The following is a 72,089-nucleotide window of genomic DNA, read 5'->3' as shown; positions in this document are numbered from 1 at the left end:
ATTACTAGCATTACCTGATAATTGCCTCCCTTTCTTCTTTCATTTAGTATCTGCCAATATAACCTCAAAGTCCTTCATAAAGCTCAAAAGTTAATACATCAAAGACTTTTCTTGGAAACTTAAGCTGCTGTTTTTCTAAGCATAGCCCATTCGTTGGTTTTTCTAGGGGGGCAGGGTGGGAAAAAACTGGGAGAAAGCTTGCTGCCCTCTGAAGCTAACTGGTTCTTAAAGTATCCCTAGGGGCAATTTCACACACACACACACACACACACACACACACACACACCACAGTCCAAATGTTTCTCATCCTGAGCATTGTGGATAATTAATCATTTCTATTTCCCAAATAATCAACCATCCCATTTACCCTTTAATCTCCTCCAATGTGACAGAAATGGCTGGGATATGTCAAAACCATATCACTCAGCAGAACTGTTGCTTAAACACATTCAAAAGAGATAATCATTGCTATACTATGGCGTTTGGAAATTCTGGCTTTCTCTTTTGTTATCCAAAGTTTAATCTTTCTAAAAATCAATAAAGAGAGTAATTTTTTATAAATGAGTCTATACTTTTTCTAGTAATGAGGTAACTAAGGTTCAGTCTGCAGTGTGCCAAGAAAGTTAAGAGCTAGGAATTCTTGTCCAGTTTTCTCTATAGTTAAAACAATACAAGGGTGCCTGGGTGGCTCAGCCGGTCAAGTATCAATCTCTTGGTTTTGGCTCAGGTTGTGATCTCAGGGTTGTAGGATCTAGCCCCGTGTGAGGCTCTGCATTCAGCAGGGTATCTGCTTCTCCTCTCCCTCTCCCTCTGCCCACCCCCACTTGTGCATGAGCTCATGCACATTCTCTCTCTCTAAAATAAATAAATAAATCTTTAAAAGAAAAGAAACCCAATACATTAAAATGCTTAAAATTCAGTCTTACATGTATTACATATTAGTTGGGCTGAAACTTTAAAACTGCATCACTAATTTGGAGTTATCATTTCATGCTAGCTTTATGCACACAATATTTTGATAATTTCAGAACTTTCTTCTTCATGAATTTCCAGGAACTTGAGGTGTGATGGAATGGGGTACAGGGAGGTTGGAATGATTTCTTTGTATTCTGGAAGCCAATGTAGATGACTTCTCTGATTTTTTTCATGCTGGAAGAGTCAATGGTTTGAATGCGGCCTAATAATGAAGATTTATATACATTTGTGCAATTTATAAGCATGTGCTCATTTTTTCTAAATGTTTTATTTAGTCAATTGACTGATGCTAGGGTGGTTCAAAACAGCATCCAAATGCTTGATTCCCATTAGTAATTCAGTTGCAACAAGAAATCCCCCCTTAAATGTCTGATGACTTCACATAAGACTGAATCCTATTTCAAGGTTACAATTAGACTGGTCAATCACTACTAAACCTTTCACAGCAAATGTAGTATCAAATATCCATGTTCTGCACTATAATTATCAGCCTCCCTTGCAGTTAGAGTGCAGCGAGGGGATTGTGCTGAAGTCAATGGATGAGAGTGGAAGTGATAAAAGCCATTTCCAGGCCTGGACTTAAAATTTTTTTTTTCAGTTGATCTTTCAATTGATGTATTGGTTATGTATGTTGTGCAAAGAATTATTGCAAAACTTAGTGACTTTAACAATCTTAGCTTCTGTGGATCAGGAATCTAGGTATAACTTAGGTGGCTGACTCTTGATCAGAGTCTCTCAGAAGATTATGTTCAAGGTGTCAGGGAGGCTGCTGTAATCTTTTTTTTTTTTTTTAAAGATTTTTTTTATTTTTATTTTTTTGAAGAGTTAGAGACAGCCAGAGAGAGAGGGAACACAAGCAGGGGGAGTGAGAGAGGAAGAAGCAGGCTCCTAGCGGAGGAGCCTGATGTGGGGCTCGATCCCATAATGCCGGGATCACGCCCTGAGCCGAAGGCAGACGCTTAACGACTGCGCCACCCAGGCACCCCGAGGCTGCTGTAATCTTAATACTCAACTTGGGGAAGATCTGCTTCCAGTTCATTCATGTACCTGTTGGCAGGACTCAGGGCATCCCCAAACCTTGGGTGGAGACATCAGTTCTTTGTTATGTGGGCCCCTCCATAGGGCTGCTACCCACATTATGACAGCTTGATTCTCCCAAAGTGAGGATTCCAAGAGAGAGAGAGTGAGAGTAACAGGGAGAGGGAGAGGAAGCGAGAAAAGAGAAGAGGAGAGAAAAGGATGAGCAAGACAGAAGTTAGGTCTTTTCATAACCTAATCTCAGAAGTGACTTCCTATCACTTTTCAATATTCTGTTTATCAGAAGTGAGTACTTAGATCCAGTCCACATTCCAAGAAAGGAGATTACACAAGAGTGTGAATACTGTGAGATGGGGATCATTGAGATCTACTCCAGAGGCTGTCTACCACACATGGTGATCCTCAAGGTCATGCGTCCCAGATGGTGCAACTATAAGATGGAAGCAGCCTGAGTGAAGCACCACATTTTTACACTGAGAATATCAACCTTCTGCAAGGGACTTGGTTGCAGAAAGAGAATCCTTGAGGTCCTTGAAAGTCCCTCCTCCAAAAAAGCACCTGGGAAGGCTGTGCAGGTGCAGGTATACCTACCAAGAAGATAGAAAACTTACTTTCATCACCCAAATCAAATGACTGATATTTCTTCTGTGCAAGTTTTCTTATACGTAAAAGTGAAGATTATTCCTATTCAATATATTTGTTAAAATAACGAAGAGAGATAAGTGAAAACACTTAGTTGAATCCCAGTTAAAATAGCATCAAAATGATTAAAAAAAAAAAAAGAACTTGGAAATAAATTTAACCAAGAAGGTGAAAGATCTGTACATTGAAGGAAATGGAGGAAGACACAAATAAATGAAAAGATATTCTGTACTCATGAATTGGAAGAATTAATATTATTAAATTGACCATACTACTCAAAGAAATCTACAGATTCAGTGCAATTTCTATCAAAACTCCAATGGTATTTTTCAAAGAAAAAGGGGAAACAATCCTAAATCTCATATAGAACCACAAAAGACCCAAGTAGCAAAAATAATACTGAAAAGGAAGAACAAATCTGTAGGTACCACATTTCCTGATTTTTAACTATATTACAAAGTTAGAGTAATCAAAACAGTATGGTATTGGCATAAAAACAGACACATAGATGAGTGGAACAGAACAGAGAGAGCCCCAAAATAAACCCATTCATATATAGCCAATTAATTTTCAATGAAGGAGTCGAGAATATACTTCTTTAACAAATGGTGTTGGGAAAACTGGACATCTACATGCAAAGGGATGAAATTGGACCTGTATCTTACACCATACACAAAAATCAACTCAAAATGGATTCAAGACTTGAACATAAAACCTAAAACTATAGACACCTAGAAGAAAAGAGGGGGTAAGCTCTTTTACGTTGACCTCAGCAATGATTTGATTTGGAATCAGATATGATTTCAAAAGCAAAGGCAACAAAAGCAAAAAAGTAACAAATGAAACTACATCAAACTAAAAAGATTCTGCACAGTAAAGGAAACCATTAAAAAAATGAAAGGCAACCTGTGGAGTGGGAGAAAATATTTTCAAACCACCTATCTGTTAAGGGATTAATATCTAAAACATATAAGGAACTCATACAACTCGATAGGAAAAAAACAATCCAATTAAAAATGGGCAAAGGATCTGAATAGACATCTTCCCAAAGAGACATACAAATGGCCAATAGAAAATGTGCCCAACATCAATAATCATCAGGGAAATGCAAATCAAAACTACAAAGAGATATCCCCTCACACCTGTTAGGATATCTATTATTAAGAAGATAAGAGATAACAAAATGCTGGCAAGGATGTGGAGAAAAGGGAATGCTTGAATGCTGCTAGAGGGCATGTAAACTGGTATAGCCACTATGGACAATGGTATGAAATTAAAAAAAAAAATTTAAATAATATAAAAGATATACACACAATAATATAAAAGATATGAAAAAGAACTAATATGTATATATACACACAATAATATATATTAGTTCTTTTTTTTTTAAAGATTTTATTTATTTATTTGACAGCGAGACAGCCAGCGAGAGGGAACACAGGCAGGGGGAGTGGGAGAGGAAGAAGCAGGCTCCCAGCGGAGGAGCCTGGTATGGGGCTCGATCCAAGGACTCTGGGGTCAGGCCCTGAGCCGAAGGCAGACGCTTAATGACTGAGCCACCCAGGCACCCCATATTAGTTCTTTTTTTTATACATATATATGTGCAATATATATTTTTATACATATATTTGTGTAATGGAATATTAGTCAGCCTTAAAAAAGGAAATCCTGCCATTGGCAATGTGGATGACTGTGGAGAGCATTACGCAAAGTGAATTAAGCCAGACAAAGACAAATACTGTACGGTATCACATGTATGTGAGATCTAAAAAACAAAAGTTTGAACTTAGGCTACGGAGTGTGGCAAATAGGGAGAGGCTGGTAAAAGGGCAAAAATGTCCAGTTATGAGATAAATAAGGTCTGAGGATCTAATGTATAACATGGTGACTCTAGTTGACAACATTTTATTGTATAATTGAAATCTGCTAAGAAAGTAGAACTTAGTCATCCCTCCAAAAAGATAACTGTGTGAGGTGATGAATGTGTTAGCTAAGTCAATGGTGGGAGTCCTTTCACAATGTATGCATATATCAAATCAGCATATTGTACATTTTAAATATATTACAACTTCATTTCACAATGAATTATACCACAATAAAGCTGAAAACAGCCTAGCTTCAAAATTCTCTGCTAGTTGGAAAGACATGAAGGAAATCTTCCCAATTCACATCAGATTGTGATATGAACAAGTAATAAACTCCTGTCGCATGAAGGCCCTGACATTTCAGAATTCATTTGCTCTGGGAGCATTAGGTGAGGTTAGCCTGACTAATGTATCTGCTTTAATTTTCTGACACCCTAAATATATACATTTCTTCATTTTTTTACAGATTCTTTTTTTCAAGAGCCAGTTTTCATTTTTATCACTGTCACGATTATACCGAACTAGTATTGAACTCTTGGTCTGTGTTGGTCTTTTTGTAAGTGCTGAAGGTAAACAGGGGCAACATGTTGTGTCTCCTGTGTTAGGTCAGAAAATCCTTCTTGGCATGGGCTGGGACGTATTTATTCATTTAAAAATATTAACTTTATATGCATTTTCATATACTCTACATTTCTCTTCATGCCCCTATAGCACTTTACTCAGAGTAGATGGAAAATTAACTTTCTTAAATGAATGCACTTAGAATCCAAGGAAATATTTGTTGAATTATCTTCACCCCTATCTTTATTCCCCCTTATCATTTATCTCCTACTCGCCCTTAAGGTTTGGGCTTAGATAACATTTTTTTAAAGAAAGCTTTCTGCAAACCTCCAATTCTGAGTTGGATGTCTTTCGAGTGCTTCCAAAGTACCACATGCTATTTCCTGTTGTAGTTCTTATCACACTCTATGGCAATCGCCTGTTTGCTTGTATGACTTCTCTAACGTGTGAACTACTGGCTTAACAGCATTACTGCTTTCCCAGCACTTACTACTTAATACCTAGTAGGGATGCAATCATTCTTTAATAAAAGGATAAATGAATAATAACATGAATAGTAGAGGCATTAAAGCTTTCCAGAAAACCTTTGTAAGTATCTCAAACATGAGGATGTTGAAATACCCCGAGTTTGACCAATCGATGACTTATTTGACCGGGCTACAAAGACATGATTTTTCTCATCAGTCAAGGTGAGTAAAGGGAATTCATGTCTCTATAATCCAAGCAGTAGAAGAGGCAGGCAGAATGAGAGAAGGGTGATAGATACTAGTTATTAAGAAGCATTGATACAAAAGATGAAAGCCAAAGCTATGCAACATGGACGACGGTGCTCTGCAACACAGAATAGACATGCATGTAGAGATTATTACCTGGGAAGAAATACCTCCCAAACTATGGTGGAAAAAATACCTCTGAATTTAAAAGCTTTGTACGTACAGGCCACAAATGTGGGGATTCATGCGAAATGTCCAGAATAGGCAAATCCATAGAGACAGAAAGTAGATTAGTGGTTATCAGGGGATGGGGGAGGGAATGCCGAGTGACTGCTCTCAGGTATGGGGTCTCTGGGGGGAAAGGATGATGAAAATATTCTGAAATTAGATAGTAATGATGATTGCACTACCTTGTAAGTATAAATCTAAATGCCACTGAATTGCACACTTAAAGTGGTGAATTTTATGGTATGCGAATTATATCTCAATACACAAAAACTACTGAAACATAAGATAGTAGGTGGTAAGTAGACAGTGCACATTTTCAATGTTATAGCTTTTATGTTATAAAAATGAAAATATCTGAGTTAATTCCAGAGACTAAAATGCTCTCTGGCAACACTCCAATAGCTAAACAAGTTTTAGCAAGCTCTGGAATATTTGGAATAACAATTGGAAATAATAAGAATAATATTTTTAATTATTTCCCAGAATAATATTTGGAAATTGGAACACTGGCTGGATAGTTGGTAACATTACAAATTTTTTTTCAATTTTTTACTCTGATCATAACGGTATTATGGTTGTGTGTGTTTAGCACAGTCCTTATGTTTTAGAGATACATATGGAACTACTGAGAGATGAAATAGTATCTGGGATTTGCTTCAAAATCATGTGGAGGGGGAATCTGATGGAAGAAGAGAGATGAAAAAGATTAGCCATAAATTGAAAGAAGTATGAAATCTAGGTGGTGGTACATGTGAATTTATTCTAATTTTTTTCTACTTCCCTCTATGTGTTTGCAGTTTTCTGTGATAAAAGAATTAAAAAACAAAATTATATAAAATACACTAAACATACTTTGAGGAAAATGTGAATATGAAGGGCGAAATTTATAAATATCAGGGTATTTAGCAATTCTGTGATAAAACTTTGTTTTATACAAATTGCTATGAAAATATTCAGTAGTTAAAGCCACTAACCACTTGGAACATTTGGCTATGAATGAGTTAGAAAATTTTTTTACTCATTTTTTCCCTCAAATACTGCTGGTGTTGGCTTGGAGCCTGGAAAACTGACTTCTAGTCTTATCTGCCTCTGAATATCCGTGTTAACCTGAATGATCCACCTACTGTTCTGTGCTATGCAAACAATTGGAGGTCTTACCAATGCAATGAACCGGCTACTATTTGAATAAGTAATCTTATTTTTATTCTACCCCACTAAAAACTGGATGAAAAATAATAAAAATTGGGTTAGCAACACTTGTCATAAAAGCAGTGATTATGACAATTTTGTTCATTGATATATTCCCAATTCTTATCACAATGTCTGGTACATAATAGATACCCTAAAAGCTGGGAATGAATGAAAGGATGGAAGGATGAATTTTAAATAAGTGGATTCTACATAAGTGTAAGTAAATCCCAAGATATCATCTTTGACTGTGAATATTTACATCTAAATTTCAATAAAATTTTTAGGCTACAGTTGCATTTCTCTACTGTCTAGACTAGTGGTTCTCAAAGTAAAACATCCATAAGAATCACCCGGAAGGCTTGTGTATAGATTTCTGAGTCCCACTCCAGAATTCTTGAATCTGCCTTTCAAACGAGCTCCCGAGTGTCCTAATGCGGCTGGTCTATAGAACACACTTCGAGAAGCATTAATAGAGCCAGATTTTGTCACCAACTATCTCCATCAGAATTATCTGGGGAACTTTCTAAATATTCACATTCCCATGACTCCCCTAACACCTGCTGAATCAGAATTTCTGAGAGTAAGTCTCAGAAATAAGAATTTTAAGAAGCTCCTTGAGTCATTTCTATGCACGCTCAGGTTTGAGACCAGTGCTCTCCAACAGAACTCTCTGAGATGATGGAAATGTTCTGAATCTGCACCGTCCAGCAGCAGTGGTCAGGCACACGTGGCTATGGAGCTCCTGAAGTGGCTCCTCTGCCTGAGAAACGGAATTTTTAAAAATTTTATTTTAATTAATTTTAACTCACAGGTAAATTGCCACTCAGCTTAAGGGCTCCCATATTAGACCTGAAAGGCCTATTTTTTCAATGTTTCCTTCCTGAAACTAGAATTTCTTTCAGTTACGGCAGAAGGGGAGACCAAGGTAGCAGGTTCCTAAGATCCCATCCTTTTCTAAGAGAGCAGATCCCCTTGGTTACCTTGAGCTTTGCTCCTGGGAAAGATTGAATCAAAGTGCTCTGACACATTTTTGAATGAATGGCACATAGTTAGTTTGATGGAATCATTATATATCTGCCAAATAATTATGCTTTGAGTCTATTTTAATGCCAGCTTCTCAAGGGATTCCAAGTACACTCACCAACTTATTATCTCATTAATCCTCATAATGACTTTGTGAGCAGGAAAAAAGGACTGGCGTTATTATCCCCATTTCACTTGCAGAAAAACTGACTCAAAGGAAGCCAGTGGTTTGCTGAAGCCTCCCCAGGCAACTCCCTTATGGGATGTTACATTTTCTAGCACTTGCCATTCTCTGTAAGTAATTAAGATTCCTACAGTCAAGGACACCTCAGCCGCACTTTAAAATGCAATTTGCTTTCTTTGTCGCTAGCTATCCATAAGGATGAAACTGGACCCTAGGTGAATAGGACAAACCCAAACTGGACTCAGCCATCCTAGAATTCTACGACAGCTTATGCTCCTAGACTTCTCAGGGTTTCCTGGTACAACTCACAGGCTGCTAAATTCATAAATTAATTAAGCACAGCAATGTCCAAATAGCCGCAGCAACACATATACTAATTGCATTTTTTTCTTTTAGGAATCACAGTAGGGGAAGGAGGAAAGATCTGGGTGGAGTAAGAGAGGAGAGACTAGAAATGAAATAATAAGTATCTCTCTCCAAATGACAAATTTCAGGTCCTCCCTAGGTGATTTAGTTTCATAGCAAGATTTATGCCTGGGGCACCATCCTCAACTAGATAGATTGAGACAAGACCATAGGCCATCATGAAGTCAAAGGCATGAAATAGTAATTAGCTACAAGTAGCCCAAGGAGACTCGAAAATGCTGTCAAAGTCCAAAAATTTGCAAAGCCAGCTACAGCTTCACTTTGCTTTATGCAATGTCATTTGAGCTACCTACACAAAGCCTAAAGGAATGAAAGCAAACATCTCATGGATGGGTTTGCCCTGCTGGGAGGAGGGAAAAACTCCCACTGTCCTCTTGGTTTTCTTTAAACCAGAGCTTCCTTTCAAGAAGAGGGGTGGGGGTGGTGGTACAGGTTCTGGTGGAGGTTGGGGGGCAGGGAAGGGAGCAGGAGAGGGAGATGAGTGCATACAATGGGGATAGCATCCCCTGAGTTTAAAATGGAGAGCACCTCCAAGAAGAGAGGCCCTGGGTAGACTTTATTCACTTAATAGACTTTAAGTGCCTGAGGACACAGTACAAACTTGTATCACATTATCAGACAGGCCCCCTCACAGCATCAGTGTCGGCAGAGGCTCATGAATATGTAAATACTATATGTATCTTGGAAACATGCTTGACAAGAGAATAGCTAAAATGAACTGATTCCAGTTATAAGCCCATCAGCCTGCCATTCTTTATGTTTGAACAGGCAGGCTATTGCTAGGTGACAGATCATTAAGGCTATCTACTCAGTCAGCGGAAATGAAGAAATAATTTGTTCCTAATAACCTTCAGATGACCTCCCAGGCAAAAGGGAGTCTTTAAAGTGCTGTCTCTGCCGATACATGTCAGGCAGCGCGTGGGGTTCTTCCGGCCCCACAGTCAGAGCGGGGCGCCTGGTGAAACAGATTAATAAACACCTACTGACAGGGACACATCGGGAAAAGATCTCATCACCTGCCATTATCGGCTTGATGAATAATTCAGAGCTCTCCATCAGAGCCGGGAATTTCAGGCTGCGCCAGGCTGTCCGCTCACAGGGAGGAGGCAAGCACGAAGGCGCTGATTGCCAGGATTAAATGGGGGGCTGAGGAGATATGCTTCTGTCCCAGACGGTGTGGGCTTCAAGGGGGTGGAAAGGCGCAGAAAGACTTATCTCTTTAGAAGGTGACCCGGAAGGTTTAGAGCCAGCAGGAACCTTCTCAAAGACTCCCGACAGTCCAGAAATATTGGTGCCTAGGGCAGGTCCCCAGCACTTACTTGTCTATCACCATTGTCGATGAAAGAGGCCCCAGCCTTTGTTTCTTCACCTTGCTGGTGGCTTCCAGAGAACAGATAAGTCAGTCTCTTCAACATGCCCCTCACTCCTTGGGTACATTATTTCGCCCCCATTTTTACTTTCTTCCTAACTATGAGGAAATATTTGCAGTGCACATATAGTCACTGTAACAGCTTTAAGTGAGGCAGGCTTCTATGGGGAACTCAGGATACTCTCGATCAGCTTTGTGATCCTGACCATCATATATGACCTCTCTGGACTCAGTTCCCTGATCTGTAAAATGGGTTCAATAATACCTGCTTCAGACAGTTACTATGAGTTTTAAAAACGACTATGCACAGAGAGCGGTCCTAGCAGAGGCCTGGCACCGAGCAAGTGCCCACTTCAGGCTGGAGACAAATAGCTGGAGACATCTACCCATCTGTTTTTGACCAGAGACAAGGCAGGAAACAGACAGCATAGTCCAATTTGGTGATTCAAGGGAAGTTAAATAAAAGGACCATTTCCAGAGGTGCCTGAAGCGTTTAGCAAACCAACCAGAGAGTGCGGACTAGTAACAGCAGGGATCCCTTATCTCCTCTGGTGCTTCAGGGACAAGAGGAGGAAGCCAGCTATTTAGGACAGAGGTTTTCTGCCTGACAGAGGCCTCCTATAGAAGGTCCCAGCCAACCATGAGGAACTGGAAGGATGTGAGAACAGGATAAATATCCCCCTTTGCCAGATGAATGGATAAGGAAGATGTGGTCCATATACACAATGGAATATTACTCAGCCATCGGAAAGGATGAAGAGCCACCATTTGCATCGACATGGATGGAACTGAAGGGGATTATGCTAAGTGAAATAAGTCAGAGAAAGACAATTATCATATGGTTTCACTTATATGTGGAACATAAAGAATAGATTGGAGGATCATAGGGGAAGGGAAGGAAATCTGAAGGGGTTGAAACCAGGGAGGGAGACAAACCATCAGAGACTCTGGACTCTGGGAACCAAACTGAGGGTTACAGAAAGGAGGGGGTGACATGGGGTCACCGGGCGATTAAAAAAAAGAAGAAGAACCTAATTTAAAGTAAAAAAAACAAAAACAAAAACAAAAAAAACAAAGTGTGTCTGAACCGGCAACAAATCTGCTCGATTTAAAAAAAAAAAAGAAAATCTCAGTTAAATACTTAAAGTTATTTTGTAAAAAAGATAATAAATAAAGTTCTTTTGAACAGTAAAAAATAAAAGATATCCCCCTCTGCCAGGGGTTCCCTTTCACTGAACCCAATTAGATGCCAGGCAAGAGGTCTGTTGATTTAAGGTCAGTTTCCTGAGGCAGAGATGAAGGTGGAAAAAGGTGGGAATTGAATCTGGAGGGACACACAGAAGAGAAGCAGCCTATCACCCGACTGATCTGATCGTCGGCACTTCATCTATGGTGCCTTTCGGTGTGTGTAAGAGCAAATTAAAGACAAGCCAAAAGAAAAGGCACATCTATGCATTTTAGGACCTTATAGACTAGACTAGTTGGGGTGGGGGTAAAGGGAGAGAGAAGAAAGAGAGTGAGAATTTTAATAGTATAATGGGGTCAAGATAATTTAGGTCATTATTTAAATCATTGCATATCCTTTACTAAAGCCACTTCACCACCTCTCTGGTTTGGTCACCCATAAAATGAAAACTTCGAACTACCTAATATCACAGACCTTTCCTAGCATGGAATTAATGACCTAAAGCATGATAATAGAGTAGCTCCGTCATGCTTTCCCCTTCTCTTTCCTAAGGAGGTAATGGCATGGAAGACAAAGATTGCCATTCTTTGGAACTCAGAGTCACACAACATCTCTTCCTGAATTTGAACTTGATTGAGAGCTCATTATACTAAAACACTTTTGGTGAAATGTGTACATCATTCAGAGTCTACTCATTCCATGTGTTCAACCCAATTTGAACTTCACTGGGCTGGAGCTTTTTTATTTTGGTCAAGAGGTAGGAGAAAAATGTGATGTCCTTTTCCTAAAAGATAAGCAGAGGAAAGCCTCTGGCCAGAAAACTAGAAAGACCGTAGGTTTGGTTTTTTTTTTTTGGGGGGGGGTGTTTCTTTTGGGTTTTTTTTTTTTGTTTTTTTTGAGAGTCAGTCAGCTCTAGAGAAACATCACTTTAAAGAATCTTGTTAAGTGGCTTAGAGATGAAGTGCATTTTCAAAAACATTTGGTCTCAAGAAATAGATCTAAAGTAAGGACGCACTTGGTAATTTGAGGGCTGAGGGGAGAGCCGGTAGGAAAGTGAGCAGGGCTGGGAGGAGACAGACCAAGTATAGTAGGAGGTGACCTTGAGTAGATGCAACAGAAACTCTGCATCATCTTTTTAAAGCATTCTCGGTGCCTTTGGTTCTACTGTATTTTGTATGGGATCCTTAGAAATAAGGAATATACCATGCTAGAGAAGGGAGACTTCTACCAGGTCTCCGAGGGCCTTAAGCTCTTCAGTCATTTGATTCCAGAACTAATATGTAATTCACTCATTCTCTCTTTCATTCATTAGTTCATATTTTCAAGAAATATTTATTATCTATTCGATTCCAGAAAGGCTCTAGAAATATTCATAACTCAATTAGATCACATAGGCAGGGGAAGTCTCTGAATTTTAAATGATAAAGAGCCAGCCATGAGAGGGTTAGCAGAAAGAACATCCCAAGCAGGGACAAAACCAACGCAAAGGCCCTAGAAGCCTGACTAGTCGTGTGGCCAATGTGAGGAGCATGAAGAAGGGTGGTGTGGTTGGAGGGTCATGAGTCTGGACAGCAAAGCATGAGACTAGAGAGGAAGGGAGGCAGCAGGCTTTGGCACAGGGCTTTGTGAGTGTACTCAATACCACATCTCCACACTCCAAATAATGAGAAAAAGTACATTGCAATGGAAAGTTCAAAAGTCCTATTGAAGTTGGTCTTCCTATGTTAACCTTGCATCACAATTCAACAGATGGAAATGACAGGGCAATCTCCTGCAGTGATAGGAAGGTGCCTCGGGGATGCAGTGAAGCTGCAGTAAAGCTGCCCGGGACCCACCTTCTCTGCCATTCTCTTTTTGTTAGCCAGTGTATTTGCATTTTTTCTTACAGTTTTGATAGGGAAGGGTCTAAAAGGCCATGTTTTACCAACACATCCTCCTGAGGCTCCACTATAGGACGGGAAGGTCACATTTCAAAAAGGGACACAACTGACTAATTGGCCAGAAGCATGCAGCCCATCTGCAGATGAAGGGGCTGGAGATACACTCTTGTTCAGGAATGGAGAAAGACCCCTGCTCACATGGCCTCTTTCTTCTACCTGGTGTACATTCACCCTTGGATTGGAACTCAGAAATGTTAAGGAGAAAACCACAGGCCACAAATGGTGTCACTTAGACCAAGCTCCCAAGCCGGGCTTAATACCTGATCTAATTGCAGTTTCAACCTCCCCCAGAAATGTAGTGCTAATTGGTCAGTCAGAAATTTTTCAATTGGCTTCGATGAGTTGGACTCATGGGCCTTCTTCATTCCCCAAAGGAGGATGAGGTAATCTGCATAAGACCCTTGCTTTTCCCCTTAGAAGTGGTCTTGCCTGAAACAGTCTTTTTCTTTTGCTAATAACTTTCTTGCCCAACCCTCTTTCTGTAAAAATCTTCCATTTTGTATACCTCCTTAAGAGCCTCCCTCTACTTGCCAGATGGGATGCTGCCCTATTCATGATTCATTTAATAAGGCCATTAAATCTTTAAATTCGCTCTATTGAATTTTGTTATTTAACAGAGAGAACACCAGTATGTTTTCCGGGCCTTTGGTTTTTCTCATAAGTTTATTTTCAATACCTCTAAACACATGGTTTGTCTTCTGGACACAGAAAAAGGGAGAGCCAGTTTCCTCTAGGAACTTGTCTGAATATGGGTAAGTGTGTGTTTCTGGAGAAGTTCCACTGATCATTTCTTGCTTGGGCTATGTTCTCTTCTATGTTGCTTATTATCTGAAAGAATCTATTTTTTTTCCCCCAGTAAATCTAGCCTCTGGGCTCTGCCACGCATTGGAAACTTTTTCAAATGCAGGATACATTATTATAACCAGTAGCCATTAAATGCTTAAACAAGGCAATTACTGAGGTAAATGGTTAAATTCGTACGTGACAAAGAAGCTAAGCCAAAGAAAGCAGGGAGGGAAAAGAATCAAGGTAGAGATGATTTATAAAGAATGTCAAAAGAGAAAACAGTGGGTGTTTTGGTTTCTTCCTTCCTTCATATGTCATTAGACAGAATGATGAAGAGTTTCTTACACCAATAGGATTAAGACGTCTGCTGGGAAGGAAAGTGACACCAGGCATAGAGTCAGGAAAAGTAAATCCTAATTAGGGTGACCATATGTTCTGATTTGCCTGGGAAAGTCCAAGTTTCCACCTGTTCTTCTGGCATAGTTACTAACAATGTTCTCCCTTCACTTTCAAAAATTCTCTTTTTGGGATGATAAACTATATGGTGGCATTAGCCTTAACCCTGCTTCCTCCACTAAGTGGGTATGTGTCTCTGGGTAAATCCCTCACCAATCTGAACTTCAGTTTTTCAAGAGTTTAAATGAGATTTAACTACGGTGCTTTTTATCCCAATATTCTGTGGTTCCATTAAGGATAAAAGAAGAAAAAGTAGAGTTTGGGGGAGGATGAAATGTATACGCTTTGAATTAAAGACTATCACTTCCTTTTGAGGGGCATGCTTATCTCCTAGTTTAGTACTGCCTTTGTCTTATCCTACAGCATTTATTAATGGTGACGGGAGTAGGCATTACACTAAAGATCTTAAAGGCATTATCTTATTTAACCCTACCCAAATTATTACAGGTTTTATTTCATGTGGACTCAGTCACTTCAAACCATCTTTCAGACCTAATTCTGAGTATAAACTATAAACCATCATGCCCTATCTAGGATACCTTCATCAAAAACAGCAAAGAAGGTACTTAGTGGATCGGCCAGAATAGGCTAAGGCATGCAGCAACAACAATAACCCACAGTTTCACTACCGTAAAACATTTCTTTCCCAATCATGTGACCCGTTCGTGAGGAGTTATCGGGGGTGCTGCTCTGTCCTGTTGTCTCTCCAGGACTCCCCAGGGTTGATGGAGCAGTCACCATCTGGACTGTGGTCCCAGCGTATCGGTAAAAGGAAAGAGACAGAGTAGCACATTTTACGCTGGCTCTGAAAGCTTCATCCAGAAGAGACCACATCACTTCCGTTCATATTTCACTGCCCAACTCAAGTCCAAGAGAACAGGAAGTAAAACTGTACAATGAACCAGGAAGGAGAACGGGAATAATTGCTGAAAAGCACTAGTGACTACCACACCAAGGTATTCCCAGAACAAAAGGTCTAAAGTCTCTCTTTCAGCTTTTAAATTCTCTCAGTTCCAATTACTTCTAAGCGAAATTTCATAGAACGAAGTGTGCATTTTGATTCTATTTCTTTAATGCTTCATTAAACTCTTTGTTAACCACAGACTTACTAGCTCACCTCAGCTAAAAACAAAACAAAAAACCAAAAAAACAAAACAAAAAAAACACAACAGTTTCTTTCTGTCCAAATAAGCAAGTAGAATGATATGGATATAAACCACTCCTAATCCAATCACGTCCATCTTCTCTCTCAGAAGGTCTTAGCTGTATCTAGTATAGAACTAAGAGATGACACTTCAGTGAAGGGAAAGGTGTGTTTACCTCAGGAAAGAGTGTCTTTATGACACTGATCTGCTCTGATGAATCCACTAATGTGAAATTTCTGACCCAATAGGCAGTGATTGCACAGCTCTGAGACTCCTCTCATTATTCATGAAATATGTGCCGTGCGGTGTCAGTGCTCTCCCTGCAGACTCACTGCCAAGCAATTACTCATTTCCATCACTTAGCTTTTTTATTATTATTATTTTTCAGTGGGTGTCTATATATTCCGCACACTTCAAGAAGCAAAGCACAGTCCCAGAATGAAAATGATGCTTGTCTTGTTTGATTTTAAATAGAAAAGCACTTTCAAGTCCTTAAAAATTGATGTTGTTTTAAACTTTACAACAACCAAGAGGGGAAACTGGTAGCTGCAGAAATAAATGGAGAGCAATCAGGAGCATTTCCACTGTTATACATATTTGCTACCCAAGAGCTGCTGGAGGGACTATCTTATACATCCTGATTTATTTCCCCGACTCCCCCCAGGAGCCCTTAAGAGGAACAATGAACCAGAAATGGCAACGGAGCTCTGGTTGAGGTCCTTTGCCAGAGGCAGGAGTACTCATGGGCAGTGGCCCGTGCTTAGAAAAGGGACAGGCTCCAGGAACCATATCCCTTTCTCATCACAAGGCTTGCTTGTTATGTCCTTGCAGATATAAAGTCTAACGTTAAAGAATGACTATCTTTTGCTGCTCTGTGATATGATCCATGCAGAACGCTTGTAGCCCTGTGGATACACAACTGAGGAATATTCCAACCCCAGAAGTTGTGCTATAAGAATTTTAGAAATGATGAACTATTAAATGAAGAGTCTTCAGTCCTAGGCTCCAGTCCTCCTGTGTGGACAAAATCCTAAATTCTGTAGTCAATTACAGTTATGGCCCCAGCTCTTCATAGTCCCTGTATCTACCTGTTCTCATGTGAATTGGTGGTTCTTCATGAAAGAGGCAGAGTCTCCTTCTCCATTTTTTTGAATGTGAGCTGGCATTATGACTTCCTTGACCCACAGAATGTGCAGAAGTGATGGTCGGCCAGTTTTGAGCCTACATCTCCAATGTCCTTGTACATTGTCACTTGACCTCTCTTACACTCTTGCCATCACCATGGGAATGTGTCCAGGCTAGCCTGCTAGAAGGTGGAGCAGCTCCAGGCCGCCTTAATTGTCCCAACCAAGGCCAGAAAGAATAGCTAACAGCCAGCTGACCCTCAAGACACACGAGCAAGCCCAGCCAAGATCAACAGAGCCACCTAGCCAAAAACCCAGCTGCCCCGAGACACATAAGTAATGCATGTCTATTGTTAAACAAGTCACATAAATAACAGACTCATATCCCATGAGGAAATTGTGACTTACTTTTTTTTCCCTTTCTCCCACACCTCACCCAGATATATTTTATTTACTTTGATCTTCCAATTTTCTTCAGTTTCTTTATTTTATTCCACATATTATTAAGTACATAACATTGTACTGGATGGCATGGTTAATGACTAGTGAACTAGAATACTTGCTCTTAGGGAACTCTCATTCTAACATAGCAGTTCTCAGTATTTCTTATCTTGACTTACTAAATGGATGGCATTAATATGCACAAGGCACTCTCAAGAGTAAATTTGGAGTTATGAACTATTCTTAGTGAATTTGCTCCTTCTCTACCCATGTTTCCTATACCCAAGAAATGGCACTTGAAAAGCTACTGAATCAAAGCAGCATTAAAAAATTTGAAACATATCATAGATGTCACCCTCAATCATCTGTATGTTGTTATTTTACCTACCCTTAGTTATAAATAACTTACAACACACTTCACTGCTCATTGCTATATCCTGGGTTTTGATGTCCCAGATGAAAACAACTGGCCTAGTGAAAGGAGCATGTCGACATCCGGGGATTAACTGCGATCCAAAGCACACGGAAAGGAGGCTTAGCAGAAACACAAGCAACAGAGTGTGGGGGGGCTCAGGAAGGAACTGCACCTTCCAACTGAGGCACATAGAGAGGTTTCCCAGAAGAGTCGGTATCTGATCTAAATGCGGGCTTTTGACTGAGACTGAATCACTTCATTAGTAAGAGGACACTCTTGATCCATCTCTTCCAAACCCAGATGTCCCCCAGTCTTTTTGCCTGGGTTCAGTGGAGGTTGAAATTTCAATCAGAGCAAAAAATTGGGCATTATTGCCTCACTTTACTAAGACAGGTGATGGGGAGGTAACACCTCAGGATGTGGAGCTCTGAGCCCAGCTTCCCTGATTCTGTTGCTATGTCTCCCCCAAAAGGATGTTGGTGGAGTCAGCTTCCCTCACTTGCATTTCCAGACAAAAGGATAAGTCAGGTCAGATCCACCAGTTCTCTATCATCTGGTTAATAGCAGACCTGGGACAAACATGGCTTTCTTCTCCCTGGGCTAAAGTTCTTTCCACTTTATTGAATATTTGATGATCTTTAGAAGTCCTTTATAACCTTGGATTCTGAATCATGTTTTCTTTTGAGTCTTGTCTGCCAGTCTAAAGGCAGGATTTATAGATACCATCTCTCCCACTCCTGCTTTTGAGGACCAAATCACAGGAGTCAAAGCTGCTTTTTATAGACAGAGGCCTTAGGGATTCTAGAGGACTCTATTTTAAGAAAAACTATTTCCCTGTTTCCTCCTCCCATTTCTATCCTAGCAAAGTGTGATCTTTCAGCTTTGTTCTACTGTATGGTTTTCCCGTTATGTAATGGCAGAGGAATGGGAAGCAGTTCCCCATTGGCAGTAGGTGGTACAATGAGAGCAATAAAGTTCTACAGAAAGTATTGCATAAAGAAGTTTTGCAAAGGTGCATTCTTTCACGGAGTTTGAAAAAACTGGAGCTTCACTGGCAGACGGGGAAGGTGTATGCAGCCTTTACTCCCCTTTAGGAAAGTCACATGCAGACTTTCAAGGGTTAAAAGCAAAGCTAAGCCATCCTCTGCTGTTACCAATTGTTTTGAGAAACAACTGCTGGCTCAGCCCTAATGGAGACTGAATGTTTGATGACAGGCGGCAATCTGTAGAATTACAGAATACTTTGTTACCATTATGACATCCCACGAAGCAGTACTTCTGACCAGGCAACTCATGAACGGTGTGCTGTCTGACACACCAAGCCACAAAGTTGGATGGGCATGGCAGCACTCCAGCATCAAGTGGGAATGCTGTATATAATACTTCCCATGAGCACAGGGCTCAGATTTTCATGGTTTCTACTTTTGCTACATTCCCTCCTTTCTTTCAACCCACCTCTAGAAATTTATGAGGAGTTCCCTATGACCAGTTGACTAAGACAGAAAAATTCAAGCTTGCTTTAAAAATGGTTCTACATAAGCTGGCAGGATCTGAAAGTAGGTGGCTGTTACACCATAGCCTCACTTGGAGGTGGCCCAAACGACAGTCTGGTGAGGGGATATCCTGCCAGCAAGAAGAACTTCCAAGTAGTGCCCCTGGTTATTCATTTTTATATAGAAGGAGAGAGAGCAACATATGGAATTACATCAGTTCAAGGGCAATGACTAATGGTTTGGTTGGATGGTCAGGGACTTGGAAGAATACCACTTAAACATTGGTAGCAAGGAGGTCTGGGGAGAAGCCTGTGGATCGATCTCTCAGAATAGGCAAAATATGAAAAGATTTTTTTTTTTTTTCTCGCAAAAGAGAAGCTTAATGATCAGGCGGGTAAGATGACCAATTCTGTGGCTGTTGGTCAGCCTCTTTTCTGAACAACACCTGTCCTTGCCCATTAAGCTAGTAAATATAGTGGCCATGTCAGCAGGGATGGAGGTTAGGCACGGACTCAGCAACATGAATTTCCACTCAACAAGGCTACAGCCCTGCTCCAGGCCCACCACGCCTTGCTGGCTGTGCACCCACAGAGGCCGTAGCTTCATGAGGACAACAGCCTTCCATGGATATCTCCTTCAGCTCCCCCTTTGTTGTCCCAATTTGGGGGTAGGATGCACTGGGCTTCTTGTATTTCTCTTCAAACTCTGACTTCAGAAGCTTGCCAGTGGGCATCTGGAGGCTGTATCAATAATTCTTCCCCTGATCCTTCAACTTCCACTTCCCCCACAGGGGGCCACATTTGTATAAAGTCTAATTTCCATAATAAATCTGTATTTATTTTATGAGCCATAATACCCATGGGGCTTTGTTTCCTTGACTGAACCCTCGCAGGTAAAAGGGGATTAGGAAATGGCCATGTAAACCATTCACTGAGGCCCATGAACATTGCTAGTTTTTCAGGAGAAGACTTGTATTTGCAGTTTTTCCATAGTCTGGAAGGTGAGGATTAGGATGGGGCAGGCTTCCCATGTATAGAAAGAAAGAAAAGGAAATAGTCTGAATCCAAAATAATGTTAAAGGCTTACTTTTGATAGTAAGACCACATATGATTTATGTTTTCCTTTTTTCTACACCTATATAATTTTTTACAATAAACATACTTGATCCATTACTTGATTGGTGGAAAAACTTAGCTTTGAATAAAGGCAGGAAATTAAAAGAGTACAGATCATTTGGTAACTTACATACATACACTAGGACATAACATGCAATCCATTTATTGAAGAGTTGAATTAATCAGTTTGTACCCTGTGTCAGTTATGGTTCAAAAAACACCCTGGTTTTTAGTACCTCAAACAATAAGTAAGACTCACTGGGTGGCTGGCAAGCCTCCTCCAGCTACAAGAGGCTTCCTAAGGCGTAAGTATGGTGGTTTACTATAAGAACACATAAGACATTACAATTGTTAGACTTTTTAGTTGTCCCAAATTTCACAGAGGCACAGAGTGCGGAGTACTTGGAGCTTGGGCCTGGACTGAGGTTCCTCTGGCTCTGAAACATCTCGTAGGGACTTGGGGGGAAGTTATGAGTCTTTACAGAAATACTTTACTAATAGATGGCTCAGCTTCTTCCTTCCTGTGGTTTTCTCTCTCTCTCTGTATATGTGTGTGTGTGTGTGTGTGTGTGCACGTGTGTGTGTATAGTTGCTAACAAAGAAAATTAAATCATTTCTAAGAAAAAATTAAAAATCCATCTCATTCTTCATATATCACAAATATTTTATCTTACAGGCAATGGGAAGTGATAGTGAAGTCTGAAGCAGGAATGTAAACTGTTCAAGTCTGAGGTTGAGATTAATAATGGAACACCCTGGAAATGATACAAAGAGAAGAGTCACAAAGGCAGAGAAGCCAACTAGGCTGCTAGTGTAGCAATCTAGGCAAGAAATAATAGTGAACTGACTCAGGAAACCAGCAAGAAAACCTGCAAGAAGAGCCAGATGTTATGTTAGAGAAACTAATGAAAGTATTAACATAGTTAGAAACCTATTAGTTTGAATTTGATGAAAAGCCACGTTTCTTTTGGCAAAGAACAAAGAAAGGTCTACTCTGCCTTTAGCCAAATGGATGTGGGATTTACAATGCTATGGATTTGTTAATAGCAAATTTTTCCTACCCTTCTGACAAAGCAAACTGATGATGCATGATCGTATGATTTCTATTATCTGAATAAGGGGAAAGCACTGATCACCAGAGATCAGACTGTGCTGCAGGTACAGCCCTCAGTCTCAGTGACTTACAACTTCACATCACTCACACTGCATGTCCATCATGATTCAGCTGAGGGGCGGCACTGTTCTAGAGTCTGGCTCCAGGATCAGGCCGAAATTGCAGCCACCATCTGCCACCACTGGCCTTTCACCGTAGAGAAGGAAAGAGATAGCGGCCAGCCATATAACCGCTTCTGAAGGATCCGTCTGGAGTGAAACACGACGTTTCATTGGCCAAAGTAAATCATATGGTTCCACCCAATTTCTGGGGACTGAGAAGTGTAGTCCTACTACGTGTCCAGTCAGAACCAGAAATCCTGTGAACGATACTAATGTCTACCCCGTTGATTATGGCTCACTGTTGACAGTGATGCCTTAGCTGCCTTGAATCTCATGAACGACAGAGATCAGGAAACGTGATTTACAGTAAGACCCCACCCGCAGCACCAAGTAGTGATGCTATTAATTCCCACAAGCTTAGCTAGGAAGCCCTGAGGTCTTAGCTATTTATAGTTGCAAACACCCAAGACATTTCCTGACAGATTATGGATGTGGAGTACAGTAATAGTCTTACTAAAATTTCCGTTCTGGTTTCTGTCTTGTCAGGAATCTTCTCTGCGGTCTACCTAGGGCCTCCCCAGCTGTACCCTGGGCTTGTTCTTCACCTTCTGCCCCGCGGCACACAGCGACTGTTCAGCAGCTGTCCTCTCCCACCGCGGGGAGGGCCTTGCGTCCACAAGGTATTGTTAGTACAGCAGCATATGCTAGCGGAGCACTGGGGAAACGGGCTGCGTGGAAAACTCTGGCACTTAATTGAATTAGAAGCATACACTCTGGATGTTCTGGTCTGTAGTCGTACAGCCCTCTTTCTGCTTGCCGGAGAAAATCTATCTAGTTTCATGTGATCTGCTAGCATTCGGGATTTATTCTCTGAACTTTCTACTAGATCAGTGGCCATCTCTTATCCCCTTACATCCTCACTATCTACAAAGTGGAGAGAAGGTGGTCTTTAGCAATAGTTCTGCAGTCCTTGCCAGAAATAGACAATAGAAATAGTGCTAGAATGAATGAGGGCCTTAAGACATCCCACACACTGGCCTCTACCTTCTTGGTACCTGCCAGCCCTCTAGGCAGGGATCCCCAAACTTTCCTGATGATAATAAGCAATCAGGGTGTTGGTTAAAATGCAGATTACCCATCCTAGCCTGGGGAAGAGGTGAATCAGAAGGTCTGGATAGAACCCAGGAGTTTGATTTGAAAAAACACTTGAGATAAATCATATTGTCAAGCAAGTTTGGGAAACACTAGACTGTGTTTGTTCCCTTTCTCTTGCAATGCTTGGATGTTTTTCAACTTCACCAAACAAAGCTGTAAGGCTGGAGAATAATACCACCAAGACTTTCTCAAATAATCTCAACTCAATCTGCTCTTTTCTAAAATTTTTCAGCCTCTAAGTATATCGAGTGTACTTTCATATAGTTTTATATAGTGTTGGGCTATTGTCTCCCGCTGCTGTGCTATGTATGTGTGGTTTCTCCCAAAAGTATATATTCCCTAGGGTCAAGGATAGTGCCTCTATTTGTCTTCCTCTCTCTCCTCCCACATGTAGTGACATCTATCTATCTATCTATCCATCCATCCATTCATCCACACACCTATCTACCTATCTCTTCCCATCACAGTGGAAACTCCCTGACAGCATGATGCCTGCCTCATCCACAGCATCTAGAATTGCTCCCAGCATATATTAGGGACTCTGAACAAATGAGTTTTGACTTGTGGGTTATATTAAAAAGAAAGTTTTGAACAAGTCTGAGACATCTCAAAAGTCACAAGGTTGCCTGATGTCTTCATGGTGCCTTATCCATATGATTATTACCTTCTCTCCTCCTTTTTGCTCTTTCCAGTTGCTGTCCTTTTCTTCTGTCTAGATTTTCCTAAAGAGTGTTTTTACCTAAACTAATGAATAGAGCAACAGAGCCCAGAGGTGAATACAAGTAGCATACCGTTTTGACTTTTACCCGCCCACAATCTATTTCTCATGCTTTTGACAGCAGCCTGAATCACCCTCAGGGGACTGTCTCAGTTTCTGTGTTGACGTAAGATTGTTCCAGAACTAACCAATCCACTTATTCCTTGGCTTCAAGACTTATTTCAGGAACGGCTATATGATCTCTTGGTCTAACTGAAGTTTGGGATTTTTGCTGGGACTTTGGGAAACGCTGGGTCTAGTACAGCTGAGGCTGCCAGCTGGAAGAGCTAGAGCTCCCGGGAGCCCTCCGTGGAAAGGGCCCGCCTGAGATTGAAACTAACACAGAGCAGAACAGGACAAAGTACTGGCCAGAGAAGAAGACAGGCACAGTGTGACACCTGGGCACTGGCCACGGGAATGTGAACCAGGAGAACAGGCTATCGGACACACGTTCTCTTTTACCTCACATAAGCAGCCTGAACACTGTGTGTGAGGCATGGTCCTCAGGGCAGGCTGGGTAAAGAAGGGAGCTTTCTTTGCAGGAAACATACTGCCCAGGTGCTCTGCCCACATGTGGCCAGGCCAACCTCTTGTCCTTCTTGACCAATATCATTCACAGGCTTTCCTAAGCGCCCTTGCATGCTATTTTTTGATATTCTGCACTCACGTTGCCACACCATCTGCAGCAGACTTGTTTCTACTCTAGTCTGTGAGCTGCACCTTGTTTCTACTCTAGTCTGTGAGCCGGGGCCAGATTTTACACGTGTTGCTCCCCACACCTGGCGGTGCCTGCAGGTGCCCCACGCTCAATCCGCACTGGTTACACAATGCAGGGGGTACACGTTGTGGATTACAGAGTTCACCTCTAAGTTTCTTCACCTGAAAATCCTAGGGCCATGCCTCCACCAAAATTTGGACCTACTAAAGGAAAATGCTTCTTGTTTTCTCGACCTTGCTGGGTGGAGATGACTCACCTATGAACTGAAGTCATTGACCCCACTCCTTCTCCGAAGAGATGACAGCCTCTGGACAGTCTGTGAGGAGATATGCCACTGAGAAGCAGACAGCAGCCTCCTGCCACCTAAGAGATGGGCCACAACAGAGAGCCTGGCTCACTGCTCTGCTCATTGGAGGATGCCCGAGGTGGCCCAAATGCCCCATGACATGCTATGAAAAGCAGAAGGAAAACATTTCAGCAGCCAAAGGGGGAGGACAAGAGGATAAGAGAGAGAGAAAACAGAGATTTTTTTTTTTTTTTTTTTTTTTTTTTTTTTTTTTTGCTTTGGTTTTGTTTATAGCATCTACTCTTAAGGAAACTGACAGCAGCCAGCCCTCTGTAAGTATATGGATCCCATTGGATGGAAATGCAGGCGGAGGCACAAATGCCTGGCTCATTTCTTTTTTTCTTTCTTTCTTTTTTTTTCTCACATAATAACATTTACCTTCAATTGTTAGAAAAAGTTGCTTAAATAGTTGTTCTCATTTGAGAAACACTTTGAAGAGACCAATCAAAAGGCCACTTTTCCACATCTTAGCTATTGTGACTTACGCTGAAATGAACAAAAGAGCACAGATATCCCCTTGAGGTCCTGGTTTTATTTACCTAGACATAGGCCCAGAAGTGAGAATGCTGGATCGCCTGGTAGTTCTGTTTTTTAATTTTTTGAGAACCTAATGGCTATACCAATTTACATCCTTACCACCAGTGTACAAAAGTTCCCTTTGTGTCGGTTGATGGACGAATAAAGAAAATGTGGTAAATATATATAATATGTATATATTTATAGATCTCCATATAGATACATACACACGATGGGATACTATTCAGCATTACCAAAGGAGATACTATTATTTGCAACAATGTGGATGAACCTGGAAGTGAAATAAGCCAGTCATAGAAAGAAAAATACTGCATGATCTCACTTGTATTTGGAATCTAAAAAAGTCCAACTCATAGAACCAGAGAATAGAACAATGGTTACCAGGGGCTGGGGGTTGGGGAAATGGGTAACTGTTGGTCAAAGGGTACAAAATTTCAGTTGTGTGAGATGAAAAGTCTGGAAACCTAAAGAATAGCATGATGACTATAGGGCCTAACACTGTATTGAATACTAGAAATTTGCTAAGAGACCAGATCTCAGGTGTTTTCACCACACACACAGAGAAATGGAACTATGTGAGGGGATGGAATGTTAATTACTTTGACTGTTGTAATCATTTCACTGTGTATATGCATATCAAAACATCATGTGGTATACTTTAAAAATACAAATTTTCATTAAAAAAAGAAAGCTCACTTTTCCTCAGTAACCAATTCCTGTTACTGAATGGGTTTCGACAAGATCTTTCTGCCTAAAGGGAGAGGCTGTCTTTACTCACTCTCCTTACTCTCATAAGGACTACTGGCTCTCTTCAAATCACCACATTATCTCATTATCTTCTTTTTGCCTTGTCTACCTTTTCTTCTTTGAACTCATATTGAAATCATGTCCAAAGTATAGACAACCAGTTGTGAGCAGGATGGTGATCATGAAACACATATTGCACTGAAAAATAAATGCCAATGGACATGATTCAGGCAATTAGACAAACATTTCTTTCCTCTCAGCAAGTATTTTGATGAACAGATCCCTTCTTGGGCCAACATTACCCTCACATTCTTTGTATCATCTTCTCAGCTCTGCTAGGCTCCCTTCTTTTTTCTGCCTGCCTTGAGGGCAAACTTTAATCAAAGTTTATATGCAGTAAATCAAGATGGAAGAAGGTTCCTTGGAAATGCAGAAAGCCAAATTCCACAGTGCTAGAGAAAGAGGTAACACTTGTGCAAATACAGCTAAGTATTTAATCAGCGACTCTGATCCAGCTCGTGTGGAAGGGCAGATGAATAGGATTCCTGTCAGGTGTGCCCAGTTCTTAAAGTCCTACTGTCTTATTCTCTTCTCTGGCAAATATACTTACAAAATACAAGCAGATCTCCAGGGGCCACTCTTACGCACTTTATACATGTTAACAATTTTCTAATCACTCATATGATGTTCACATAATGGCTTCTATTAACGCAACAAACAAGTTTTGCTACAGTGCCCTACATTTGTTTGATGCCTCTTGGTATTTCTGTCTCCTTACAGTGATGAAAAAGAATCCCATATCTGCCTTGATATTTTGAGGTAATTATTCCCAGTTGCCATAGTACAAACTGATTTGGCTCCAATGGAAATCCCACTAACAGTGACAACCTGGTATTTGCTACCATTTGATCTCAGGAACAAGAACACTGCTTTATATGTCTATGTCAAGTTCACAAAGAGACATTGACAACTGTGGTGTATTCCAGAGACACAGAGACTTAAGCTAGGTGTGACCCCTGAAACGAATGACCAGTTTAGGTCATACTCTCAAGTCTCTCAACTGAATGAGTGGAAAACAATGGAAGGTGTTGCTAACTGTTGTTGTTTAGTATCATTTATAACCCCCTTTTCCTCCCCTACAAATGTTTTCCCTCAAATATGTAAGAATGTAGCATTGGCTATATAATGTGAGTATCACAATCTAACAAATACCAATGACAAAAAATGGTCCTATTTTATATCATTTTTGGTATAAAATAATAATAATAACGAGTTTTAGGCAATTATATATCACAACATTAATCCTCATAAGACATGATTGAGTAGTTGTAACTGTATCAATGTAATAGATGAAGGCGTAGGGAAACAGGGGGGTAGAAAGAGGTTGCAGACGGATGGTTAGGAGCTGACTTGCAGCAGCCTGGGAGAGCTAGTTACATACGTCTCTCCCAACTTTGTAGTCAGTGACAGCACATGGTAGCTTGACATCGGCCACCATGGAAGTATTTACACCACAAAAATTAGCAAACGCTACAGATCAAAAACACTACTCCCCCAAAAGCTGGTTGGTAAACATTTAACTGAACATCACTGGTTACAAAACGGGTAAGTAGTTGATTTGAGACTTAAACTCTGTTCTGACCTCAACTTGGGTGGAAACCACTGGCCAAAAAGTCAGGAGGTGTTTGTTCTAGTTCTAGCTTTGCCATGGAATTTTATGTCCTTAATTAAGGAAGCCCCTTCATCTGTAGACCCGGCATTTCATCATCTGTAGCATGCAGTTCCTGAATCTTTAACTAATGAAGAGAAGTATGAAGGAATATTTAAGGGCACTATCAGCATATTCTTGCTTGGTGAGGACAGGAGTTCTAAGCTTTGGTGATCACCAACCCCCACCACATTCACTTAGTAGAACTGAAGTGAGGACACTCCTCTTCCCAGCCATCCTTCTCTAATCCCTCTTCCCCTGACCCCTTTTGGTAAAGATCCCTCCAAAGCAGATTCAGAGACAAGGAATCAAATGCAAGTGGTTTGTTATGGAAGTTCTCCCCAGGAAACCCTGGGAAGCAGGATAGGGATGAGGAAGAAGCGAAGCAAAGATGTGATTTCAGGGGAAAGCCACAGGGGCTCAGGAACATTCACTACACCCCAGTTTGTCTGGCTTCAGATCAAGGGAGCTGGGATTTTGTCCACACCCTACACACACACACACACACACACACACACACACACACATACACACACACACCCATTGGCTATGAGGGATGGGAGTTAAACTCCCAGGAACTTTGGTCTCTGCACAGTGGGTTTGACTCCAGTGCCACCTCCAGAAGTCACAGGTGCTGGTCATTAGCAGCAGAGCCCGGAGAAGAGGGACATGGGTGTACAGAGCTGGGAAGAAGGATGCAGCAACAGTGCTGACTACACTTCCACAAGTCATCTTTCCTGAGAACCAGTCTTGACCCAGCCTGGACAAGGGTAATACAGCTTTTGTCAGGAAAACTAACTTGATTTGTCTATTCTCCTCCTGGCCTGATGGAGGCAGGCATATTAGGAAACTAGAGCACTCACACATTGAGAACGTAAGAAAACAGTCCTTCCAGATAAAAATATCCAGCCCTGTTGCAGAGAGACAGAGACAGACAAAAGCAGAAACAGAGACAGGGAAAGAGCACACATGGTGGACACCATGGCCTATGCTAACCTGACTGTGAGGGAAAGGGATGGTCACTCTGGGAAGACACACAGTGTGTCCCCCACTCCAGGTTGCCTTTGAATATGGAGCTTTTCATGTTATGACATGTCACAGTTACTGACAGTTTTCTGCACCCACCCTTCCCCACCCTAAGAAAGAATAAAAAGTACATGGCCAGTACACTTGAATGTAATTGGATAAGTGAATAAATATAACTGGGTATTTATACTACTCTTTAGGTTTGCTCAGCAAAGAGATTGTACAGCTTTTCTGGCTGAGCATTCAGACTAAGCATAATGCAAAACTATCCATTTAATCGCATGTCATTCATGCCACAGGAAACCATGATACATTGAGAAAATCTCTTTATGGTCCTGCATCATTTCCATGAAATCCTAATGTGCCACGGAACTCAAGAGTGTTTTCCTTTCTGCAAAATGTCCGCATATAATGTAAGAATTATTACCCCATTGTACACACTGAGAAGCTGAGGTACCAATTAAGCGGCAAGTCCCTTAGAGGAGTCCTATGCTTTGAAATAACATGTCCTTGCAGGGAGACTAGCATTGATATGAATATTTAGAGACCTTACTTTTTTATTGCGTCTAAGCAGCCACACCCCACCACACACAGTGCTCACCAGGTTTTGTTTTGTTTTTTGGAGTTTGGGTTTTGTTTTCTTTTAAAGATTGATTGATTGATTGATTGATTGATTTTAGAGAGAGAGAAAAGGGAGGGGCAGAGGGAGACAGACAATCTCCAGCAGACTCCCCGCTGCTTCAGCCCAAGTGGGGCTCCATCCCAGGACCCTGAGATCATGACCTGAGCTGAAACCAAGAGTCGGACGCTTAACCAACTGAGCCACCCAGGTGCCCCACAGGTTTTGTGTTTTGGGGGGTTTTATCTCCTATAATCATGCATTTTTTTAAAGATTATTTTTCTATTTTCTCCTTTTATTTTAAAATGTAATCCCAGTTATCTCAGGGAACAGAAAATCCTAGTGTGAAATAGTTAATAAGAGTTTTTAATAATCATTACTCATAAAATCTCAAGTGGCTTTGGTGGGCATCTGGTTGTCATTAAGAGGATTGAATTTATCAGACAAGTCATTTTGCTTAATTAGGTGGCTAACTGGCAGGGCCTTTCTTACTGAAAAAGCATTAAAATAATCAGTGAAAGCCTCAAGAAGCCCTTGATTGGACCATTTTGTCATTGTTTTAGTGGGTATCATTAAATTCCCACTTGCAACCGTAGGAATTAATTCAAGTTCCAGGACCCTGCATAAAGCTCACATAACCAGTTAGCCAACTTAAACTAGGGCAACTTAACTAAAAATAATAAAGTAATCAGTGTCTCAGGTCCCAATTTACACAGAGGAATTCATGCTTTGGTATGATGCTTACTCTAAGAATGGTCAGTTCCTTATATTTCCAAGTCTAGCCGTAGAACAAGAGCGGTCTAAAAACTTAGGAATGCCTAGTTAGCAAGCTCCAGGTCATCCTTGGGTAGAGAAGGGGCTTCAGAGATTACAACAGATGTTTTAATTGGACAAACACCAACTGTTCTTTCATGCAGAAACTAATAAGCTACAACTCAGTGGCATGTTCATTTTTTCATATACTGTATATCGAAAAGAAGGCAACATTTGAGTTCCAAAGTTTAAAAAAGAAGTCACCTAAACTATTTAAAAGGGGATTAGCCCTAGAGTAAATGAGCAAGGAAATGATTGGTTTAAGTGGAAAATACTAGGGCAAAAATCTGGAGTGCAATATCTCTCTTCACCAATACTAGGGGTTCTGACACTTTAATAGGCAGTTCAAGCTTTTCTCTTCTGGTAATGCCCTTTTACCTTATTCCTGGATGGGAAACTGAATTCTAGTCTTTGAATTCAAACATTCCCCAGGAATCCTGTGGAGGCTGCCCACAGCTCCTAGGTCTAACGACTCTATCAGGGTAGAAGAAACAATAATAATTGGATCCCATGAGCCTCTACTTGCAACAGTCAAGGAATGGAAGGTAAACTGATTGAGCTGTGTGGCCAGGCAACCAGACTTGTGAACACCATTTGACAGAAAACAACCAGAGAAACAAGAAGGAGAGTTGGCCCCAGGGATCTCCAAATGCATAGAAGTGCCTATGAGTGTACTTGCATGCTCCCTATCTAGGATGGAGAAATTCCAGGCAGAGTTTTCTAAAACACTAATGCTTACAGTGAAGAAAGGTGCTATATATAGCCTACACCTTAGATAGGTTCCTTCTTAAAGTCTGAAGCTGAAGCCACAAGCCAGCTGGCCTGTCCTCACATTTAACTGCCTTACACAAGCTACCTTGTCCGATACATAAGCTGAATTGTTTTTTTAATTTCAATATTTCAATTATCATTTTTCCTTTCCCACAAACAAAGCTGACTGTAATCTTACAGACATCAAATTTTAAAACTTTCCTATATAATTAATTTATGTGCAAAAGCATACGATCCTGGCAAAATGGGAGGTTTTCAAAGATTTTACTAAAACATAATAACCTAATTTATTTGTAAATGGGAGTATATTAGATAAGAGGATAGGCTTTGATGCATGATGATCTTATTAACAGAAATCACACAACTTGTGAGCCTTGATTCAAAATATCCTCTGTGTCTTATGTCTTGACCAGCAGATCCAAATAGCATCACATAAAAGTCCAAGCCTCTCATTGAAACTGCCATCAACCACTTGTGTATCTGGACATGTTGGAAATTTTTTGGTCTTCAGTTTTCCTAATCTACAAAATGTGGGGGTTGGAATCCAAAGGGATTCATTCATGCTGCAACATCTATTTTTTTATTGATTATAGTCTATAATAAACTAGAAAGTTCACTGTAGCAGGAGGTGATTTTGTTTAAGTAAAAATTTAAGAAGAGAAATTTGGTAGCAATGTCAAGCACCAACCACAGCAGGGTGATTGTGGAGTGTGGTAAAGAGAAATAATCATCATAAATACCATTTACTGAGCACTTCCCGCAGACTATGGGATCCTCCAAGGCCCTCCTTTCATGGGCTTTATTGGTCTAATGGGGCCACTAGACTATTATTCAAAACACATATCAACATTTACCATTTCTGTCATCTCAGAGCGGTGGCTTAATTCATACCATGGGAAGGTGGGTGAATCTCTAATCTTGCTTTCTTCTTTCAAATACTGGTAAAGGAGGGGACACGGAAAGACTGACATTTCAAAGTGTCTTCTGGAGTTGCAAAAAATAAGACTGGTTTAGGGAATCCTTGAGTAAATTCGATAGGCCTCCATTCAAGTAGAAGGAAGGATAATAAGCTAAGATAAAGTATCTTCCCAGAGAATCCAAGTTTGAGAGGCTCAGAGAAATGGAGTGAGAGGGTGATATAAGGAACATACAGAGCCAGAGTTTACCAAGCCATAGAGATACAAAAAGCCCCCTCATCTTCCCAACCCATGAGCTGAAGAGCTCAAGTTCTACAAGTCAGAATGGAGTCAGTGTAGAAGACAGACATCAGACGTGAGAAATTAGAACTGATACAGGATAGTAGCACTCCATGGAGTTCCCAAGAACCTTGAAGAAGGCTTTGCCCTTCACACAGAAAAAGGAATGAAAGCATGGCACTTGTTTCTAAGTCTAAAAGTAAAAAGAAGACCTCAAACAACTTGGAGATACTTCACCCTCAAATCTTACGGAAATTCTATAAAGTACATATTGCCATCCCTATCTTACATCTTTCTATCCCACGTTGGTCCCAAGAAGAGCCTAACACTGTGGTTCAAGAGGAAAAATGAAGAGGGCTTGGAGCTTTTGTTTTTCATGATAACAACCAAAAAGCCACAATCCTGGGTGAATGGCATCAAGGCCAGTTTGGGAGTGAGGTGATATAATGGTGGTGCTCACCATTGATTTCCCAAACTGGGGAAAGTGAACACAAGCAGGATAAGAGGTTCTATCTTTACCTAAATGGGAATTAGAGAGTGGAATTTCAGATTACCACTTTGTTTAAAGATTTTATTTATTTATTTGAGAGAGAGTGTGTGTGCATGAGCAGGGGGGAGGGGCAGAGAGAGAGGGAGAAGTAAACTTCCCACTGAGCAGGGAGCCTGATGGACGAGAGGCTCAATCCCAGGACCGTGAGATCATGACCTGAGCTGAAGGCGGACGCTTAACTGACTGAGCCACCCAGGCATCCCTCAGATTACCATTTTTGCAGTGTTTCTCACTCCTATTGACTCTCTGACCTGAGCAGCACGATGCCATCTGTGGTAACTGGGTGCAGGAGAGTATCTGTGACCTACCTTTTGGTCCTGCTAGCATTCCCACAAACGTCTGGAAGAGGGGAGTTTTTTGGTTGATTATGAAACAAAAACAATACTCAAAGAAAGGAACTTTCCTCCCCAAGTTTTTTTTCTTTAGTATTCTTTTTTGCTTGTTCTGCTTTTGTACAAAGTAAAATACATACATACATACATAAATGTAAATTAACCCTTTCAGAAGATTCATGACCCCATCAGATAAATTTGCTCTTTCACGTTATCAGTACTAAGTGCCACTGTGTTGCCTTTAAATTTATCACATTTCATCTGAAGGATCAAAGTGCACTCCCAATTAGTTCCTCAAGGTGGTTCTGCATAGTGTCAACTGTGGAGTCAAAGTCTTTGTGCTCAAAACACTTTCACCATGTATAAAAATGAAGGTTCTGCAGAGTGGGAAAGATTTGTTTGGACGCTTGCACGTTTTTGCTTTCTCCCCTTGTCTGGAATATCTGGTCAGAATTCAGGATGCATTGTGTCTGAGGCATGGAATCAAATGAACCAGCCCATTACAAACACAGAACCGGCACTCAGAATGAATGAGTCTTACCTACTGCGTTCTCTGCTTTCTGAGGCCGAAGAACATCTGATGAGGCCGAGTCAGTGAATAAGAACTACATGCTCCTCTGAAAAGAAATGGGCAAAATAGAATCAGTATAATTTGTGCTAGAATCCTAGGGTTAGAGATGAAATGAAGATGTTTTTTAACCATAAAAGTATTAGAAGCTCACCACAGGAAATTTGAGAAGTTTTAAAAATTTAAAACCATCCATTTCTACAGTAACGTTTGGTACATTTTTCTATGTTTTTAATATATTTGAGAGCATGACTTATATGCAATTTGTTATACTGTTTTTTAACACATCATTTAAAAGGCTGATGCTGTAAGCTCTCTCTCTAAAGATACTTTTAAGTGACAAAATAAATTCCTTATTGTATTATTGTAAAATCATGATTTATGTGGATTAAAATAATTGAGGATTTTAATTCTTCTAAATTATTTTTTTACTAAGGAAAACTGTTAACATGGGGTGATACTTAGTAGTATCAAGTATAAAATCTAAGTTGCTTTTTAACGTGGTGATAAAGAGTACTTCACGTCGTTATAGTGTTCTTCCCACAAAAATACTGGAGGGAAAGCAGGCAGAATGGTGCTACTTCCCAGGCATGGCGGTTGTACCTTTTGAATATGTATGTCTGCGCCTCGCATCTGACCCTGGTCAGAACAAGCAAAACAAAACCTGTGTTCCTTCTGCTGTAAACAATGGCGATGACCCAGGGGTGAGAAGAGGCTCCCGCTCCAACAACACACTGCTGTTCCTGGCCTCTGAGCTCATAAATAGTCTCTTTTTCTGTTGTGTCCGTTCTCCGCTTTACTGTTTCCAGCTAGATTCTGGTGCAGTCATTATGGCCATGGCCCAGATATTTGTGCTTCTTTTGGCCTGCCCAGTTCTTGTTGAAAGGTCACTGGCTCTTTGATTTCTTTGAGCAGAGACTTCAACCATGTCTTCCGTCCTAACAATGGTTCTCACGGCTGTTATACTTTGGAAGCTGTGGGAGTGGGTAGTTGATTTTGTTTTTCTCCAATGCTACAAAATCTTTTTCAGGTCTCATTTTTCCTTTCTCACTTTACCTATTTTTTTTTTCTCATGCAATTTTCCAGTTGATGGTTCGTTTCTTACCTAACCCTCCGACCATAGTTTCAGATGCTCATTTTCTTCCCATCAGATCCTTTTGTCAAGCCTCTAATGGATTAACTATGAAGGAAGGTCTTGCCACTGATTCCTCCAGAATCTCAGAGATTCCCGAGTCACAGGATGAGAGCCAGAGAGTTAGAACTTAGAAGGCCAGCAATTCGAAGGCGTGAGGCCAAAAGCCTTGCCCTAATGTTGAAATGTTGTTCCACTAATGTGTATCTCATGCCTAGTATTTCTTATTAATAAGACACTAAATAAGGGGCAATCCAGTGTTTCCATTGCCAAAAGAAAACGTCTCTCTTTTAATTAATCAATGTAAATGGGCCTTTACTGGAAAATAGAAGGGAAGTGTTTCTAGAACTCAGGATATAATGTTACCTCAGGGAATATTGTACCCTCTTTTTATTTTGAAGTGGAAAATTTTTAAAAATGCAGAGACGCTAGGTCTGGACTGGCTGAAAGAAGGTTCACAAATTATTGCCGAACAGGTGCTTTTTTGTAAGCTCAGGACTTTTGTTTCTCAGTTTACTTTCGCTACAATTCATTTGCATTCAATCTGGTGGGAGCTCAAATCAAGCAAATTATCTGGATGGGGCAATTTATGAAACAAATAACTTACAGTCAAACTCTACTTCTTCGTTATTTCTCTTTCTCTTTTCCTCATGGACCAATGCAATTATCGCTCAGCCGGGGACTAACATAAATATTGATCAAAACAGGAACCCTGCAAGATGACTGCTTGGCTTGGCCTCGCTTCAACTTCCTGGTCCTTAGTGCCTCTCCTGGTGCAGAGGGTAAGCTGCTTTCATTTCGCAGTTCCTTTTTTTTTTTTTTTTTTTAAAGATTTTATTTATTCGACAGAGATAGAGACAGCCAGCGAGAGAGGGAACACAAGCAGTGGGAGTGGGAGAGGAAGAAGCAGGCTCATAGCAGAAGAGCCTGATGTGGGGCTCGATCCCACAACGCCAGGATCACGCCCTGAGCCGAAGGCAGGCGCTTAACCGCTGTGCCACCCAGGCGCCCCTCGCAGTTCCTTTTTGCTTCACCTTTTCTCACAAGACAATCTAATTTAAAATTGATCCAAAGCCACCCAATTTTCCCTCCAATGTCTCAAAATCTATTGTTTAACACAGACATTTATATACAGTTATATACTATGTAAACCAAAGGAGTTGACTTGATTAAGGAAAATCAGGAGGAACTAGTTTTTAAAAAACGTGGCATGAGCACATGCATTGTCTTCCCTCTTTTCCCTAAATCTGCAACAGCAACTCCTAAGAGTGACAGGAACCAGGATGGAGATATTGGCAGATGAGAGACTAACGGAATTTTGAAGAAACATGAATTAGACTGGCATCAGATTTTTCATCAGAATGAAAATATTAAAAGGCAGCAATCATGTCCCTCAAACTTCGAAAGTCAAATGATTTAGAACCCATAATTCTAAACCTGGCCAATTTTTAAGTTGATTGTGAGGGCAAAAAGAAGTTCTTTTTGGTAGGACAATATCTTAAAATGTTAACTTCTCCGCACCGGTTTTTGAGGGGGACTCCAGGGCCCTGAGTATGAACATCAAATGGAGGGAATGGAATCGAGAAGCAGATGCAATAAGGAGTCGCATGAACAGAAAGTCCAAGATGGTGGCCTGGGATTATCAGTTCAGATGAAAGTAGAAACAGACAAAATCACTAAAGGGTTGATTTGCTGAACAGTTAGGATTTTTTCTTAAGCTTTCATTTTTTAACTTTTTTTTCAACTTTTTGGAGGTATACTTTTGCAAAAAGTTGCACATTTAATGTATACATTTTGATGCATATACCCATGATACCATTACCACAAAAAAGTAATAAATATATCCATCACCTCCCAAAGATTTCTTGTGTCTCCTTGCTTTATGATGGTGCATGTGTGTGTGTGCATATGTGTGTGTGGTAAGAACACTTAGCATGAGATCTACCCTCTTTAGTTTCTAAATACACCACACAACACTGTAGTGTCAACTACAGACACAGTGTTATACAGCCGATCTCTAGAACTCATTCATCTGGTATAGCTGTAACTTTATATCCATTGAATAACAATGCCCCATTTCCCCCTCTCCTCATCCCCTGGAAACCACAATTCTATTCTCTGCTCTGTCAGTTTGACTATTTTTGGTTTCTCCTGTACATGAAATCAGGCAGTATTCTTAAAAAAAAAAAAAAAAAAAAAAGAGGGCACCAGAGTGGCTCAGTTGGTTAAGCCTCTGTCTTCAGCTCAGGTCATGATCCCGAGGTCCTGGGATAGAGCAGCTATGGTCAGGCTCCCTGCTCAGTGGGGAGTCTGCTTCTCCCTCTCCCTCTATCCCTCCCCCAGCTCCTACTCTCTCTCAAATAAATAAATATTTTTTTAAAAAGGAGAAAGAGAGAAAGAAATCAGGCAGTATTTGTCCTTTTGTGACTGGCTTATTTCACTTAGCATATCTTCCCAGCTCATTCATGTTGTAGCAAAAGTTAGGATTTCCTCTTTTGAAGCTTTTGTTTTGCTCCAACCACTGACCCTTTATTTGATTGGGTGAGCTTTCCTTTAAATGCTGTCCCTGGGGTGTTTCACTGACTTATGCTCTTCCCCTCCTACTGCCTTGGTCTGAAATACTAAGTCAGGGAAATTTTGCCACAGTAGGGGCAAGGACAGGACATGAGTTCAAACAAATAGAGAAGCCAGTAAACAGTGTTAATGGGAAGCCCATTTATTTGTTCCTTTATAAAATGGTGAGTGAAACCAGGGGAAGAATGGTGGCAGCAAAAAAAAGGAGCAAATATTAATCTTTCATAAAGGGAATAGAAAAAATCAACTATTCAATGATTTAAATCTTTGGCAAGTTGACCATGACATTAGATGAGTAAGTCAGTAGGCTCCAACTAAAATATCTTCAAGAAAAAGGAAAGGATTTTAAGAAACTACACAATGAATAAGAAATGAGGTTATTAGGGATATGATGAGAAAGGTATATGTATCATCTCCTGAGAAAAAAGCAAAGCAATCAGAAACTCCAGGGGAGGAAAATGCTGTACAAGAAAAGTGTAGCGCCCTATGAATCTGAAATTCAGCATGATTTTGAGCAATGTGTACAGTTACAAAAAAGAAAATCCATTTATCTTCACATAAGGAACATTCTTGGTTGAACGAGGGATGGGGGGACAGCACACTGTTGGAAATGCAAAAAGCAGTGGGAATGAGCTTCATGAGGATCAGAACATGCCCCTACTTTTCTAGAATCCTTACTCTGTCAGCAGAGCTTTAAGGCTGGCTTCCTCTTCAACTGCAAGATGGCTGCCTGTGTCAACAGAGCCTCATATTTCTTGTTTCTGACTGAGGAAGGGAAGAGGCGAGTGGAGTCCCATAATCATTGAGGTTGGTCTTCACTGGACCATTCCTGAGCCAATCCTCAAGACCAGGACTCCATGTGCTGATTGGTTTTTGTATGGATTATCTGCAGAAAACAGAAGATGCTTGGGTGAGGGCAATTCTACCCAAACCACAGACTGCTCTGCCATGAGGGAGAGGCAGAATGGATTTGTGGGACGCATGCTACACGCCCCACTACTTTCATAGCTTTTGTAAACTTTGTAAAGAGATTTGACTTTTCCTTCAATTTACCTTCAGGATTCAGAACCGCACTACTCAAGTATAGTAGCTACTAACCACGTGTGGCTATTCACATTTAGATTTTAATCAGTTACCATTAAGTACAATTAAAACTGCTTTTTAGTTTTGCTAGTCCTATTTCAAGTGCTTAATAACCACACGTGGCTAGTGCTACCATATAGGACAATGCAGATTATAGAAATTTCTCTCACCACAGAAAGTTCTAGTGGACAGCCCTAGGTTGGGGCATAAATGCTCTGACTTGCAGATGCATGTTTTCTGTGAAATTCCCTTCTTGGATATGCTTTATCTGTGACTACAATACCTGTTTCCCCCCAAAGCTTGCAGTGTAAATAAGAAACACAGAGGTTTTTCAGCATCAGCAGTATTTCTTCCTTGTGTACTTACTTTTTCAAAGGAAAGCTTCCAGGGGTGACTGGACAGAGATCAAGTAGATCAAATTTTTCGCCTTTCAGCCCTTTTTGGTTGCCCCTTATCCACTGGTTCCCTTATATGATTTCCCTCTTCAAACAGCATCTGATACTCCATGATGCAGCTACCATTAACTTAGTTTTTAAGGTGCATATCTCATTATATTGAAATTGATCTTAACGCGTTCATGTGTGTGAGTAGTGGTTGGAGGGCTAGCACAAACTTTGATGCAAAACTCTATTTAACAAAGAAATGATTCAGTGGTAATTGAGTTAGCTAAATTTAGTAACTGCTTGCCAATATAAACTTTTTTTCTGAGTAGAAATAAATTTCTTGGGGTGTTTGAGGGATCACATCCTCCCAGAATACACAAGAAGAAGTTAAAGATGGTGTGGAGTAAGCAGAGTTCTTCAATGTTTCTATTTCTGCACAAATAAGGAAAAAGCTTTTGGAATAGGGAGTGATGGGGGTAGGGAGTGATTTAAAGGTTTGTGAGTGTTAAAAAAAATCAGCTAAAAATTAATGAGAAAATAATGTAAGTATCATTTACTGGGCACTTAATATATGCCAGGTACTACTTTAGCTGTAATATTCCATTTCTTATTCTCAACAACTCTATGAGATAATTACTATTATTTACCCATTTCTTCCATCGATAAGGAAACTGAAGGGCTGAAATGAAATGACCCCATACATGTGAGCCAGTCTTGTGATTCCAGCCTTGGCAGGCAGCCTCTGGGCTTAATCACCATGCACTGGCTTGAGGAAGCCATTAAAACTTCCCAGTACCGGCAGCTGGCCTGTGTCCCATTACAGGCTTTGAATCTTTGCTACACCTGTTTATCAGGAAGTAAAAACAGGGAGTTCTAAGGTTAGTTGGTTGGTTTTTATGAATCCTTCATAGCTGAAAAGATTCTAAATAGCCGAAGTTTGCTTGAGAGTAAGGAAGTCCAAGTCAAGCGAAGCAGCAATTGATACAGTAGAAATTAGTAGTAAAATCTATTCAACATTTACTTAAACATCTATATTAGTTTAAATCTTGCCCTATATTGACTTAAATCTGTTTTTTTTTTTAAGATTTTATTTATTTATTCGACAGAGATAGAGACAGCCAGCGAGAGAGGGAACACAAGCAGGGGGAGTGGGAGAGGAAGAAGCAGGCCCATAGTGGAAGAGCCTGATGTGGGGCTTGATCCCATAACGCCGGGATCACGCCCTGAGCCAAAGGCATACGCCCAACCGCTGTGCCACCCAGGCGCCCCGACTTAAATCTGTTCTATGACAATGATTAGACAATGTCAATTATTTTCAAAGAGTCTTATTTTCCTGTATATGGTTATATTCTTCTACAACAGAGTAGCCGTAGGACTTTTCAAGGATCCAGGTGTCCCTGAACTAAGGCATTTCTAACTGCTTTAGTGAGGCCCCTTCTGGGCTTTCTTATGGGTCATAGTTGGGGGATGGGTGTGCAGATCACACATAACAAATCCAATCTACCATTTGGATTCTCTCCAACGCCTTTGGATTCTCTCTTCCACTAAATGACAGGGAAGCTCTGGAATCTCCATCTCTTAAACTGTAGACCACTGTTGGATCTAAGTTTCATCACCAACCACAAGTTCTTAGAGCTCCCTACAGCAGCATGAGCTAACACATTAAACCCGAAGAGTGAATTTGAAGCTGAGAGGCAGGAAATTAGTAAGTGTCACAGCTAGTTATATATCATTTACTAATAATCCTAATTGTTTAATTCAAGGAAACACCTGAAACATAACCCAGAGAAGTTAAACCCAGAATCCTCCCAAATTTTCTAACAAAGCTATTTGCAAAATTCTACTTGTAAAAATTTAGCCCATGAAATAGAAAGCCAGATAGATGTCCTTTTTCTTTGTTTGTTAAGAGATTGTCTGCTTTTCAAAACACTTGTAACAGTCTCCTGTTTCTTGTGTTGTGACTTTGTGCAACCCAAAGGGTTTTTGGTATGACTGTATAAACTCATGCATCTTACACAGAGAAGCAAGAGGGCCTGATCACAGACAATGAAACTTCTGATTACAGGCTAAGTATCAGTGTGGTCTGCTCACTTGCTGACCCCCGCTGCCCCAGGAAACCTGTATCAATACACCATACTGCCTCTCAACTTCATGTTTATAGTGACATACAAAGCATTCACAAAATGATGGGAAATGAATCTTCTATGACCTACTGATGAAGGAGACATTTGGGGAAATGGAGAAAACTTTTTCCCTGGGGCTATTCCCCTAATTTACTAAAGGATAAGATGAAGTTGAGAGCAGTATAGATTTGGTCTCATCCTGCCACAGGCTGGGGAGGGTGATTAGGCTGAGATAAATAGGTAACACCATTTTTCCAGGTCCACGTTCCAAGGCATTACCCTTAGGGAATACCCTGCTATCCACACTTGTCTTTATCAGATACTTCCAAACACTTTATTTTTTATTGTTTTTACCTTTTTGTTGGTGGTGGTGGTGAAAACTCTCAAGTTCTACTCTTTCAGCAAATTTCAATTATACACTATAGTATTATCAACTGTAGTCATCACATTACACGAGATACTCAGATCTTATTCATCTTATAACAGACAGTTCGTACCCTTTTAACAACCTCTTTCTGTTTCTCCCATCCTCCAGTCCCTGTCAACCACCATTCTACTCTGTTTCTAGGAGCTTACCTTTTTGTTTTGTTTTGTTTTGATTTCACATATAAGTGATACCATGCAGTTTTTGTCTTTCTTTGGCTGACTTAATTCACTTAGTGTAAGTCCCCCGCTGCCCCAGTTCATCCATGTTGTTGCAAATGGCAAGATTTCCTTCTTTTTTAAGGCTGAATAATATTCTGTTGTATATACACACCACATTTTCTTCATCCATTCACCCATTGATCAACACGTAGATTGTTTCCCTATCTGGTTATTATGAATAATAATGCAGTGAACATGGGAAAACAGGTGTCTCTTCAAGATAGTGATTTTGCTTCTTTGGGATATATGCCCAGAAGTGGCATTGCTAGATCAGACAGTAATTCTATTTTTAATTTCTTGAGGAGACTCCATACTGTTTCCATAGTGGCTGAATCAGTTTACATTCCCACCAACAGTGTGCAAGTTTTCCTTTTCTCCACATCCTTGCCAGCATTCGTTATCTTTTGTATTTTTGATGACAGACATCCTAACAAGTGTGAGGTGCTATCTTCTTGTGCTTTTGATTCTCATTTCCCTGATGATTACTGATGTTGAACGTATTTTCTCTTCATCATTTATAAGCCTTCTTTGGAAAAATTTTTATTCAGGTCCTTTGCCCATTTTTCAATTGGAGTGTTTGGTTTTTTGCTATTAAGTTATATGGGTTCCTCATATATTTTAGATATTAACCTCTTACCAAATGCATGATTTGCAAATATTTTCTCTCATTCCATAGGTTGTCTTTTCATTTTGCTGATGGTTTCCCTTTTTACAGAAGCTTTTCTATTTTTGCTTTTGTTGCCTATGCTTTTTGTGTCAAATCCAAAAAAAATCATTGCTAAGACCAGTGTCAAGGAACTTACTCCCTATGTTTTCTTCTAGGGTTTTTATGGTCTCAGGTATATGTTCAAATCTCTAATCCATTTTGAGTCGATTTTTGTTCATGGTATAAAACAAGGGTGCAATTTCATTGTTTTACATGTGAATATCCAGTTTTTGCAACATCATTTATTGAAGAAACTCTCCTTCCCCCACCGTATATTCTCAGAGACTTGTCGAAAATTAATTCACCATGTATGCGTGGGTTTACTTCTGGGTTCTCTATTCTGTTCCATTGATCTAAGTGTCTATATTTATGCCAGTACCATACTGTTTTGCTTACTATAGTTTGGTAATATAGTTTGAAAGAGGGAAGTATGATGCCTATAGTTTGTTCTTCTTTCTCCACATCGTCTTGGCTATTTGGGGTCTTTTGTGATTCTTATGAATTTTAGTATTCATTTTCCTATCTGTGAAAAATAACATTGAATTTTGGTAGGGATTGCATTGAATCTGTAGTTTTAAATAGTATGGACATTTAACCATATTAATGTTCCAATCCATGAACATGAATATCTTTCCATTTATGTGTGTCTTCTTCAATTTCTTTCACCAGTGTTTTGCAGTTTCAGTGTACAGATCTTTCATCTTTTTAAATTTATTCCTATTTTATTCTGTTTGATGCTATTGTAAATGGAATTTTTTCTTAATTTCTTTTTCCAGATATTTTGTTTTTAGTGTATAGAAACACAACTGATTTTTGAATATTGATTTTGTAACCTGAAACTTTACTGAATTTATTTATTACTTCTAACATTATTTGGTGGAATTCTTAGAGTTTTCTATATCTAATATCAGGTCATCAACGAACAGACAATTTTACTTCTTCCTCTCTGATTTGGATGCCTTTTATTTCTTTTTCTTCCCTAATTGTTCAGGCTAGGCTTTCCATTATTATATTGAATCAAAGCGGTGAAAGTGTGCATCCTTGTCTTGTTCCTGAAAGGAAAAGCTTTCAGTTTTTCTCTTTTTTTTAAAAAATTTTATTTATTTATTTATTTGACAGAGAGAGAGAGAATGAGCAGGGTGAGGGGCAGAGAGAGAAGCAGGCTCCCCACTGAGCAGGGAGCCCAAAGTGGGGCTTGATCCCAGGATCCTGGGATTATGACCTGAGCTGAAGGCAGTTGCTTAACTGCCTGAGCCACCCAGGTGCCCCAAAGCTTTCAGTTTTTCATCATTGAGTATGATGTTAGCTATGGGCTTGTCATATGTGGCCTTTATTATGTTGAGGTACATTCCTTCTATACGCATTGTGTTCAAAGTTGTTGTTGTTTTTTTAATCATGAAACTGTTAAATTTTGTCAAATGCTCTTTCTGCATCTATTGAGGTGACCATGTGGTTTTTTATCCTTTATTTTGTTCATGTGGTATATTACATTTACTGATTTACATATATTGAACCATCCTTGCATCCCAGGAATAAATCCCACTTGATCATGGTGTATTTTCCTTTGAATGTATTGTTGAATTTGGTTTGCTAATATTTTGCCCTGGAGTTTTGCACTTATGTTCATCACAGGGACATTAGCCTGTAGTTTTCTTGTGGTGTCCTTGTCTGGCTCAGGTATCAGAGTAATGCTGAACTCATAGAATGAATTGGGAAGTGTTCCCTCCTCTTCTCTTTTTTGGAAGAGTTTGAGAAGAACTCGTTATCAATTATTATTTAAATGTTTAGTTGAATTCACCAGTGAAGCCATTGGGTTCTGGATTTTTCTTTGTTGGGAAGTTTTAATAGCTGATTCAATCTCCTTAGTAGTAACTGCTCTGTTCAGATTTTCTATTTCTTCACAATTTAGTTTTTGTAGCTTGTGTGTTTCTAGGAATTTATCCATTTCTTAAAGGTTATCTATTTGGTTAACATAAAATTGTCATAGTAGTTTCATATGATTCTTTTTTTTTTTTTTAAGATTTTATTTATTCATTTGACAGAGAGACAGATAGCCAGCGAGAGAGGGAACACAAGCAGGGGAATGGGAGAGGAAGAAGCAGGCTCCCAGCAGAGGAGCCTGATGGGGGGCTCGATCCCAGAACGCTGGGATCACGCCCTGTGCTGAAGGCAGACGTTTAACGACTGTGCCACCCAGGCGCCCCGTATGATTCTTGGTATTTCTATAGTATCAGTTGCAATGTTTTACCTTTCATTTCTGATATTTTTTTGTCTTTTTTTTCCCTTAGTCCAGCTAAGGGATTGCCTATTTTATCTTTTCAAAAAAATTCGCTCTTACTTTCATTGATCTTTCCCATTGTCTTTCTAGTATCTATTTCATTCATTTCGTTTTATTTACTTTCTTCTACTAATTCTGGGCTTAGTTTGTTCTTTTTCTAATTCCTTGAGGTATAAAATTAGGCTGTTTGAGTTCTGTCTTTTTCTTAATGTATGCATGCATCACTATAAACTGCCCTCTTCGGACTGCTTTTGCTGCATCCCAGAAGTTTTGGAATGTTGTGTATCCATTTTTATTTGTCCAAAGATATCTTTTGTTTCTCTTTCCATTTCTTGTTTGACCCATTGATTGCTCAGGACTGTGTTGTTTAGTCTCCACATATTTGTGAATTTTCCAGTTTTCCTCTTGTAATCACTTTTTTTTTTTTAAGATTTTTTTTTTTAAGATTTTATTTATTTATTCGACAGAGATAGAGACAGCCAGCGAGAGAGGGAACACAAGCAGGGGGAGTGGGAGAGGAAGAAGCAGGCTCAGAGCGGAGGAGCCTGATGTGGGGCTCGATCCCGTAATGCCGGGATCACGCCCTGAGCCGAAGGCAGACGCCCAACCGCTGTGCCACCCAGGCGCCCCATCTTGTAATCACTTTTTAGTTCTACCTCATTGTGGTCAGAAAAGATGCTTGATATGATTTCAGTCTTCTTAAACTTCTAAGACTTGCTCTGTGTCCTAACATATAATCTACTTTGGAGAATGTTGCATGTGCACTTGCAAAGAATGTGTGTTCTGCTGCTGGTGGATGGAATGTTCAATACATGTCTTTTAGGTCCATCTGGTACCCTCAGGCAGAAGTTTGTGAGGTATGCAGTCAAATCCCTTGCCAGGAAAGACTGGGAGACTGGTATTTTTACCTGCTGTCTCTGTGCTGAACCCTGAGGGGATAGCTGTGGCAAGTGTTTATTCCCCTTCTAACAAGTGTTTCTTGGTTTGCTTTAGTCCTGTGGGACTTGTGAATGCAAGCTCTCTCCACTTTCAGAGCTAGATGATTTGGGCACCTGTCCCTTGGGTGGTAGCCCACATTGGGGCACAAAAGAGATTGTGGTCCAAGCCTTTCACTCCTGAGGGAGAAGCGAGAGTTGGGGGTTCCCTCTGACTGTATGACATTGTGCCAAAGGTAGGGTTTATGGTGAGAGTGTGGCTCAGTCTTTCCTACCTGTTTTAAGATAGGCATTTTTTGTCATCTGATGTATAGATGACTCGGTTTTGGACTTCTTTCACAGGGAATTGCTTTGTGTGGCTGTACTCAGTGCAATCATGGGAGGGAGGAAATTCAGGAGCCTCCTATGTCACCATCTGGTCTTGATCCCCCAGGTTATTTCAAGTACTTTAAAGGAGTAGAAATCTAGGAAGGAGGATGTGAAGAATTATTTCTCACAGATGCAAAAATTAATATTGACATATTAGTTTTAGAAGCTATCATATATTGTGTCCTTTTATCCTAATGACTCTCCAGAAGCACAGGTGTTATCGTTCCCATTTTAGAGATAAGAAAACTGAGTCCAGGAAGGATAAATGACTTGCCCACATTGATAAGTCTCAGAACCCAGTTGACAAGTTGGTTAACCTCCTCTGAGGCTCCTATTTTTTCTGCTTTGTTGCCTCTTAATAACAATTAAATCTTGTTAAAATACTTATTTAGCATCTAAATAAAATGTCTTCACAGACTATACAGGAAAAGTGCATCAATTATCCAGGCAACTGGAACAAATAAGACCTATAGTAAGAGAGGAGTTTATAATTATATAGATAATAAACTGATTGTTTACTTTATCCAATGTATTATAACAACTCTCATTTCTTCCTTTCTTTTTCAGTAAGTCTAAGTACATAATGCATGAAATATAATTTCTCTCACATTATTTATGGCCTCCTTCCTTCGATGTAGCTTTCTAATTGTAACAGGGTCAGCTTCAATTTGCCATATGGAAACTTAATTGAAAACGAGTGGATAATCCAGTCCACTAAAATGTCAGTCCTGTAAGGAGAGAAAAATAGGTCAAGTTAATAATTTAGCTTCATATAAGATTTACTGCCTTTCTTATTTTCTACACATTTATACTAGACTTTTGTGAGTACTGGCTCTGGTTTTGAGAATTGGAAAGGTCTTGCCTATAAAGTATTCTATAAAGTAAACCACCATAGAACTCTGAGGCTATCTGCTTTTCTTCTATAAAAATGTTAATTAAACTTGATAGTATTATTAAAAATGATATTAGTTGAAATAGTGCATTGTCAAACATAATCCCAGTATATAATAAAAAGTATTAATGAACATAGATGTTTTCATGAGTTTCTCCCCTTTTTGAGTCACATATGTTGGGCTAGAAAGAATCAAGTCCTATGATTTGCTACTTTAAAAAAACTATTTCCCGGGGCACCTGGGTGGCTCAGTCGTTAAGCGTCTGCCTTTGGCTCAGGGCATGATCCCGGCGTTCTGGGACTGAGCCACACATCAGGCTCCTCTGCTGGGAGCCTGCTTCTTCCTCTCCCACTACCCCTGTTGTCTTCCCTCTCTCACTGGCTGTCTCCATCTGTCAAATAAATAAATAAAATCTTTAAAAAAAAAAAAAGTTTAAATAAACAAACAAACAAACAAACATACTATTTCCCAACAATGGAGACCTTAAAAGCAGAAACTGAAGTCCTAGTACCTTGAATGAGCCCCTGCAAGGCCCTGTTCTCATCCCCTTGCACAGACCCCGATGAGTTTATACACACACACCTCCACATCATCTTCAGGTTTCAAGAAACAGCTTTAAAATCATTAACTAGTCTAATCCCTTTTCTTCAGATGAGGAAATGTGCCAAGCATGTCAAAGCCTGAAATCAAATAGTTTTCCACAGGCAGAAGCAGTACAGGACACAGGTCTTAGGCCTAAACTGCCATGCTTTTGGCTTGCACTGCAGGGGGTCTCCTTCAACCACTTCCTCTTTAAATGCAGGAGAGACTAATGTTCAGGGGGCATGATTTACTTCAGAATTTTCAAAAGTCACTCACTTTGAGGAAGAGTTGCAGAATTACTTTCCTTGAAGAATAAGACATGTTGACTAGATACCCATCTATTCAGGGCCAGAAAGGAGCTATGTAATCTTCAAGAACTTGCTTCCTCTCCTATATCACCACCCTCCTCCAAAGTATCTGCTACTTACATAATTTAGTTGAAGCTTTCAAAGAACTTGTTTCACTAAAGAGTCCTATTTATTTTGATTAGGAGATGAATCAACCAAATTTATAACTCATTAAAAAACTCAGCTTCATTAAATTTGCTTATAATAAACTGCATCCATTTAAAGAATAAAATTTGATGAGTTTTGACGGTGGTAAACCAGTGAACCACCACCATTATCATGATACAAAACATATTCATCACCTCCAAAATATTCCTCATGCTCTTTTGTAATTATCCTTCCCTTAGCTCATAGCTCCAGGCAATGTTTGGTCTGCTCTTTGTCCTTATAGATTCATTTGCATTTTCTAGATTTTTATATACTTAAGTCTTTTGTGTCTAAATTTTTCCATCCATGTTGACAGTTCTTTCTCTTTTCTACTGAGTGTATTCCATTGTATGGATATGCCACTTTTGGTTTACCCAATCAATTATTGATGGGCATTTGGTTTGTTTATAGTTTGGGGCCATTATTAACAAAGCTTCCCTGAACATTAACATACAAGGATTTATACGGACAAATGTTTCATTACTCTTCTGTAAATATCTAGGAGTTGAAAGGTTGTGTGGTAGACATATGCTTACTATTTTAAAAAAACCTGTTATAATGTTTTCTAAAGTGGTTTCCCATTTTATACTCTATCAATGATATATGAGCATTCCAGCTGTTCCATAACTTTGTTAATACTTGATATTATCAGTCTTATTAATTTTAACAACTTTAATGGTTGCATATTAGTATCTTATGGTCTTAAGTATTATTTCCTCAATGATTAATGGTATTGAACATTTTTTCCTGTGTTTTTTTGGTCACTGTACTTCATTTTTGAAGCATGTGTTCAAATCTGTTGTTGAGTTGGTTGTCTTCTTGAGTTGTAAGACTTTTTTTTATAAATTCAGGATATAAGTTCTTTTTTAGGTATATGTTTTGTGAATATTTTCTCCCATTCAGAGTTCTCACCATTTGCACCATGGGACCATTAATGGTCTCTATAACCCATTTTTGAGGCATTATATGTAGATAGCAAACCAACCAACAAATAAGGTTACAATGTATTATTCTACAACTTAATTTTAAAATATGCATTATATACTTATTAGTAGTGATTATCTTCTCTTCATCCCAGGCTGTAAATAATGTACTTCATAGTCTGATTCTTCTTCTCTGAAAAATAGCACATTACAGTTAATGCACAGGGCCTTTCTTGACAATAATATCCTTGCTATTTTAATGTCTAATTTAATACACACATGCACACACACATAAACACAAGCACACACACACAATGCAGTTCAATGACCCCAAACCATAATTGCCGGTTAAGTGTTTGTCTTATGTAAATGGATCTCTTTTCAAATGTGGAAATACCTGCTTAACAATAGTCTTGTAATTAGCCCACAAAACAGGCATGAACATTTATTAGAAAAACAAAGTGGACTCAGCTCATTTCCAGCCTGAGATGCTGAGCATCAAGGCTGAACTCAGAGGAGCTTTTATAACCAATGAATACAGCCCTGAAAATGGAGTTTCCCACTGGTGATGCCAAGGGACCCTTGAGTACAGAATCAGGCACTGTGGTGATAAACATCTGACATTTTCATTTGCAAGTATTCATGTTTCATTTTAGATAATGTTCCCTCTATTTACTTCTTCAGCAGCAATGCATCAAATATCCTACACTGTAATCCTTCTCTCAGCACTTATCAATGAACTATGAAATAGTATTAAATAGAATTAATTAGAAGTTTTAATGAATCATGTCTGTCCTCATTTATTATACAATGTAATTTTCAAGGAGTGATTAATTACGAGTTACAGATGAGTGAATGGTTAATGTAGTTTGTTAACCTTACTAAGGAGGGACTGTACACAGCAAGCTGCTTCTCCTCTGTTTATTAGCATGTGGCTTTGTACCACCATCAGTTCAAGTGAATGAAAAGGTTCTAGTGACTTTACAATTAATATGCACTGTCAGCTAATAATTTATTCCCTTATTTTCCTTCCTGTTATATCATACGAACACTGTGAAGACTCCAAGGTAGAATGTACCCACCCTAACTCTGGAGTGTTTCCACAGAGCTATTAGTTCGCCCCTAGCACCTCCACGTGAGCTGCATGGTTATTTTAAGTCGATCCTATTTAATACAAGGTGGCTTGTTTGAAATGATTCTCCCTGCATATTTCCTTGAAGAACATACCAATTTACCACGTCATTACTATCATTATCTAAAAAGTGGTAGCTGGCTGCCCTTCATTTTCAATTTTCTTAGACGCACCTTTCAGAAGCTGAAAAATGCCCAAGCTGACAAAAATGCAGTGTTTAAATACAGCATAATTCCGTGGACAGAAAGTAATTGAGAAGGAATGCCAAAAGGTTTTGTTTTTTGGTTTTTGGCTTTTTTAGCCTTCCCAACAGACACAGTCACAAAAGACCATGACATCCCTGGGGATGAGTCACCATCTCACAACATTCTAGTCTGCTTCTTCTTCAAAGAACTCATTTGCTGTGGTTATATGGAGGTGGAAACCCTCAGGGAATGCCGCCACAAACACCTCCATTTGCTGGCTAAAGTGCAGACAGCAAGCAGCTCATTTTGCTGTGCAAAGCAGATGCTAGTGTTTTCTACTCTGAATCTAGGGGAGTCTGATAACCCTTTGGAGGCCCAGTTAGCCTCAGTAGGAAAAATAACAATACTTATTTATATTTGTGTGATATTTAATGATTTTCATAGGTATTATCTTATTAAATCCAGGTAAAAATTCCATGAATAAAGAAACTATTACAAGATGTTAGCTGACTTGTCCAGGGCCCCATGAGCAGTGAAAGGATAAGCTAAACATTCATTAATTCAAGAAATATTAACTGAGCACCTAATATCAGACACCTGCTATTTGTTGTTGACTGGATAAGTCTAAGTCTTTTCCATCATGGACGTTGGATACCAGTAGGGGAGACAAGAAATAAATGAATAAAGATAGTGATAAGCCCTGTAAAGAAAATTTGAAAAGGAAAGAGTTCAGAGAGAAACTGGGCATAAGGAAGGTTATTTAAACAAGGTAGTCAGAGAAAGCCTCCTTGAAGAGATGTGATATCAGAACAAAACTGACGGATGAGGAGTCAGTTAATTGAAGAGAACATTCCAGGCAGAAAGAACAGCAAATCCAAAGATCCTGAGCCCTTTTGTGTGTTTGAAGAAGTGCAAGAGACCGATGTGGCTAGAGAGAAATGCAGCAAGGGAGAGATGAAGCGGGAGAGATACAAAGGGGAGATCTTCTAGTTGGTTCCCTTGGAGGTGCCAGCAAAGACCTGGGATTTAAACTCAAGACATAATGGATGTTGAAAGGGCTTTTCCAATCCAATTCTGCCTAGAATTTCTAGGACATAAGAAATGGAAGATAATGTGCTAGAACATCAGGTAGCATTTTAGTTTCCATTTCTCGTTTTAAGGAAGAGAAGTAGAAAAAGGAGTTTCCCCTGGAGCTTAGGATTTGAAGCTACTAATATAAAAGTATAGTGGTAATGTCCTATCTTCATTAGGGGACTCAACTGCCGGACGAGCAATGCTCTTTGAAGTCAAGGACTACTTTTTATTCCGTACTGCACACAAATCAATGTCTTGTGTTTCCAATCGGTGCTCTCTGAAATGAACTGAATGACCTGATATTCATTGCTCTGTCCAGCCCTAGTCTGAAGAATCCTGATAGGAGATGCCATGGTATTTGAAATCACTGTAACAGAACAGAAGGATCCAGAAAGCAGCCTTCACTTAGCACTTGGCTTCACAGTGTGTATGCTATCGATCCAGGCATCCAATTTGTCTGTAGTGGGGTATTGCTAATCCCTGAGGCAAGTGTGTAATAATGCACTTATTTTGCAAAGCATTTTCTTCTCTTAAACCTACATTTTCTCACCTACTTCCCCAAGTAAAACTATGAGGAATTACAAATGATAATTCTCTAAGGAATGCTATGGAAAATCTATTCCTGCTTCCACTCTATACAGACTCTGAGAAGTAATGAGCACAGATAAAGGGGCAATACCACTTTTATGTTACAGCAATAGGATTTTACTCGGGAATCTCAATACCATAAGCTCCTAAAAGCCAAAATGTCTTATTAAGGAATTTTTTCGATGATCTATTTTAAAGTATATGCCTTCGTAATCACAAAAGCAAGTGTAAGAGAGAAAAATCTTTTTCGGCTACTCTTCTTAGGTTCAGTGGCTAGGTAAGGTCTATTCCTTGATGTGGTGATGGTTTCATGTAAGTACATGTCCACTTTATTCTAGTAATAGTAGATTGGAAGGTAAATTGCAATGTAATAAACATATATTATGTTTGTCTCATGAAACAAAGTTCTGGCATTTGCCAAGTTCTATTGCATAGTATTTAACAAGACTAAAAGGGGAGAAAGAATTTTTAAAATTATATAAAATACTGTGAAAATGCTGAACTGTGCACTGCATTATATAAAACACTATTAAGTTTCTCAGAAGAGATATTAAGTTAAAATGAAAGTTTAGGAGAAAATTCACTGGCCAATTCATAATTTAATTTTTAAATAGACATTATTTTTTAAAGAAGTTTTAGGTTCACAGCAAAAGTGAACAGCAAGTACAGGGAGTTCCCATACACCTCCTGTCCCCACCCTTTCCCCATACCCACACGACCTCTCCAGCTATCAACATCCTACACCAGAGTGGGGCATTTATCATCACTCTGGTGAACCGACCAGTTGAACCTACATTGACACCTGATTATTACCCAAACTTTATCATTTACAACATGGTTCACTCTTGGTTTTGTGTATTCTGTGGGTATTGACAAGTGTATAATGACATGTATCTACCATTATGGTGTCATACAGAATAGTTTCACTGCCCTAAATATCCTACGTGCTCTGCCTATCTGTCCATCCTTTCCTTCAACCCCTGGAAGCCATTGATCTTTGCACTTTGTCCATATGAATCTACTTCTTCCACTCTAAATTCTATGAAGTTTAAAAACAGATCAAATATTTCAATGAAAGTTTGGCACTCAATTTGAGATATATTTTAAGTGTAAAATATAGATCAGATTTTGAACACTTAAGTATGAAGAAAATGTAAAATGTCTCAATCATTTTTAAATACTGATTACATGTTGAAATGATAACAGTTTGGCTATATGGAAAGAAAGAAAACGTTCTTAAAATTAATTTTATCTATTTATTTTTACATTCTTAACATGGCTGCAAAAATTTTAAATTACATATGTGGCCTACATTTTATTACTGGACAGTGTTGCTTTAGACTTATGATAGCTGAACTCCAGAAATGTCATTAACTGGGAGATCAAGCATTTCTCAGACATTATGAGTAAACTGCCTTTCACTGTATTTCATTAAATTCATATTAGCTAAAAATTTAAGAAATTTGCCTGGATAAATATGATTAACTATTGACTAAGGCTAAATAATCATCAGCTGATATGTGGATGTAGTGAAGCTATACAGGGAAATTAAACACTTTAACCATAAACATATATCACAAGTCCCTATTTTTTGTGTGATATCCATGGGCCTTATAACGAAGTGGCCCCATAGTCCCACCAACTCTTCAGTATACATCTTTCTCCATGTGGACCTCGATCTAATAACAAATGCCAGAATTTTCCCAAGAAAATATAAGTAGGCAGATAGAACTAGCTTATTTTTATCCCAGGCTGGGATAAAATTTTTCTCTTCTTTCTTTTCTCTTTTCTCTTCTTTCTACCTTGTCATACGTTAAATATGAAATCAGAAGTAAGGAGGGAGAAGAAGGCACTGCAGAGGGGTTTTGGAGAGAGAACAAGTGGAGGGTTACACACCTGCACTCTCTTCTTTTTCTCAGCTCTTAGATTCACTGATGCTTAAAAGGGGAAATAGCACTTAAAAGTGCTGTATTGGTACCGGCGCTCAGTCCAGTCTCCTCTCTCATCTGTGCTTCCACAATGCTGGGGGGTGCAGGGTGAAGCAGGGACCCAGTCCTTCCAAGTGTTCTTTTCATGCTCACTCAGCACTCTCCCAGTTCTTGGATCTCATATACGACACGCAGAAGGACGTGAAAAAGCACTGACTGAATTCCGAAGGGCACATGATTGTTTCCGTTGCAGCACACCTTCTTACAGCAGCTTTGTTTCCACTCCCAAGTTAAATGATTTTCACTAGATATTTGGATTAATCTACAATAAAATAACAAATCCATTTGTGGAGTGGGTGCAGGGGTATGGCTGTCCATGAAGGGGGAGCTAGGACATGTACCTCATAGTATTTATAGCATGATGCTGAGAGAAAGCAATAAAGGTTTAATCATCTCTAAATACCCCGACCCTCAGGGTAACTTGAAGGTGCCCCTTTGTTAGATTTGCAAGTTACCCAAGCTTCTCCATAACACACAGCACTATTCAATACCTGTCTCAATGACTAGACTACAGATAAGAGTAAAGAGGCTGTCAGCTCTGAATAAAAATAAGCTCCATGAGGGAAAATATGGGTCTGGACTTTATTCCCAATACCTAGCCTAGTTCCTGGCATATAGTAGGCACTGAATAAAGATTTATTGAGTGAATGAATAAATAAATGCGAGAATGAAGAGGTTACATTTCATGTTCATCAGTAATGCTTTACTAGAAAGGATATTTTGGGAAATAGACCACAAGCCCATACATATGGAATGATAGAAATCAATGAAATAGAGTATCTCACTCACTTTTCAATATAAAGTGCTCCAGTATCAAAAGTCTGTACTTGTTCTTTAACCAATTGCTGAGATGTGGTATTGTAATGGAGGTAGAGATCATCTATATAGAAAGATGTAATTTTTTAAAGTCTAAAGCTAATAAATCAATTGTGTGTGTGTGTGTGTGTGTACTTAGGATATACTATTAACATTAAAAAACAGCAGGGATGGGGGAGGGGGGGACGCCTGGGTGGCTCAGTTGGTTGGGCACCTAGCTCTTGATCTCAGCTCAGTCTTGATCTCAGGGTGGTGAGTTTGGGCCCCGGTCGGGCTCCATGCTGGGCATGGAGCCTACTTAAAAAAATATTAAAGGGGCGCCTGGGTGGCTCTGATGGTTAAGTGTCTGACTCTTGGTTTCAGCTGAGGTCATGATCTCATGGGTTGTGAGATGGAGCCCTGCATCAGGCTCGGGGCTCAGCAGGAAATCTGCTTGAGATTCTCTACCTCTGCCCCTCCCTGCCCCCCATTCTCACTCATGTTCTATCTCTCTCTAAAATAAATAAATAAATCTTTAAAAATATTTTTTTTTTTTAAAAAAGCAGCAGAAATGATTAAAAGCAGTTGATTCTGGGGAGAGGATCTTGGGGTCCTTTAAGTGACTATTCCTGTGTTTTTAAGTCCTTCTGTATTTTGTTAACATATTTGTATTTTTTGATGAAAAAAGAAAAATCTCTCCTTACCCATTTGCTAACAAGTCTGCTTCATAGTCACTAATTTCACACTTAGTATCCTTTGCTTTATAATACTAAAAACATTTTCTGAATTAAATTATAAGGCTCTTGACATCACACTCATGTCACACACATCTTTATATTTCTCATGATACATACTGCAACATGCTCTATATAGTATATGTTAATATTTGTTGACTGAATAGTGAAGATTGAAGGTTATTATTTCTAACTCAAATTAGTTATGTTTCTAATTCTAATTTCACTAATTTAATTTAATTTAATGTTTTTAATTTATTTTTCACACTCTCTAAAGAAGCCCATTGTTGTAAGCAACCTTACAACAATGGATATTGTCATACCTATTTTTTAATTAAATAAATATTATAAGAACATATCATAAAGATACAGGAATTAATATATGACCTTTCATGTAGTAACAGCCTAAACATATTGGTGTCTCAGGCCAGCAACATGATGACATTTCCAGGTGAACATCCAAAGCTAATGATAATAATAATGTTACAGAACTTTTGAAAGTATCTCAATGATTGTCCATGAAATGGTTTACTATACAAAGTCAAAATAAAATAATGGTTGAGATTCTTGTCTTTTTTGAAAGCAGTAAGTGGCTGGGAAAAAAAGTGATGAAGTTTTAATCATCTGTAAATCCAGAGAAATGTCTGTGTGATCAGGCCATTTAGAATCATAGTATGTAATCATATAATCCCAGGGTTGAAGAGACCATAAATGGTCATTTTTCCAATTTTCCATCCAGTGCCTTTTAACTTCGTGCTAAAACATACCAATGAATAGGTATCCTGCATGGCTAAATACTCTCTCCCAAGGAGAGTCACTGTGACTCTAAAATGTTCTAACTTTTAGAAAATTTTCCCTTACACTGAGGTAAAAAAATCTCTATGTATAGATTCAATGGGTCAGTATGATCCATTAAGGCCATCCAGAATGAATCCAATACTCTGCTGCTGTGAGAGACTTTCCCACACTTGAAGAGTAGTTTTTGTCTTCTCTTGCCTCAACTAGACAGGGTGTGCCTCTCCCCACAATGCTGGAGCCTGCCCGTAGATACCACGCCCACTGTGCGAATTTCCGTAATAGCTATGGCATTTCTGTCTTCTGGAATCTCAGTTACTTTGGGTTAAACTTTAGAGAGAAACATGGAAAGACCATGAAAATCTAACATAAAGATCCTGATAATAGAAGGAAGCCTAGGGGAAAGAAATCTGAACATTCGTTCTTGGAAGGAAGTCCCAATGTGAGTCAATGGTTTTCAAGGTCAAGAGTTTGGAACGAACTCAAGAAAACATTTACCATTCTTCCACCTTTGCTGGTGTTAAGGAAGACGGAGTTAATTTTTAAGTCCTACGTCACAGCAGCTCTGAATCACCCTCCAGAGCTATGGATACAGGACCCACAGTGGCAGGAGGTGGGACAAACAGGCTCTGTTATACCTTCTTTTTTTCATCTTTGCCATTGAGATAGCTTGATTTTTATTTCCCTTAGTTATATGGTGTAAGAATACCATGTATTCTTGCTCATTTTTATTCTGCACGGATGCAATTGTTGACTTTCAATGTCTGTTCCTCAGGCTTTGAATGGCAGGGACCCTGACATCAGCAACATCACCTTTGTCCCCTGACACCTTTGCAACTGCACTGGGCCAGGGGTCTTATTAATACGTTTTCCTTCCATTATTTTATTAATAGCTGGCTTTCATTAAACTACTCATCACTTCAAGGCAAAGGGATTTCTCACTGAAATAAGAACAATATTTTGAGTGCTTATAGAAAACTGAGTTTAAGAGTTCCATGCAATTACATTTTTTACTCAGCTTATATCATTATCCTTACCCTGAAGGTAATCAGTGTGAAAACTGTCAAAATTTTTGCTTTTCCAACTTCTAGCTTTCCAAAATTATGGTCTTCCACTGAGGACATTTTAAAGTAAGGGATTCAAATTTCAGGTCTTATAAGCTTTAGGGAATGCAGAGGGTTATATGGAAAAATCAGTTATTCCTTGGACTTCCGTATCTTATTTTGTTGAAGGCAACTCAGATATCCTCACAGAACTGAAAACGTACAGTACAGGTCATTAAGATGGGTAAGAAAGAATATGTCAGCACACCTGGAAACCTCAGACTAAACCAAAAGTGGGAATCAGGGAATCAAATTGAAAAGTGACATTGATGTCTTTCTTGCTATGACTAAATTAAACTCTAAAATTTTATTACTCCTGAGTCCTCATCTGTGTGTTCATGTCCATTTTATTATAACCACATTCTAAGTAATTGTCAAATTCCAATTTGGTTTAATTTTTCAGCTGGAAGGCAACTGCATCAGATTTCAACCTCATGGAAGGTACTTGGGAAAGGCAGAACTATCTTTGCCTGCTGATAAGGAGAAAAGTGTGCAGCGTTTAGAAACATTTCTACACTATTGCCCTACTCAGTAATGTGACAGCAAACAGTACTGACCATCAAGAAAGTCATCACAAATCCCAGGTCTGCTTCTCAGAATGCAGCCCAAAGAGTCTGCACCCATTTTACTGTGGGAATTTGTTAAAAAATGCAAATGATTAGGTCCACTCAGCTATGTTTGAAAAGAAATCCACTAAAAAACACCCCAAACCTTCAAACGTGTGACACCATATAAAATTTCACCATGAAATTCCAGTTGTACAACTCCCTTTATAGAGTTGGTCATCTACTAAATCTTTCCTTCTCTACATTTTATATCCAATATTTCAGGAAATGATTTATCCCCACTCCTCTCACATACACATGTCTCAGAGTCCCCATGCAGGCTGCTATGCAGATAACAACGCAGATGTCAGTGACTTCCCTTAAAAGATCTCAAAATGAAATTTATCAAAAGGCACATGCCCTGGGTTTCATTTCATGTTAATAAAATCATACATTGCAATTCCTGACCCAGATTAGCATCACAAAGTCTATGATGTGTTCTTCCTACTCTCATCCTCTGCAAGTCCAAGTGTTTTCCACTTGCTTTGCAATCTGCAATCCACTCCCTTTCCACTGCATCTTATTGTTGTTTGTGTTTTTCTGTTTTTTGAAAATAAAAAGTACAATTGTTGATTGAAGTAATAAAGCTCCCACAAAGTAGAGACTTACTGACTGATTTTCACCATCAGCATTCAACACTACTGCTAAAGAGTCACTTCTGTCAGTTTTCAAGTTAGCATAATTCAGCATTTGAGTTCCCAAGAATTCATAAAATACCGGAAGAACTTAACATCTCTAGATCTGTACAGTGTCTGAAATTGTGCTTTTGTGGGCTGATCAGAAAGAGCTGAACCTACCACTTCCCCAAGCCCCAGTCATCTAACCTGCAACTCGGAGTCAGGATTTGCTCAAAAACATCTGCCCGCAAGCCTGATGCCATCTTTTAGAGGCATTCTTTGGAACTAAGACATTAACACAATTTATACAGATTCTCATTATATTGCAAATGGTGGAGATGGCAGGTCACCCACACGTTAGCGTTAGCATGTTTTCAGGATAGCTCCTTGCCACCTTGAGCTACAGAAGCACTGAGGCACGGGACTGGTCAATTTTAATAGGGTGTGAAGGCACAGAACATCAGTTTATAAACTCCTGGAAGAAGCAAATACATGTCTTTGAAATTCCCAACATATCTAGCATATCATTGGTCTTTATACTTGCTGAACAATACTTGGTGCAGAGAGCACCAAGAAGCAAACTGAAATCATTTAATGTGCTTGTAGAAGGCTGGCTCTTCTTACCTTGGCTTTTGCTGATGAAACTGTTAACTTTGAGCTCAGCTTACTGCCCACTTATGCGTTGGCTTATTTCCTTGACATTTCTTCCTCCATGTTCTACATGGGTGAGTTTAGATTTCCTGAAGTTTTGTTTCTGACCGTCTTATCCTGGAGATAAAGAAGAACAGATATGAGCCTCTGTGTGTTTGTGATGGTGCTGGTGGGGAGCAAGGAGTTCTAGAAATATTATTTATGATCATTTCACCTTCAAAAAGGAAGTAAAAGTTACTCATAATATGTGTAGGTTTAGATATTCAGTACGTTTTATTTAATGTGTACAGTACTTGTTAGATAAGGCAAAAATAGTTGTATTCCGATCAGCACACCCCAGTTTGGCATTTTAAAAAAATTCTAATATGATTTAATCTTTACTATTTAAGCTAATATGATTTAGTCGAGTTAAAGAAGATCGTCCATTAATTAGGTGTCAACTTCTTTCAGGGGCTTTAGGAGTAAATAAACCAATAAAATGAAGCATCATTTCCAATGCATCAGTGGGGAGCTAGCTGACTGTGTTTTGATGGGGATGGGTGGGGAACAGGTGCAGAAGGGGAGAGGAGAGGACACTGACTGACATTAAATAAGAACCACACCTTTTATTAGGGGATGGAAGGACCTGCTGCAGGCAGCAACTCCCTCTCAGAGGATGTGATGAGACCCCGCTACCCATTTGTCTTTATATTTTTGTTTGGTTGTTTGTTGTTGTTTTCTGCAAGCATCATAATAGCTTATTTTTCTTTAACTCTGGTTACTTTTTTCCCCAGGTTTATTGAGGTATAATTGGCAAATAAAAAAATGTATATACTTAAGAGGTGCAACACGATGGTTTGATATAAATATACCTTGTGAAATGATTACAGTCGAGTTAATCAGCTCATAGAGCGACCTTTTTTTTCATGTGATGAGAATACTTATCATCTACTCTCTTAGCAAATTTCAATTATACAATAAAGTATTATCAACTAGTCATGTGATACATTAGATCCTCTGAGCTTATTCATCTTGTAACTGAAAGTTTGGACCCCTTTAACAACCTCTCCCCCTTTCCCCAGCCGCCAGGCCTGACAACCTGACAACCACTGTTTTACAATTTTTTTCTGTGAGTTTGATTTTTTGTTGTGTTTTTTTTTTTTTTTTAATTCCACATACAAAGGATACCATGCATTATTTGTTCTTATCTTTCTGGCTTAGTTCACTTAGCAAAATGCCCTACAGGTTCATCCGTATTGTCACAAATGGCAGGATTTCTTTTCTTTTAAAAGTTGAGTAGTGTTCCTCTGTGTGTGTGTGTGTGTGTGTGTGTGTGTGTGTGTGTATCCAGTGACTGACACTTAAGTTGTTTTCATATCTTGGCCACCATGAATAATGCTGCAATGAACACAGGAGTACATGTATCTCTTTGAGATAATGATTTTGTTTCCTTTGGATAGGTACCCAGAAATGGCATTGCTGGATCATAGGGTAGTTATGTTATTATGTTATTTATTTCTGTTTTCCATAGTAGCTGTACCAGTTTACATTTCCACCAACAATGTACCAGGGTTCCCTTTTCTCCATACTGTTACCAGCATTTGTTATCTCTTGTCTTTTTCATCATAAATATCTAAACAGGTATGAGGTGACATGACACTGTGTGTTTGATTTGCATTTCTCTGATGATTCATGATACTGAACATGTTTGCATGTACCTGTTGACCATGTGTATGTCTTCTTTAGAAAAATATTTATTCAGGTCCTTTGCCCATTTTTTAATCAGGTTGTTTTTTACTACTGAGTTGTATGAGTTCCTTGTATTTTTGAATATTAACCACTTGTTGGATATGTGGTTTGCTAATATTTTCTCCCATTTCATAGGTTGTCTTTTCATTTTGTTGATGGTTTCCTTTGCTGTGTAGAAGCTTTTTAGTTTGTGTAGTCCCACTTGTCTATTTTTGCTTTCATTGCCTATACTTCTGGTGTCACACCCAAAAAATCATTGTTAAGACCAGTGTCGATGGGCTTACTCCCTATGTTTTATTCTAGGCATTTTATGCTTCCGGTCTTATGTTTAAGTCTGGAACCCATTCTAAATAGACTTTTGTTTGTGGTGTAAGATAAGTTTCTGATTTTATTCTTTAGCATGTGGATATCCAGTTTCCCCTGCACCATTTACTGAACAGATGATCCTTTCTCCTTGTGTGTTCTTGGCTCTCTTGTCATAGATGAGTTAACTATATATGCTTGGGTTTATTTCTGGGCTCTCTTTATGTTCTGTTGATATACTGTCTGTCCTTATGCCAATGCCATACTGTTTTGATTACTACAGCTTTGTAATATAGTTTAGGATTAGGAAATGTTATGCCCCTAACTCTGTACTTTCTCAAGATTGCTTTGGCTATTGAGGGTCTTGTATGATTCCATACAAATTTTACAACTGTTTTTCCTGTTTTTTGTGAAAATGCCATTGGAGTTTTTATAGGGATTGCATTGAATCTGTAGATCGCTTTGTAACTCATTTTTCTTTAAATGGAAAAGAGTGGAATTGGAAAAAGCTAGTCAAGAAATCGCTGGAGGGATATCACCCAAAGTAGTCCCATTACTATCCACATTTGTTCTAGGGGAGAGAATGCCAGGATACCGAGATTATCTTGTCTGCTTAAAATCTTTCCTATGTTAGACTGTGAGAGAACAGAAATTTGGCCAGTTTATGCCATTTCCCTTTTTGTCCACAACAACAACAAACAAATGTTTTATTGAGTAGTTACTTTGTGATTGGGACTGTATAACATTTATGTGGATTATCCCTTTACTTTCTCGTATGTTGTGAAAGAGGCACTATTTTTACTCCATTCAGATAAAGAAATTGAGGCTTAGAGGAAAATTAAGTATGTTACACAGCTGCTAAATACTAAGGCCAATATTTGAATTCAGGTATTGCTGAATCCAGAGGTTACCTGCTTAATCCCTGCATAGAATGGCCTTTTAAAGGGCCCTCCTCCTCCATTACTTAAATCCCAGATCTCATGTGCTTATTTGGTTCATCTGCAGAAGTGCAACAGGGACAACAATGGGCTGTTTACTTCCAAAGCTGCCTTAACGGCCATCTGGAATCATTATGTCCTGCAGGAGGTTATTTCTCAATCTATAGATCTTAGAAGACAGAGGCCAGCCCACTAGAAGACTTGGACACAACAGATTTTGAGAACGGGTGTGGAGTATAGCCTATCTCAGATCAGCGAACGTCATTTCTACACAAGAGAGAGAAATCATAACAGCCAACCTAATTTAACTGGATATAGGTGTGGGTAGAGATTGGAGACTGGAAAGGCATCCTTGTTATATCACCCTTCTCAGATTTTCCTGGATCTCAGTTAATTTTTAATGAGTGCTAGAAAGCAGTCAATGGGAGATTGAGTTCTTTAATGGGTTTTTTAAATCAGGTGTTTTGTATTAACATTCAATCCAATTAAAATTCACAGTATCGAATCTTTGTCAAAGAAAGCAGGTAAATGATTTTACTAGTTTTGGGAGTTCTTGTTCTAAGATCAGGGCCCTGCATATATTAGAAGTGTCCCTTCTAAAGGATCTTTTTCTCTTATCTACTTAAAATTCTTGCATGCCTTCTGATTTTAGTTAAAAGTCCTTGCCAAGGCTCACAAAGCCTTCCTCTCCCTAGTCCTTTATACAGCCCCCACACTTTGTACCATGTACAACTATTTGCAAGTCCCAAAACATGCCTTGCTCTCTGCCCCTTGTGGGCATGCATCCATACTGATCCTTCTGCTCCCAAAATGATTCCCTGCTTGTTTACCTGGCCAATTCCACCAGCTCAACCTCAAATATCAATTTGTATTTCCTTACTCTGGGTCAAGTCTCTGGTCTCACAGAGTCTCAATGAAAAGCATGGGCCAGTGTTCTCATCAGTGTCTACAGCCCAGCAGGCTGTCCAGAACTCATTCTGCAGTCATACAGCAGGGTTCAAACTATCCCTTACCACTTAATAGCTGAGTCAACTTAAAGCAAGTTATTGACTTCTCTGTATCTCGGTTTCCTTGTCTAGAAGGTGGATATTAATAGGACGATACTCAAAGATTATTATAAAGATTAAATGACAACATAAAGAACTTAGCACAGCACCTGACTCATTATAAGTTCTCCATAGATGTTAACTAATAATCCCTGATCAATAACACTACATTATTTTAGCATATTTACTGTCCTCTCTCTCACTAAACTGTGAGAGATTTGAGGTCAGTAACTGATCCTTTGTCTTGGTTTTCCCTTGTGCTTAGCACATAGTAGGTGCTCCATAAATGTAAAAGTCTATTAAATTAGTGAAAATTAAATATCATGAAGATGACCAACGAATGAACAAGATGTCCATGCTTAAATATGCCAGTTAGTTCATTATTGTGTTAAAGGGGTCTAGGGTTCTTTAAAATTCTCTAAAGGTGTGCTCACCTGGTGGAACTTTGACTTGATGTGCTACACGTAAGTCACATCCGTAACATGTGAGCATGAGAAAGTGGCCTCTCTATCAAAACAGTATAAATCTATCTGACATGGAAGCAGAGAACAGCTTCAGGATTAGAACCTCTAGGGGGAAAGAGATCATTATGACCCAGGTCCCCAATTCTTTTCCCCTCTACCCTGCCCTATGTGAGATTGTTTCTGCGGCCACCAACCACAGCATGTAGGGCCCCCCCACCTGAAAACCTCACTACCTCTTGTAAACACCGACCTCAGATATATACTGAGATACCATTCTTTGCACTCACAAGAGCTGTCCAAAACTACAAAGAACATGAAAAAGCCCAAGTTTCTGATACAGGTTTATGATAATAGAACTAAGAAGTCCTAATGTCCTAGTACTCTTTGCCATCCCATGGAAGCTGTGGTCAATTGGTTATTTCGTTCAATATCTGCTCTAATTTCCATCTACACTGCAGAAATTAGGAAGATATGAATTATGTTTCCCAAATGCTGTTGCCTCTGGGTTACAGATGTGGCTAAGGTTCTCCAATCCCTTTCACTGAATTCAGTGGGGGGAGGGTGGAAAGAGGGAGTGGCTGGGGCAGTGTCCCTTTTGTCTGCAAGGTTAAAGCTCTCTAAGGCCTCGAAGCCAGCACTGGGGCCAGTGGTGTTCTAAGTCCCTGGCTCTCTAATGGCAACATAACAGTGTTATTTCTGCAACATTGTGTTGAGAGTCATTACTAGGGGCCCAGGAGGGAGCCCACTTCCTTCAGCCCAACCACACTTCTATAAGCATCTAAGTCCCTGGATTAAATTCTTTTCTGCTTAAACTAACTAGAATAGTACGATAGAATCCCCTTGGCAGCTTTTCCTTGCAGCTTTGTTGCTGCAATGGTCTCATTCTGTAGCCAACAGCTTCCCCCTTCCTGGCTCCCCTTCCTTTTTCCTCCAACCCTATGCATCCTGTACTAGAAACTGACTTAATGACATTGCCTTTCTCCAGACAGGAGTCCAGGGTGATATCTCTCGGCTCTCAGCACCCAGTCAAGGTTATAACCCATTGCACTCAGTTCGCTTTCCAGCCCAAAGTTTCACCTTCTCATTAGGAAGGACACTGCTCTTTACAAACAGTTTGCACACACTCACTGAGCCCTGCAGAATACCTTACCCCAGGGAGGACATCTGGATCGACTCACTTTGGGAAAAGTTTTCCCCCTTTTTATGGAGTCAAATAATTTCACCCGCTACAAATCCCTCATAGAAGAATACACCAAAAACGCAAGCCTAAAGGATATTCCAAGAACACAAACTCAATCACAGAAAGTGGTAACTGCCACACATAAAAAACTATAGATGGCCACAGGAATAGAGCTCCAGCTTTTTGCAGGTTACAATGTGTTTATTCATACATGCGAACACCAAAGATCTTTTGCTTTCTCCTCACATTTTACTCTTCCCACTTCCTTCCTGAGAGAGGAGATTTACTCTCTAATGCTAAGATCACATTCTGAGAATGCTAAAAAGTTACACAGCCAGGATGTGAGCACTTTGAGAACAAGAACTGTCTTAACCATCTTTCCACCCTCAGCACCTAGCATTGAGCCTGGCCCACAGTAGCCACCTGCATTCCCACACAATTCTGTCATGTCCTGCAACTTAATTAAATTCTGACACTAACTCCTAGGAGTTCGCACAGAGCCCACAGGTTAAGGGCTCAGTCCCATAAGACTGCCCCAATTTCAGGTGCCAGTCAAAAGTCTCAGGTGTCTACAACATACCTGCACTGCTTCCCATCCAGCTATAAATTCGAGCGCTCTCACAACACACTTCAGGTTTGGTGATTCACTAGTGATTTATAGAACTCACTGAAGGCACTACACTTAAAATTAGCATTTTGTTATAAAGGATGTAACTTAAGAACAGCCAAATGGTAGAGACGAGCAGGGCTAGGTCTGGCAAAGAGGAGTGAACAGCATCTATCCCTGTGGAACTGAGGGCGGCGGGGGGTGGGGGGGGCAACACTCTCCTGGTTCACCAACCAGGAAGTTTTCTGAGCTATAGGGTTTGAGTTTTTACTGAGGTTTCACTAGCGGGCATGACTGATTAAATCATTGACCAACCATTTGAATTCTATCTCCAGTCTCCCTTCTCTCCCTCAGGGTGTGGAGCTAAAAATTCCAACCCCCTAATCAAGTGCTTAGTCTTTCAGGCAGGGCCAGCCCCACCCTGGAAAGATCCAGGGGCTCACCTTGAGTCATCCTGTTAGCATAAACTCAGGTGTGGTAGAAAGGGGCTACTTAGGAATAACAAAAGACACTCCTATCAGGAAAATTCCAAGAGTTTTTGAAGCTCTGTGACAGGAAGCAGGGACAAAGACTGGTACCTTCTTTATTATTTCACAGCATCTGAGACACATTTGCCAAACTGAGTTGAGTTGGCTACCTCCAAGTTCCCGTTAGTCACTTTATAAACATTAAATGAAAGGGTCTTCAATTCTAGGATTAAAATGCTCCCATTGGAAGTAATGGTCTTTAAGCTCTTCCTTGAATATTCATTTAAAACACAGTGTAAATAATCCCCAGTTGAAAGCCTGAGTTTAAGTCCCTTTTTAACTAAGATGATAGGAGATGAATTCTGCCATCCCAGATGGGCATTTAAGGCTTTAGTATATTTACTACTAACATTTTTATATCACCTTTGAAGTTGCTACTGTAGGGATACCAGATAACTTTATGGCCAGATTCTGGGTGAATATACAGCCCTGCCAGCCAGAGTAAATATCAGGCACTTTGAGTTTTACCAGGTTAAGCACACAGTAGAATAAAACATTTCTTTGTGTATCTAACCAGTGTTGTTTTTAGCAATGAAAATGGAATGAGGATAGAGATACACAGTTACTATGCTTCAGGGTTTGTACTACTTCGATTAGAAGACAGAAAAGCTGCCAGGAAAGGTTTGCTTTTATATGGAAGGAAAATTTAAGATAAATGATAAGTAGATCGCTAGATAGATGATAGATAGATAGAAAGACATTTACAAAGATACACATATATGTGCATATATATAAACACGCATTTGAATATAGAGGGAGTCAGTGAGCTTTTTTTCTACAAAGGGACAAACAATAAATATTTTAGGCCTTCTAGGTCATACGGTGTCCATCACAATTACTCAGCTCTGCCATCGTAGTGGGAAACCATCCACAGACATTACATTAAGGAATAGTCATAGCTGGGTTCTAATAAAGCTTTATTTAGGAACACTGAAATCTGGATTTTATAATTTTCATATGTCACACAATAATATTCTTCTTGTGATTTTTTCAGCTATTTAAAATTGTAAAAACCTATTTTGCTCTCAGGCCATTGTTACAGACTATTTATGATGATGTCTCATTGCTCTGGTTGCATGATCTGAGTGAACCTGCATGACCTGGGGACTCTTCTTTTTCCCACTCTCCCTCCTCTGTCTCATTCTTGAAAGACAAGATGGGTTTAATGGCACATGTGCCCCAGATACTTCCAACATTGACTGTTCATGCTATTAATATCAAGGTAACATAGCTGGTGACAGCTTCTTTCATTGATTCATAATTCATGTCCCTGTTAAAGGGTATCTGATCTGATGAGTTATACATATTTCACTCTGAATATGCTAATGGTGTCAGTTTATATCAAAATAAAACCACAACTTATTTCTTTCTTGACTAGGGAATTAAGGAAGAAAATGCCTCCATTGGGGGTGGGTGGGAAATCCCAAGGCCTGGAAATACCTCTGACTCTGAAAGATGAAATTCTGTTCAAATCACAATCAAACTGCCTCTTAGAGATTATGCCCAAGTCAGTGGTGGGTGTCCTATGGCAATATGGCAGTATTTCTTATGACTTAGCTTCATAGAGTTCCAAGCTTTGCAAATAATATTTCAGGAAGTGGTTGTATTTTTTAAAGCAATTTTTAAAATTCTCTGTTTAAGAGAATAGGTTCATCAATCAGAAAGCCCAAAGGCAAGTGAAAAAAAAGGGCAATTTTTTTATTGTTATTAAAGTAGGAGAAATAATATCTGAGGCCTGAGGCTCAATTTGTGAAGAGCATGATCCATGGGACTCCTGTTCAAGGTAGGCAGCTGCTGAGACACTTCAAAAGATCATCTTTATTGCAGAACAATTGCCTGACCCAGTTTCCTGGTCAGCAACACGCTTTTGTGGAAACTTCAGGAGCTGATGAAAAACCTCAGCAAAGTTAGCATGTGTACTTTCATCTGGGGCTACTGGGAGGGGAAATATGAAAACGTTTTCAGGTCCCTTGGATTTACCAATGCCAGGTCTATGGCCATAGGAGCAAAGAATGAAACAAAAGACACGAACCTGTTTTAAAAGACAATGTCTAATTTCCTGGCAAATGTGCTTGCTCTTAGGGTTTGTAGAACACAGAAGTCTTTCTGTATTCATAGTCTTTTGCTTATCAAAATATTTTGATATTGCAATAAAATCCTACTGTAAAGTACATTTTGACCACTGACTAAGGATTCGCTGCCTCAGTATAAAAAAATATTCTTCCACCCAGTCTAATGTCTCCTTGAGAAACAATTCTTGGTGCATAAGCATCTAAACAATATTTAATTTGGAATCCCGACATGCATCATAAAACTAACATAAAGAGCAACAATGTATGTTTTAATGATTTCAAAGGGGAAAACACATTTCCACAAATGGTTCTAAGTTAAGTTCCATTCATTGCATTCTGGAAAAAATGACATCTTTAAGCAAAGAGCTCTTCGGCTTTTTATTTTAAGCATCTGTGTACTTACATTTATCAGCAAAAAGAATCTTTCAAAAGAGCTATTCGGTTTTAGAATTTCCTCTTCCAGTTTTTTTTTTCCTTTAGGTTCATTTTAGAGAATGTCATTTTAATTCATTTTTAACCCTACTTTTTGTAGTATTAGTTTCCTAGGCTGCTGTAACAAAAACTAAGTGGTTTAAAACAATGGCAAACTTTATCTCACAGTCCTAAAAGCTTAAAATCCAAAATCCAGGTATCTGCAGGGCCATGCTCTCTTTGATAGCTCTAGGAGATAATTATCTTCTAGCTTCTGGTGTTTTCCAGCAGTCCTTGGTGTTTCTTTACTTGTCGATAGCTCAGTACAGTCACACGGCCATTTTCTCCCTATGAACCTTCACGCGGTCTTCCCTCTGTGCACACTGTCTCCGTGTCCAAACTCCTCCTCTTCATAAGGATACTGAATTAGGGCCAATCACAATGACTTGATTACCTCTATAAAGACCCTATTTCCAAATAAGATTGCATTCTGAGGTATAGGGAGTTAGGACTTCAATCTTTTAAGGGGAGACACAATCAACCTGTAACACTTGCATTGTTATGAACATACAATAATGTTAAATAACAAAAATAATGATATTTGCAGAGTGTGACTGAGAAAATTCAACAGCACTGAAGGTGACAGGGTCCTTGAGTCATTTCCAGCTGTCTTATGCCTTCACAACTTGGGGTATCTGCTCACAAACATAGCTTAATCCAGCCCATCCCAAGCTAACTGTAGGAGGGGATAGGTCTGGATCTCTTTCTGGCAGAACTTTTCCTCAAGCTTCCTAACAAAATATCTGGACATTCATTCTGACCCTCTTAGAATTCACTGCAAGGTCCTCCAGGCCCACCAGCCACAGTGACCCTACAAATGGCCAGCACCAATGGAGTAGAGCAGTCCACATTGCAGCTATTCTACGACTCCTCTGATGAGACATCACTCCCAGCCTGTGCTGTGGCAGTGGGAGACACTCTGCCTCACAGATCCATTAAGCCTTTGGCAGATGAATGTTGGGAAAATTTGTTTCAAACAGAGATAAATATCAGAGCCTAGAGCAGTGGTTCTCAATTTGAATCACCCGCAGAGTTCTGAAAAAGATCTTGGTTGCTGGTCCTCGCCCCCATGCTTGTAACTGAGCTGGGTTACTGTGCCACGAGAGTATGAGCATTTTCAGGCTCCCCACGTGTTACAATGTGCGGCCAAACGTGAGAACAGCTGATCTAGCACAGTGTTCCTCAGACATTAATACATCTAGGAATCACCTGGGGATCTTGTTAAAACACAGATTCTGATTCCACGGGCCTGGGATGGGGCTTCAGTTTCTGCATTTTTCCCAGGGGATGCCACTGCTGTTGACCCACTGACCACACTTTGAATAGCCAGGATCTAGAGAGCAAGTTCTCAAACTTGGCTGCACAATGGGGTATCCAGCAGAGTTATACAAACTACTGACACTTGGGTTTCACCTCCAATGATTCTGATTTAATTGGTCAGGGGTCCTATGTCATTCTAAAGTGCAGCCCGGTGTGGGAACCACTGTTACTGACAAAGACAGAAACAGTCTTCACTTGTTTCTGGGGATCCAACAGTGTGAGCTGGTGGGCTACCCTGGGCATCACCTTCAACAGCAGGATCAGCAAACAGACGTACCTCCCCTCCAAAGCTATAAACACAAGTGTACCCATGCTGGGCATGGGAAGGTCACACCAGTGAGTACCAAGAAAGGTGCCTAGATAATCCTGATCTTCTAGCTTTAGGTTTCTACCCAATATTCATCCCCTTCTTAACATTGCTATATACTCATGAATACACTGACCAGTGTCCTAGTGATGGCAAGCATTCTCCCTGAGTCATGCTCAGGGTCCATTACTAATTGCCTTTCTCTTCCATGTCCCTGCTTCTCCCATAGAGAGAAGGCTGGCTGGCCCTATGGGCTCTCTGCAGGGAAGAAAGAAAGACTGGCTAAACTCCCAGGGAGGGTGGCACCTGATGGGCAAGTTCACCTCTTGGGCACATAATTTAGAGAGGTGTCAAAGTGTGAGAGGAAAAACTAGTGAGAAAGGTGGAGAGAGAATAGTTTAAAGTGATTTTATTACACTGTGCTCACCAGTGGGGTGAGTGAGGGGAATATTAGTCTCCATGGGAAATCTTTAATAGAATTGATAAGGCTCACAAATGCATCCATGGTGAATGCAGAGTGCTCCTAGGCCTGACTTCAAGGCTTGTGCAGCATAAAAACAAAGGCTGTACAAGGAACCAGAAATTTGTGCATAACAATTTTTTTTAAAGATTTTATTCATTTATTTATTTGAGAGAGACAGTGGGAGTTGGGGGAGGGGTGGGGGGAGAGGGAGAGAGAGAATCTCAAGCAGACTCTGTGCTGAGCACAGAGCCTGATGGGGGGCTTGATCCCAAGACCCTGAGATCATGACCTGAGCCCAAATCAGGAGTCAGATGCTTAATCGACTGAGACACCCAGGCACCCCTGTGCAAAACAAATTTTTTTTTTTTAAAGATTTTATTTATTTATTTGACAGAGATAGAGACAGCCAGCGAGAGAGGGAACACAAGCAGGGGGAGTGGGAGAGGAAGAAGCAGGCTCCCAGCAGAGGAGCCTGATGTGGGGCTCGATCCCAGAACGCCGGGATCACACCCTGAGCCGAAGGCAGACGCTTAACCGCTGTGCCACCCAGGCGCCCCAAAACAAATTTTTAAGGACAGGTGATGGGGGATCAACAGGCAGAAGTGAGAAAGCAGACAAGGCTGGTTCTGGGGTTAAAAGAGGTTAATTAAATCTCCTTCATCTTGGTCAGCCAAGGGCTTCCTTAGTCCACCCAAGAGCTGAAATAAGCTTTTGTAACAGCAGTCAGAACTGCTGGAAGAGACCTGACCCCCAGTGAAGAAGGCTGAATACTCCCCACCAGCAGCAACACCACCAGGATGGCATGGCCATATATCCAGTCCTAATTTACACAAGTTGTCCCAGCATCTAGTGCAGTTTGGCACTTTAGCACTCTCACTGTGTTTGGGTTTGGACAAGAAGTGGTCACCTGTCAAATGGTAGACTATATGTTACAGGCCAAATTGTGTCCCCCTAAAATTCATGTGTTGAAGCCTCTGCTTGAGTCATGTCTACTAACATCCCATTAGCCAAGTCAGCCCACAAGATCAAGCTCAAAGTCAAGGATGATTAAATACACTCCACCAACCACAGCCATGATAATGGTGTTAATATACAATACTATTTAAAGGGAAGTGAAAAATTACATTAATTATTTGACCTACCACACTTAAGTTCTATCAGTGTATTTTTAGGGGCTGACTAACCGTGGACTTAGTCTTAATAAATGAACTTCAGACTAGGGACTTACCACCAAGCATATCTAGAATAATTGTCTAGACAACATAGTATGAAGCAGTCACTTCCCATTGCTGAGCCTTGGTCTCCATAAAAAAATAAATCTTCTAACTAGATTGGCAATTACAGCAACCACTTGGCCCACATAGTGTTTTGTTTATTTGTTTAATTAGTTGCAAATATTTCAAAGGATTTCACATTAAAATCCAGTTTCTCTCAATAACCTGGAGACTCTGACAACAATGTGCGTCAAGACAACAATGCACCAGTAGAGGTGCATTTCCCCCTTGAGATGTCTGCCCTTTCCTAATGCCACAGTCCCCACCAGGCAACAGTTAGGCTATGTGCTTGCCTTCTAACTGAGCTCGGAATCCCAATCTAGAGTGTTCAGCTACAACATTCTGAGATTCTAAATTGAGACAGGTTATACTCCCAATACACACTCACTCCCAGTATTGCTCTTCAAACAGTCTCTGTGTTTGGCAGTGTTTAAGTTTGGGGCGAATTTCTTACTACAACTTTAGCCTTGCACATAAAAGCTATTCCTCACCCACTTTATTCCCAGTCAGAAGGGAATGCCTTCTGAGTCACCAGTCTCCAGGTTTCTGTGCCAGGGGTGTTCTCTTAAGGGTTGAAAGCTACACGTGTGGCGCTAACGGCATCCTGTTTGGGGACTAGTCTGGAGCT

Source organism: Ursus maritimus, unplaced genomic scaffold (genome assembly GCF_017311325.1).
Source record: "Ursus maritimus isolate PB19 unplaced genomic scaffold, ASM1731132v1 scaffold_34, whole genome shotgun sequence".
Taxonomy (NCBI): domain Eukaryota; kingdom Metazoa; phylum Chordata; class Mammalia; order Carnivora; family Ursidae; genus Ursus; species Ursus maritimus.
Note: the sequence above shows the minus strand (reverse complement) of the source record.